The sequence below is a fragment of the Mustelus asterias genome, chromosome 12 (genome assembly GCF_964213995.1).
Source record: "Mustelus asterias chromosome 12, sMusAst1.hap1.1, whole genome shotgun sequence".
Taxonomy (NCBI): Eukaryota; Metazoa; Chordata; class Chondrichthyes; order Carcharhiniformes; family Triakidae; genus Mustelus; species Mustelus asterias.
This window is the reverse complement of record NC_135812.1, coordinates 58,022,272-58,094,360: the sequence shown is the minus strand read 5'-3', so window position 1 is coordinate 58,094,360 and position 72,089 is coordinate 58,022,272. Positions and strand designations below refer to the sequence as shown.

General features: G+C 48.4%; 2 protein-coding genes across 2 annotated transcripts in view; both read left to right on the top strand.

Moving 5' to 3' along the window:
- LOC144502028 (proton channel OTOP2-like) overlaps positions 1-12,601 on the top strand; it is a 71,894-nt gene extending 59,293 nt beyond the window's left edge. Inside the window, exons 4-6 of the mRNA XM_078226042.1 lie at positions 2,942-3,069; positions 6,363-7,261; positions 12,431-12,601. Coding sequence (XP_078082168.1) covers positions 2,942-3,069; positions 6,363-7,261; positions 12,431-12,601 — 1,198 coding nt within the window. The remainder of the gene's footprint in view (positions 1-2,941; positions 3,070-6,362; positions 7,262-12,430) is intronic.
- A 9,990-nt stretch (positions 12,602-22,591) lies between these two features.
- On the top strand, positions 22,592-67,491 carry LOC144501936 (proton channel OTOP3-like). Its single transcript, XM_078225968.1, has 6 exons — positions 22,592-22,949; positions 25,507-25,643; positions 37,407-37,465; positions 49,090-49,217; positions 59,816-60,732; positions 67,321-67,491. Exons 1-6 carry the CDS (start codon positions 22,592-22,594, stop codon positions 67,489-67,491), a joined length of 1,770 nt encoding a protein of 589 aa, XP_078082094.1.
- The last annotated feature ends 4,598 nt before the right edge of the window (positions 67,492-72,089 follow it).

Genomic DNA, 72,089 nt, shown 5'->3' with positions numbered 1-72,089 from the left:
TTGTATGTTTCAATCAAGCCAGCGGATACAGTCCAGTGGACACAGCCCAGCGGATACAAGCCCAGCAGATACACCCAGCGGATACAGCCCAGCTTATACAAGCCCAGCGGATACAAGCCCAGCGGATACAGCCCAGCGGATACAAGCCCAGCGGATACAGCCCAGCGGATACAAGCCCAGCAGATACAGCCCAGCGGATACAAGCCCAGCGAATACAGCCCAACGGATACAGCCCAGTGGATACAGCCCAGCGGATACAGCCCAGCGGATACAAGCCCAGAGGATACAAGCCCAGAGGATACAAGCCCAGAGGATACAAGCCCAGCAGATACAGCCCAGCGCATACGAGCCCAGTGGATACAGCCCAGCAGATACAAGCCCAGTAGATACAGCCCAGTGGATACAGCCCAGTGGATACAGCCCAGTGGATACAGCCCAGCGGATACAGCCCAGCGGATACAGCCCAGCAGATACAAGCCCAGTGGATACAGCCCAGCGGATACAGCCCAGCGGATACAGCCCAGCGGATACAGCCCAGCGGATACAGCCCAGCGGATACAGCCCAGCGGATACAAGTCCAGCAGATACAGCCCAGCGGATACAGCCCAACTTATACAAGCCCAGTGGATACAATCAAGCAGATACAAGCCCAGCAGATACAGCCCAGTGGATACAACCCAACGGATACAGCCCAGCGGATACAAGCCCAGCGGATACCAGTCCAGCGGATACAGCCCAGCGGATACAGCCCAGCTTATACAAGCCCAGCAGATACAAGCCCAGAGGATACATGCCCAGCAGATACAACCCAGCGGATACAGGCCCAGCGGATACAGGCCCAGCGGATACAGGCCCAGCGGATACTGCCCAGCAGATACAGCCCAGCTTATATAAGCCCAGTGGATACAAGCCCAGAGGATACAAGCCCAGAAGATACAAGCCCAGCAGATACAGCCCAGCGGATACGAGCCCAGTGGATACAGCCCAGCAGATACAGCCCAGCAGATACAGCCCAGCGGATACAGCCCAGCAGATACAAGCCCAGTGGATACAGCCCAGCGGACACAGCCCAGCGGATACTGCCCAGCGGATACAGCCCAGCGGATACAGCCCAGCGGATACAGCCCAGTGGATACAGCCCAGCAGATACAGCCCAGCAGATACAAGCCCAGTGGATACAGCCCAGCTGATACAGCCCAGCGGATACAGCCCAGTGGATACAGCCCAGCAGATACAACCAAACGGATACAGCCCAGTGAATACAGCCCAGCAGATACAAGCACAGCGGATACCAGTCCAGCAGATACAGCCCAGCGGATACAACCCAGCTTATACAAGCACAGCAGATACACGCCCAGAGGATACACGCCCAGCAGATACAACCCAGCGGATACAGGCCCAGCGGATACAGCCCAGCAGATACAGCCCAGCTTATATAAGCCCAGTGGATACAAGCCCAGAGGATACAAGCCCAGAGGATACAAGCCCAGCAGATACAGCCCAGCGGATACAGCCCAGCAGATACAAGCCCAGTGGATACGAGCCCAGTAGATACAGCCCAGTAGATACAGCCCAGCGGATACAGCCCAGCGGATACAGCCCAGTGGATACAGCCCAGTGGATACAGCCCAGCGGATACAGCCCAGCAGATACAAGCCCAGTGGATACAAGCCCAGCAGATACAGCCCAGTAGATACAGCCCAGCGGATACAGCCCAGTGGATACAGCCCAGCGGATACAGCCCAGTGGATACAGCCCAGCGGATACAAGCCCAGCAGATACAGCCCAGCGGATCCAGCCCAGTTTATACAAGCCCAGCGGATACAATCAAGCAGATATAAGCCCAGCAGATACAGCCCAGCGGATACAAGCCCAGCGAATACAACCCAACGGATACAGCCCAGTGAATACAGCCCAGCGAATACAAGCCCAGCGGATACCAGTCCAGCGGATACAGCCCAGTGGATACAGCCCAGCTTATACAAGCCCAGCAGATACAATCCCAGAGGATACAAGCCCAGCAGATACAGCCCAGCGGATACGAGCCCAGTGGATACAGCCCAGCAGATACAAGCCCAGTGGATACAGCCCAGTGGATACAGCCCAGCGGATACAGCCCAGCAGATACAGCCCAGCGGATACAACCCAGCGGATACAGCCCAGCGGATACAGCCCAGCTGATACAGCCCAGCGGACACAGCCCAGTGGATACAGCCCTGCGGATACAGCCCAGCAGATACAAGCCCAGTGGATACAGCCCAGCGGATACAGCCCAGCGGATACAGCCCAGTGGATACAGCCCAGCGGATATGGATAAACTGATCAATCTAGCCGGCAGTTTTGTATTCACATCTATCTGATTTCTCAATGTTTACACAAGCACTGCCCCAGACCAATGAGGAGCTGCACTTTACCCTTAGCTCAGTAACTTTCATTTCATTGGGTGATAGCAGAATAATCACCAATCACAGACGATTGTGAACTCTCCAACTGGAATCTGTCCAATATCCCAGGGTAAATCAGCTGGAAGTCTGGACAGAGTTCAGAGTTCAGAATTTGCTGTCTACCAAGGAGACGGCCATGATGGTGGCCATAATTGTAGTTGCGTTCCTTGTTGGTCAGAGTCTGGCAGAAGTCAAGAGGTCACGGGAGAAGGAACTTCGCAAACCTCTCCATCTCCAACTGACCTGCTCCTTTAAACCCTCGTTAAAGCTCAGAATCTTTACCAGTGTCTTCCTCACTGATTCCAACCTCTCTGACTTTGCTCAAATCTTCATTATTGACTTGAAGCTGTTGCCCAGTGAGCTGTTTCTCGATATAACAACGCAATTATAAATCCAGCTTATTAATTGAATATATTCCATTGTTCGGGAAACGTGGTGAAGGTGTACAGGTTATTCTTGGCCCACAAACTGATTCTTTAAAGCCGTGTTGTACACAGGTGTGGATTGGCCATTTCCTTGGTGTGTAACTTAATGCTGTGGATGTCGGCAGTAGCAGATGAGTCCATCCATCAGACTGGGGTGGAAAGTGAGAAACACCCAGACAACCAAAGTCAGATCCTCACAGGTAAATATCCACTCACACGATGGAACAATGTCTCATCTCTGCTCTGTTCACTGGGGCCTTTTTCTGTCCATCCAGAGATTGAACACTGGGAGAAAGCACGTTTCATTTCAAACACCAGGTGCTGGAAACATCCAACCCCCGTCTGCGGCTGGGATTCTCCAGTCCCGCTGCAGTGAATGGTTGTTTTGGGTGAGTGCCAAATTCTCCATTCTCGCTGGCAGAGGGCAGGTACTGCCCAGAAGGGAAAATCCTGTCCAGTGTCAATATCGTCAATTGGGGCATATACATCACGCGTTAGATGCAGAGTGTAGTCTGAGGGCCCGGCACTTAGAGGGTTAACGTGGGACTGAGTTCAGTAACACCCACATAGTGATGTGAGAGAGCACATGAACCAAACGCCTCACTGCGCCAGGGACCTGGGTTCGATTCCCTGGTTTGGGTCACTGTCTGTGCTGAGTCTGCACATTCTCCCCATGTCTGCGTGGGTTTCCTCCAGGTGCTCCGGTTTCCTCCCACAGTCCGAAAGATGTGCTGGTTAGGTGCATTGGCCACGCTAAATTCTTCCTCAGTGTACCCGAACAGGCGCCGGAATGTGGCGACAAGGTGATTTTCACACTAACTTCATTGCAGTGTTAATGTAAGCCTACTTGTGACACTAATGAATAAACTTTAAAAACCTGGGGTCAGTATGGTATTGAGATGTATATAGACCTAAGAATGGATACAACTCCTAGATTCAAATCGTACACGTATAAATGGTGTTAGGCATTAATAAAGATTTAAATTTAACCTACAGAAAATTGCAGAGTTTTCTTTAAGACAGACCATTCTGGAACCAACACTCGACCAACAAAAGTAAACCTCCCTCCACAATGTCCCCACCAAACACTCCCAGGACAGGTACAGCACGGGGTTAGATACAGAGTAAAGCTCCCTCTACACTGTCCCCATCAAACACTCCCAGGACAGGTACAGCACGGGGTTAGATACAGCGCTGGATAGGTCCCAAGAATATTAGTCTGTAATATATTCCGACATGCGGCTGCTACCCAAGGATTATTGGGGCAGCTGGCCTCAGGCGTGGTCATTGCTGATGGTGCAGGAAATGGACACCAGGTGGGACAGACAATCTACAATCAGGTCATCATTAAATGCAATCAATTTGTTGTGACAGTGTTTGATAACTCTGTGCACTAAGATCAGCTGAGCTTAGCTGATGTTGTCAGCAAGATTCAAGCGCTTCAAATGATTGAGCGGAAGTCATAAAGATCTGTAATCGAACTGAACTGTTGCCACATCAATGTTCAGAACAAACACAAAACCCTGATTGTCAACACCAAAGAAACCTTATTTAACATGGCGAGTGGTTAAAACTCCTCTTTGTGTTATCAGAACTTCAATGACAGGTGAATACTGTACCTCAGTGTTATACAGTGACAGACCTGTCCCCACCAGTACTGTACCTCAGTGTTACACAGTGACAGACCTGTACCCACCAGTACTGTACCCCAGTGTTACACAGTGACAGACCTGTACCCACCAGTACTGTACCCCAGTGTTACACAGTGACAGACCTGTACCCACCAGTACTGTACCCCAGTGTTATACAGTGACAGACCTGTCCCCACCAGTACTGTACCTCAGTGTTACACAGTGACAGACCTGTACCCACCAGTACTGTACCCCAGTGTTACACAGTGACAGACCTGTACCCACCAGTACTGTACCCCAGTGTTATACAGTGACAGACCTGTCCCCACCAGTACTGTACCTCAGTGTTACACAGTGACAGACTCATCCCCACCAGTACTGTACCCCAGTGTTATACAGTGACAGACTCATCCCCACCAGTACTGTACCCCAGTGTTATACAGTGACAAACCTGTCCCCACCAGTACTGTACCCCAGTGTTATACAGTGACAGACGCATCCCCACCAATACTGTACCCCATTGTTATACAAGGACAAACCTGTGCCCACCACAACTGTACCCCAGTTGTATACTGACAGACCCCGTACCCACCAGTACTGTATTCCAGTGTTATAGAGAGGCCGACCTGTACCCACCAGTACTGTACCCATGTTATACAGTGACAGACCTGTACCCACCGTTACTGTATCCCAGTGCTATACAGTGACAGATCTCTGATTTGACTTTGATTTGATTTATTATTGACACATGTATTGGTATACAGTGCAAAGCATTGTTTCTTGCGCACTATACAGACAAAGCATACTGTGCATAGGGAAGGAAAGGAAAGAGTTCAGAATGTAGTGTTATAGTCATAGTTAGGGTGTAGAGAAAGATCAACTTAATGCGAGGTAGGCCCATTCAGACGTCTGACAGCAGCAGGGAAGGAGCTGTTCTTGAGTTAGGTGGTACGTGTCCTCAGACTTTTGTATCTTTTTCCCGATGGAAGGTGGAAGAGAGTATGTCCGGGGTGTGTGAGGTCCTTGATTATGTTGGCTGCCTCTCCAAGTGTAGACAGGAGTCAATGGGTGGGTGGCTGGTTTGAGTGATGGGCTGGGCTTTGTTCATAACCCTTTGTAGTTCCTTGGGCAGAGCAGGAGCCATACCAAGCTATGATACAACTGGAAAGAATGCTTTCTATGGTGCAGCTGTAAAAGTTGGGGTACAGTACTGGTGGGTACAGGTCTGTCACTGTATAGCACTGGAGTAGTCATAGTGGACATGCCAAATTTCCTTAGTCTTCTGAGAAAGTATTGTCATTGGTGGGCTTTCTTAACGAGAGTGTTGGCATGGAGGGACCAGGACAGGTTGTTGGTGATCTGGACACCTAAAAACTTAAAGCTCTCGACCATTTCTACTTCATCCCCATTGATGTAGACAGGGGCATGTCCTCCACTACGCTTCCTGAAGTCAGTGACTATTTGTGTCCACCAGTACTGTACCCCCGTGTTATACAGTGACAGACCTGTACCCACCAGTACTTTATCCCAGTGTAATACAGTGACAGACACATCCCCACCAGTATGTACCCCAGTGTTATACAGTGACAGACCTATATCCATCAGTACTGTACCCCAGTGTTATACAGTGACTGACCTGAAGCCACCAGTACCGTACCCGTGCTATTTAGTGACAGACCTGTCCGCACCAGTACTGTACCCCAGTTTTATACAGTGACAGACCTGTATCCACCAGCACTGTACAACAACTGTAGAAAGCTGTTTGTCTTTGTAAATATCACTAAAGTGCCTGGGATCTCAGTTGACTGCCTTCAGCGTGATCCTAGTATCTGTGTGCTAAAAGTGGTGTCTTTGTTCTTTAGCTGCTGTGGACGGTGAATGTTTGTGCTCCACTGATGTCTGCCACATCTTCCAGACTGGTTATTACTTCCTGTACCCATTTAACATCGAGTACAGCCTGCTGGCCTCCGCAATGTTGTACGTGATGTGGAAGAATGTCGGAAGATGGATCGATGATATCGAACAACATGGAAAGCTGAGGTTTCACTTTCATGGCATTGTCCTTGGGCCAGTGCTGGGGCTTGCTGTGGTCTTCACTGGCCTGATCATCTTCATTAACTATGAGGTGGAAGTGAGAGATGGAGGAAGGAAGAGCAGCGCTCTAACTGCTTATTACATCTTTAACATAGTGGCTCTCACCCTGATGTCCATCAGCCCCCTGATTGGTTCCTTTGTCTACAGGTTGGAGAAAAGGAGCAGGAAGAGTGCCAAGAACCCAGTGCGGAGTCTGGATGTGGGGCTGCTGCTGGGAGCAGCTCTGGGCCAGTTTCTCATCTCATACTTCAGTGTTGTAGCGACAGTATCTGTACAATCCCCTGAGCTGCTGAATGTCCTGAGCCTCCTCTTCACCCTCCTCACAATCAGTCAACACATCCTGCAAAATGCCTTCATTGCTGAAGGTTTGTGTAGGCGACCGCTTGTGGAGGGATGTTCCCCAGGCCTCAGGAACTCCGTCAGTGTGGTTTTCACCAATATGAACAGCCCCCAGTGCCTCCCTGGGGCTGCCATCATGCACCACATCCAGAGCACCATTTCCCAAACTCACTCCACCCGCACCAGCGACATCAATGATCAAGAAACTGTTTCAAGCAATCTGGACAATATCCATGAAGATCAACTCCCTGCCTCAGCCAATAAACTCAGCTGCAAGCAAAGGATTCTGAAGGAGGTTACCTCATTTTTACTCTTGGCCAATGTTATTGTAAGTTTGATTTGATTTGATTTATTATTGTCACATGTATTGGTATACAGTGAGAAGTATTGTTTCTTGCACGTTATACAGACATACCGTTCATAGAGTACATAGGGGAGAGGGAAAGGAGAGGGTGCAGAATGTAGTGTTACAGTCATAGCTAGAGTGACGAGAAAGATCAACTTAATATAAGGTAGGTCCATTCAAAAGTCTGATGGCAGCAGGGAAGAAGCTGTTCTTGAGTCGGTTGGTATGTGTTCTCAAACTTTTGTATCTTTTTCCCAATGGAAGAAGGTGGAAGAGAGAATGTCCGGAGTGCATAGGGTCCTTGATTATGCTGTCTGCTTTTCCGAGGCAGCAGTAAGTGTAGACAGAGTCAATGGATGGGAGGCTGATTGGTGTGACGAACTGGGCTTCGTTCATGACTGTTTGTAGTTTCTTGTTTGAGATCATGGGCTGTTCATGCCCTCGAGAGAGCCAGTGAGATTGTTTTCTGGACTGTGGTCACTCTTGTGGAAGTGACCGTGGCTGATCATTTATGCACAGCAAGATCCCATAAACAGGCAATGAGATAAAAGCTCAGTTTATCTGATCTGGTTGGGGTACGGATGAAGCACATTATCCTGAAGGAACCTTTCCAAACTCTTTCAGGAATTGGGACTTCCTCCTCCTCAACATGGGGACTCAGGAGAAGGCCATTTGGCCCCTCACACCTGATCATGGTTAATCCATGCTTTAACTCCATTTTGCTCCATATCCATTGTTATTTTACCCAACAAGGATTCAGCACCCTGCCATTGAAATTGTCCAGTGACCCTCAGCAGCTTATTTAGAGGAGAGAAAGTTCCGGATTTCCACTCCTCAGCGTGAAGAGGTGTTTCCCCACATCACCCTGAATGACCTAGCTCTCATTTTAAATGTTCTGCCCATTTGTTCTGGACCCAGCACCAGATAGCCCGATTTATAATTCTTATCTTAAATGTTTCCATTTGTTGTTGGAGTAATGGGTTTATGAAATTAGGGCTCACCCTTCGCCTATGACCGAACTCGTTGCGAGTTGTGTTTCCCCGGAGTGTGTGGATCTACAATGTATTGTAACTAACAACCAAGCATCCAATCAGAGAAAGCTCACACCATTTGTACTGGTCACCCTTTGAACTGTTAATTGATGTGTCAGTGCTGTGCACAGCACTCTGTCCAGCAGTCCAACCACAGGGTGGGCCCATAGCAGCCTGGCGCAGGGGAGTGAGGAGTTAGGCTTAGGGTTAAGGGAGTGAGGCATAGATCAGACCCTTCAGCTTATTTGGAAAGGAATCTGAGAAATCTTCTCCCAAGCTGGAAGAGAATCATGCGGGGAGTCAATGCAGCTTCCACATCCCAATCTACATAGAATCATAGAATCTCTACAGTGCCATTCAGCCCATCGAGCCTGCACCAACAACAATCCCACCCAGGCCCTATCCCACAACCCCATGTATTTACCCCACTAGTCCCCTTGACACTAAGGGTCAATTTAGTATGGCTAATTATTAGCTTTTATTGGTAGAGGGATTGAGTTTCGGAGCCAGGAGGTCATGCTGCAACTGTACAAAACTCTGGTGCGGCCGCATTTGGAGTATTGCGTACAGTTCTGGTCGCCGCATTATAGGAAAGATGTGGAAGTGTTGGAAAGGGTGCAGAGGAGATTTACCAGGATGTTGCCTGGTATGGTGGGAAAATCGTATGAGGAAAGGCTGAGGGGCTTGAGGTTTTTTTCGTTAGAGAGAAGAAGGTTAAGAGGTGACTTAATAGAGGCATACAAGATGATCAGAGGATTAGATAGGGTGGATAGTGAGAGCCTTTTTCCTCGGATGGTGTTGGCTAGCACGAGGGGACATAGCTTTAAATTGAGGGGTGAGAGATATAGGACAGATGTTAGAGGTAGGTTCTTTACTCAGAGAGTAGTAAGGGCGTGGAATGCCCTGCCTGCAGCAGTGGTGGACTCGTCAACGTTGAGAGCGTTCAAGTGGTTATTGGATAAACATATGGATGATATTGGAATAGTGTAGATTAGAGGGGCTTTAGATTGGTACCACTGGTCGGCGCAACATCGAGGGCCGAAGGACCTGTACTGCGCTGTTATGTTCTATGTTCAACCTAACCTGGACTGTAGGAGGAAACTGGAGCACCCGGAGGAAACCCATGCAGAAATGAGAAGAACATACAAACTCCACACAAACTGTGACCCAAGCTGGGAATTGAACCCAGGTCCCTGGCGCTGTGAGGCAGCAGTGCTAACCACTGTGCCACTGTGCTGCCCTGGGCATGGAAGACGTGTGCAAGTTAGGGCCTATTTTGAGGGAATTGCTGCCAATCGTGTGATTCATTCTATGTGGCTGAGGTGTGAGGAACAATGAGCTCATGTTGGAATGTTTACGTCAGGAAGCTGCAAATATATTTTACTGAAATAGATCAACAGGAGAATTTCCTGAACTCAAATGAATCCAAAGCCTTGCTGCCAGCAATGCACAAGAATGCTCAGATTCAGTCAAGCATTCAGCCAGCCTTGGGAAGACAATTCCCTCCCAAACACTGATCCGTCATCAGCTTACCTTACCCCCAGCTACTGAGGCTGAACCAGACAGTTAGCAACTAGTAACTAGAGGCGGGTACAATTTTGTCTTTTAAAAAGCATTTAGACAGTTACATGGGTAAGATGGGTATAGAGGGATATGGGCCAAATGTGGGCAATTGGGGCTAGCTTAGTGATTAAAAAAAGGGCAGCGTGGACAAGTTGGGCCGAAGGGCCTGTTTCCATGCTGTAAACCTCTATGACTCTATGAGATCCGCCTCGGACTCCATATCCCATCCATCACCAAGACAGTTTTGTCCTTCTCTGTAACATTGTCAGTCTCTGACCGCGATCTCACTTCACCTTCTGCTGAAACTTTCATCTAAGCTTTTGTTACATCAAACTGCAAATTTCCGAGCCAGCCTCTCATTTCCACTTTCTGTAAACATCAGTTCATTCAAACTCTGTAATCGGCACCTTAACATTCATCAAGTCTCCAATTACCCAAATTACCCAAGTTCATTTGCTTGTATTGACTTCCGGTGTGACAAAAACTCACATTTAAAATTCTCTCCCTCCTTGGTCCCCCTTGTTCCTCCCTGTCTCTGTAACCTCCTGCATTCCTACACTCCTTCAAGATCTCTGCCCTCTTGAAGTGTTGCCCAATCCCCACTTCCTTCACCTCCCCATTGGCAGCCATTCCCTCAAACATCAGGATGGAGCTCTGTAATTCCCCAGCTAAACCTCTCAGTCTCTCCACCTCCCTCTCCTTCTTTAAGATCCTCCTTAAAATGGACACATTTATGGTCAATTACTCTAATACCTCCTAATGTGGCTCAGTGTTCGTCCGCGTCTGATAACACGGGATATCTTATGACATTAAAGGTGCTATATAAATGCAAGCTCTGAGCAAGGGAAAGAAACACGACAGTGGGCACTGTTACCTCTCTGTCTGCAAGAAATTCCATTAGGTTGATTGTTTCTCGATGGGTTAGTGGGTTAGAAAGCAGATTGAAAAGTGTCTTCATCTCGGGACTTACCTTTGACTTTGTTCCCTTTGACTAGGATTCTTTGGGAGGCAAGGGATGAGATTGCAGAGCCTTTGGCTTTGATCTTTGGGTCCTCGCTGTCCACGGGGATGGTGCCAGAGGACTGGAGAGTGGCGAATGTTGTTCCTCTGTTTAAGAAAGGGAATAGAAATGACCCTGGTAATTATAAACCGGTTAGTCTTACTTCGGTGGTTGGTAAATTGATGGAAAAGGTCCTTAGAGATGGGATTTACGACCATTTAGAAAGATGCGGATCAATCCGGGATAGTCAGCACGGATTTGTGAAGGGCAAGTCGTGCCTCACAAATTTGATAGAATTTTTTGAGGAGGTAACTAAGTGTGTTGATGAAGGTAGGGCAGTTGATGTCATATACATGGATTTTAGTAAGGCGTTTGATAAGGTCCCCCATGGTCGGCTTATGATGAAAGTGAGGAGGTGTGGGATAGAGGGAAAGTTGGCCGATTGGATAGGTAACTGGCTGTCTGATAGAGGGTGGTGGTGGATGGAAAATTTTCGGATTGGAGGCAGGTTGCTAGCGGAGTGCCGCAGGGATCAGTGCTTGGTCCTCTGCTCTTTGTGATTTTTATTAATGACTTAGAGGAGGGGGCTGAAGGATGGATCAGTAAATTTGCTGACGACATCAAGATTGGTGGAGTAGTGGATGAGGTGGAGGGCTGTTGTAGGCTGCAAAGAGACATAGATAGGATGCAAAGCTGGGCTGAAAAATGGCAAATGGAGTTTAACCCTGATAAATGTGAGGTGATTCATTTTGGTAGGACTAATTTAAATGTGGATTACAGGGTCAAAGGTAGGGTTCTGAAGACTGTGGAGGAACAGAGAGATCTTGGGGTCCATATCCACAGATCTCTAAAGGTTGCCACTCAAGTGGATAGAGCTGTGAAGAAGGCCTATAGTGTGTTAGCTTTTATTAACAGGGGGTTGGAGTTTAAGAGCCGTGGGGTTATGCTGCAACTGTACAGGACCTTGGTGAGACCACATTTGGAATATTGTGTGCAGTTCTGGTCACCTCACTATAAGAAGGATGTGGAAGCGCTGGAAAGAGTGCAGAGGAGATTTACCAGGATGCTGCCTGGTTTGGAGGGTAGGTCTTATGAGGAAAGGTTGAGGGAGCTAGGGCTTATCTCTGGAGCGGAGGAGGCTGAGGGGAGACTTAATCGAGGTTTATAAAATGATGAAGGGGATAGATAGAGTGAATGTTCAAAGACTATTTCCTCGGGTGGATGGAGCTATTACAAGGGGGCATAACTATAGGGTTCGTGGTCGGAGATACAGGAAGGATATCAGAGGTAGGTTCTTTACGCAGAGAGTGGTTGGGGTGTGGAATGGACTGCCTGCAGTGATAGTGGAGTCAGACACTTTAGGAACATTTAAGCGGTTATTGGATAGGCACATGGAGCACACCAGGATGATAGGGAGTGGGATAGCTTGATCTTGGTTTCAGATAATGCTCGGCACAACATCGTGGGCCGAAGGGCTGTTCTGTGCTGTACTGTTCTATGTTCTATGTTCCCCTGAAGTTAAGAGAAGGTTTAAAATTCTGACTTTTCTTTCCTTAGTTCTGGGTCATGCCAGCTTTTGGAGCCCGACCCCATTTTGCTAATGGCCTTGAAGGAAAGTTTTATGGTTTCCGAATGTGGGCGGCAATTGTCAATGTTGGCCTTCCAATGGGAACCTTCTACAGAATGCACTCAGTGGCCTGCCTCCTGGAAGTTTACCTCACATCTTAAAAAGAATACAGGAGATTCAGCAAAGATGAGCTTCAGCTGAAAGTGAAAACTATCAAAAAACAGAAGACTTTGATCACTGCAGCACAGCATTTTGACAAACCTGGAGAACAGGATCTCTCTCTCTCTCTCTTTCCCTCTCTCCACTGGGACTACACCAAGGCAGCCTCTGATTTGGTTCACAGCCAGTCGCACACCTGGCCAAGACCAGAGAGATCATCATTAAGGCAATTAACTGAACTGGGCGGCCGGGGGGGGGGGGGGGGGGGGGGGGGGGGCATTACACGAGGGCTATCAGCCAGGACTCTGCTCCTGAACACAGTGTGTGGGTGTGTCTGTGTGGGTGTGTCTGTGTGAGGGTGTGAGAGTGTGGGTGTCAGATGAGGACAGGATTAGGGACGCCAACTGTAATTAAATGTAATCCTGGAGGTTTCATCATTCCACACCCCCCCCCCCTCCCCCACCCCCACCTGCTGCCACCATTAATCCACCCTGGTGACACGCTGCCTCCCTGCACCAATTGGAAAGCACAAAGACTCAACACCCAAGTGCTACCCAAATAGCCAAAAGACAACCTTTTTTCCCATTTGTTATATTTTTACATCCAACAAAGAGAAATGTGCAATGATTCTGACAAAAATAAATCATTCTTAATGTCCCAAAGAGTTTTCACCAGGATTGGCGTCCTGAAAGACTGATCTTCAATTCTGGGGGACTCCAGGCCAATCCACCCCCATCTCCATCCCCACTCCCCAACTCCCAAACCCCCCCCCCCCCACTCCCACATCCCCACCCTCCCACCCCCCCCACTCCCACCCCCACCTTCCCCCCTCGCCATGTCCCAGGAACACAGAACAAGATGTTGCAGAATGCCACTCCACAACTGGCTGGAATGAATCCCTGTCTCCAACACACAGAGAGATGAGGGGGGAGATTTCAGATGGACAGCGCTGCCTGTTGGTCCTTTTTTGATTAGTCTGTATATCTCAAAAAATTTAAACAATGCACAGTGTGCCCCCATCACCCACTTGGGCAGCAAGGTGGCACAGTGGTTAGCATTGCTGCCTCACAGCACCAGGGACCTGGGTTCAATTCCCAGCTTGGGTCACTGTGTGGAGTTTGCACGTTCTCCCTGTGTCTGATTGGGTTTCCTCCGGGTGCTCCGGTTTCCTCGCACAATCCAAAGATGTGCGAGTTAGGTTGATCAGGCATGCTAAATTGCCCCTTAGTGTCAGGGGCCTAGCTAGGGTAAATGCATGGGGTTACAGGGATAGGGCCTGGGTGGGATTGTTGTCACTGCAGACTCGATGGGCCGAATGGCCTCTTCCACTCTGTAGGGATTCTATGATTCTATGAATCCAGCAACTTCTGACTTCAATACATAATGTAGGTGAAAACATCAAATTGTAAATTCTAAAGAAATTAACTTCAGCGCTATGAGAGTCTATCAAATATTCCAAAGTGATTTTAATTGTAACAAGAAATTTCTTTTTGGGAATAAAACTTTTTGTTAGAATGTTATCTTGCAATGACTGTGTGCAGTTCAGTGTGTGTCAGGGTTTGCTTTATAAACCTCACTGACTGCTCCCCATGAACACCCAGCACTCAATGTCCTGGTACACGCAGCAAGCATTAAACATTCCACAAAGCCTCTCAGGTCCTGCTTTGCTGCTGTAAATATTTCCTGAACCCCCTATCCCCAGTATCTGGTGACATAAGGTGTGTAACACTAAGTAAGATGCTCTTTCAGAGAGCCAGTGCAGACTTGATGGGCCGAATGGTCTCCTTCTGCACTGTATGGATTCTACGAGAGTCTATACCAACTGAATGAAATCTCTAAACAGCAGCTAAAATAAATGCAAGACAAACTTCCCAAGCATTTCATTAAAGAGAAAGAGCTGCCAATGACACACAAGGGACGGGATTTTACAGACTCGCTTGAGCAAGACTGGAAATTCCCACCCACGGTTAACGGACTTTTCCACTGTCCGCCCCTTGCCTGCTCCGATTCCATGGTGGGCGGAGCGGTAGGATTCCAGCAATTGAATTTTACTGATAATTCACAGCAACTGGACTCACAACAGTGTGTGTCAGCCGTGGGTGTGATAGCACACTTCCCTCACAATCACAGGGTTCTAGGTTCATTCATAGAATCCCTACAGTGCAGAAGGCCATTTGGCCCATCGAGCCTGCATTGACAACAATCCCACCCAGCCCCTAACCACCAGCCAATATTTATCACTCAATCACAGAAGGCAGATTATTAGACCATTTTCACATTGCTGTTGGTGCGGTCTACTGGGTGTAAATCGGCTAACACGTTTTCAAAGGTTACAACAGTGAACGTACTTCAACATAAGAACTAGGAGCAGGAATAGAGGCCATTCAACCCCTCGAACCTGCTCTGCCATTCAATAAGATCATGGCTGATCTCATCTCAGTCTCAACTCCACTTTCCTGCCCTTCTCCATAACCCTCCAACCCATTACTCATTAAACATCAGTCCACCTCTTTATTGGCCATAATATCTCTCTCTCATTGGCCATAAATCACTTGGAAAGACTCGGTAGCTGTGAAAAGCTCTATATAAATGCAAGTCTTTCTTTACAACTGCAAAAACATTAACTGTTCGGGTCAAAGTTTGGTGGCATAGTTTTAGAATTCAGCTTATGCTGTGTACAGTATGTACCTGCAAGAGAACTTGCGATATTGCCCCATGCAGCTATTTGCTGTGCCGTATCTGGAGATAAATTAAATGATTTTATTATCCCTCCTTTCAATTGGACACAGATATTAAAAGTTAATTTGCAAACAAAAACTCCAGCTAATAATTTTCAAACTGTTCTGATCAATCCCACAAGGCCATACCCGACACACAGAGATTTTATTCATGTTTTGCATGAGATTGTTAATCAATGTGCACCACAAAGAAGAGTTCAAAAGAACCTTAAAAAAGAGAGTTCAGGAGGGCGTGAATCCCAGACTCAGCATTCCCCAAATGGAGACCATTTAACCTCCCGAGAAAACTGAGAGAAATCCAGAGAAACATTCTTATTAAGTTGAAGATTTAAACCACAGAAATGCTTGTTATTGGCTAATAGGTACAAACATTGAAAAACAGGATTCTAGGATGTTTCCGTCTCTCATTTCTATACATTTATTACAATCAAAACGTTCAATTTTTCACCAAATACTTTCAAGTCTTCGTTATTTTCCATGGACCAACACCCCCACACATTTCCCCCCCCCCCACACACACCCCCAAACCCCCACACACACACCCCCACACATTCCCCCCCCCACACACACTCTCACACACCCCCAAACCACCACACACACCCACACACACACCCCCACACACCCCCAAGCCCCCACACACACCCAAGCCCCCACACACATACCCACACACACACCCCCAAGCCCCCACACACACCTCCACACACCCCCAAGCCCCCACACACACATTCCCAAGCCCCCACACACACACACTCCCAAGCCCCCACACACACACACCCCCAAGCCCCCACACATACACCCCGCACACCACCCCGCACACACACACGCACACACACACAGTGTAGAGGGAGGTTTACTCAGCATCTAACCCCGGGTTGTACCTGTCCTGGGAGTGGTTGATTGGGAAACAGTGTAGAGGGAGCTCTATTTTGTATCTAACCCCGTGCTGTACCTGCCCTGGGAGTGTGTGATGGGGACAGTGTAGAGGGAGCTTTACTCTGTATCTAACCCCGTGCTGTACCTGCCCTGGGAGTGTTTGATGGGGACAGTGTAGAGGGAGCTTTACTCTGTATCTAACCCCATGATGTACCTATCCAGGGAGTGTTTGATGGGGACAATGTAGAGGGAACTTTACTCAGCATCTAACCCCGGGTTGTACCTGTCCTGGGAGTGTTTGATTGGGAAAGTGTAGAGGGAGCTCTATTTTGTATCTAACCCTGTGCTGTACTTGTCCTGGGAGTGTGTGATGAGGACAGTGTAGAGGGAACTTTACTCTGTATCTCACCCCATCCTGTACCTGTCCTGGGAGTGTTTGATGGGGACGGTGTAGAGGGAGCTTTACTCTGTATCTAACCCCATGCTGTACCTCTCCTGGGATGTTTGATGGGGGCCGTGTAAAGGGAGCTTTACTCTGTATCTGACCCCGTGCTGTACCTATTCTGGAAATGTTTGATGGGGACAGTGTAGAGGGAGCTTTACTCTGTAGCTAACTCCGTGCTGTACCTGTGCTGTGAGTGTTTGATGGGGACAGTGTAGAGGGAGCTTTACTCTGTATCTAACCCACGACTTGCCTGGTCTTGCAAAATCTCACTAACTGTCCTGTCTGGAGACAATACACATCTCTTTAACCTGTGCTTAACCCTCTCTCCACTCGCATTGTCTGCACCTGTAAAAACTCACATTCCAACCATTATCTTGTAATTGAGTTTGTGTCTATATATGTCCTGTTTGTGAAACAAATCCTGCACTCACCTGATGAAGGAGTGGCGCTCTGAAAGCTTGTGCTACCAAATAAACCTGTTGGACTTTAACCTGCTGTTGTGAGGCTACTTATGGTGGGGAGTGGGAGTTAATTTTTGGAATAGGATTTAACTCAGCTCAGCAGGAATTCCCCCACGATTGTTATCCATCCAGTGGTAGACAGAAAATTTACCGCAATCATTCCTTTTCCCACAGGTAGGTTGGCAAAGCAATTCTCAAGAGGAAATCCAATGGAATGAAACAATCTCACTCTGGATCCTGAACCTATAGAATTCCCTAACCTTGTTTTCTTTGAAATCAACACTTGAACCTTGTAGAACCATGAGCTTTAGATTGACTGGAAGATCTGCATTGCTTTCCTTAGACATGGAAGGTGAAGAGAAGATTTAATTGAGGAGTTTCAATGGGGTTTCTAAAGTACATAGGGAGAAATTGTTTTCACTGGAATATTGTGTATAGTTCTAGGTCCTTGCCTTAGAAAGGATACATTGGCTTTGGTAGATTTACTTTTCATGGTTCATGGGATATGAGTGCTACTAGCAAGGGCAATGTTTTTTGACCATCTCTAATTGCCCTTGAGAAGTTGCCTTTTGAATCCCTGCAGTCCCTGTGGTATAAGTACTTCCATAGTGCTGATAGGGGAGAGAATTACTCGCCTTTGACCTGTTCCTCCTTTTTTTTATAGTCATGGTTTTTATATGGCTAGTCCAGTTCAGTTTCTGGTCAATGGTTATCCCCAAGATGTTGATTGAGAGGGATTCAATGATGGTAACATAATTGAAGTTCAAGGCTCAATGGTTGTTGGAGATGGTCATTGCCTGGCATTTGTGTGGCGTGAATGTTACCTGCCACTTGTCAGCCCAAGCCTGGATATTGTCTAAGGCTTGCTGCATTTGGACATGGACTGTTTCAGTATCTGAGGAGTCATGAATGATACTGAACATTGTGCAGTCATCAGCGAACATCCCCACTTCTGACCTTATGCTGGAGGGAAGGTCATTGATGAAGCAGCTGAAGGTGGCTGGGCCTAGAACACTACCCTGAGGAACTCCTGCAGAGATGTCCTGGAGCTGAGATGATTGATGTCCAATACCAAACCATCTTCCTTTGTGTTAATTTGGAGAGTTTTGCCCCAGTTGTGCTAAGGCTACTTGATACCAAACTCGGTCAAATGCTGCCTTGTTGCCAAGGGCAGTCACTGTCACTTCTCCTCCAGAACTCAGCTCCTTTGCCATTATTAGCCCAAGCCTGGAATGATAACTGGAGCCAAGTGGCATCAGGGTGCAGGTGATATTGGGGACACCTTCCGTCATTTTGCTGATGATTTAGAGTAGTCTGTGGACATCAGAAGCACATGATGCTGATTTAATGATAATGTAACACCACATGATTGAGTAACAGCGATCTGGAGGCAGGAGGAGTTCCAAATATCCAGAGTTTCCAATATGTACGCAATAACTTTAAATAAAGAGTAATGGTTTTAACAGACCTCAGTCTCCTGCAGCTTACTTCAGGAGAATAGATAGACTCCAAAGAACGCCAATTAGACTCTGAACACACACAATCACAGAATGATGGGCAGTAGTTAGCTGGATTCAATTTGTTCTGGATAAAATAGGGATGGGCAATTTTCCACATTGCCAGGTGGATGTTGGTGGGCAGCTTGGCTAGGGGCTGCGGATAGTTCCGGAGCACACGTTTTCAGCCCCTCAGCCAGAATATTGTGGGGGTCCAGCACATCCGGGCATTTCTGAGATCACACGAAGTGAATGAAATTGGCTGAAGACTGACATTGGTGATGATGGGGGCCTCAGGAGGACATGGTGGATCATCCAGTCAGCACTGCTGGCTGGCAGCAGAGTAAGATAGAGAATTACAGACTGCAAAGGAGGGGGGGTTTCCACAAACTAGAGCTGTGCACGCTGGTGGAACTTAAAGGGTGTTTTGATTGAGGTTTCTGGATTTTGGAAAGAATTAACAGGGCAGATTGAAAGAAGCTATTTCTATTGGTTGGGGAGCCCAGGACGTGGAGACAAAGTTACCATCAGAGCCAGGATATTCAGGGGGACATAAAAAAGATGCTAGCTCAATAAATCATTTTAAACCTGCAATATTTTGCCAATATTCCCAGAATGAAAAAACAGTTCAGACCAATAATCCTATTTCCCCCTTTAAGCGATGTTCCATTTTAAAGTATACAAGACCAATTCAGACCGCTATTTTAATGTTTTTTCTTTCTGGGAGGCAAGGCAGGTGGTTGAAGTAAAAATACAGATTAGCTGTAATCTGACTGAATGGACAGGAACAGGTTTTTCAGTAGAAACATTTAGGTGAATTACTCAGTGTTTTAGATGTTGACTCTCGTCAGGAGATTAACCACCCGTCTATGGTACCTGTGTCCAGGAGCCAAGGCTAATTAGCAGCCAACCCATAAAACACAAAACTGTGCGAAACTCTGCAATCACTGCATCAGTTTGGGCTGAGTGCAGTTTATTGTGATATGACTGGCTTGATTATTTACAGTGTGTAATCACTCTAAAAGCCCGATTACTTTCCACATTTTACAACACGGTTGTAATGGAAGGAAGGGGTGTGGGGTTTGATGGTGTCACAGTAGCGATAGTGGGGAATATCTCAGTGTTCTGGAGGTTCCCGGTTGGTGCTGAGAAAACGACAGTGAGCTTTGTTAATCCAGACTTTCCATGTTGTGGCAGGTAATTTTTTTTAACCTTTTGGTACTGTATTTCCAATCAAAAATCCAATTTGGCCCAATCAGAGTCCCTACAGGAGAGACATTACAGATCCAAGTGGACGAGACAGGTCCCACTCTTCCTGTCCTGGGCTCGATCTACATGATCCAAGCTGACAGGATGAGGCATTACACCCCCAACTGGGCTTGATCTGCGCTTTGCCTTAGGGCAGATAGAAAGAAGCTATTTCTATTGGTTGGGGAGCCCAGGACGTGGAGACAAAGTTACCATCAGAGCCAGGATATTCAGGGGGACATAAAAAAGACAGTCGATGCTAGCTCAATAAATCATTTTAAACCTGCAATATTTTGGCCATAGACGGGTGGTTAATCTCCTGACGAGAGTCAACATCTAAAACACTGAGTAATTCACCTAAATGTTTCTACTGAAAAACCCTAAAGCCTGTTCCTGCCCATTCAGTCAGATTACAGCTAATCTGTATTTTTACTTCAACCACCTGCCTTGCCTCCCGGAAAGAAAAGGCCCTGATGGTGTTTTAAACAATTGCTTGAAGTGAAGCCTCAGCGTAACCTCATCGACTTGTATCAAATGCAGGATCAGCAAACTACACTTGATCTTAGCCAAAAGGCCGAGAAGCATTGTGACAGGTAATTGCGATTTCATTATCTGATTGACTCAATGACACTCCTTTTGTCTGCGCAGAGTTAAGGTGCATTTAATCGCCACTCAACACCTGCGGGAGTTGCATTTACAATCGGCCACGACCGGTAGGAGCTGTGATTTGGATCTATTAGGGCAAATGAATTTGACTTTGTAATAAATGTCAACTCCCTCCATAGGCACAGGATGGAAGCTGTGTACATGCTCAGTGTTGTGATGTGTACTTTACCAGGGGTAAGGGTTGTCAGTGCACTTTAGGTCTATTTTTGTATTTGATGAGATTGTTCCCCAGTCAGAACCCACTGGAAATAATTCATTCATCATTGGCAGCACTTTGAGAGTTGTGGAATTTTAATTCTCTGCTCTTCTTATCGACAGCTGGGTCTCCAATTCACTAGGTTTATTCTGACATGGAATCCGGATCTAATGCAGTCAGTGTGAAGGGCCTTGGTCCTCGGCACAGGTTAGAGAGTGGCAGCTATATGCCAGGCTGGCTTTCAGAAGGGTGATGTGGAGATGTCAGCGTTGGACTGGGGTAAACACAGTAAGAAGTTTAACAACACCAGGTTAAAGTCCAACAGGTTTATTTGGTAGCAAAAGCCACACTTTCAGAAGGGTGCCAATTGTCCAATGAAGGGTGCTGAGGTGATTGGCATTGGACACGGGAAAATTCCAGAATTCTCACTTTCGCCTCTGGGCTGAATGTCGCTGATGGGGATTGATGGATTGTTGTTCTGGGAGCTGCCCAGGGATTTGGAGCATTGGGGAATTGGGGTTAAGATACAAATCATCCATAATTTAGTTGGGGGACAGTTTGAGGGATATTCACATTTTTATTCTCTCTCTCCTATTCTTCCTTGGTAGCATGCTCCTTAAAGGGCAAACTCTTGGAGGGTCATTGGCCAATCAGGCCAGAGCGCACAAATCCTGGAGTTGAGGGCGGGATTTTCCAGTTCGGAGTCTGGAGTGGTGGAGTACGGTCACTTCGATCTCCCTCTCTGTAAATAGTTACTTACCTTAATAAACCATTCATTGGTTAGTCTACTTGGTGTTCACAGTCTTTGCAAGATCTTACACTCCCCTTCCTTCCTCCCTCCTGCCCTTCCTTATTCTCCCTCCCTCCCGCCTCACTCATTCTCTCGCTCTCCCTCCTATTCTCCCCATTCCAACGATGGCCACCCAGTGATGGGGGTGGGATCGCTGACTAATGTTGCCCCTTGGCTCAGAGACACCGCCATCCGCATCAGGACAGATTGTAGAAGCTTGGCTCGTATGTCCCTGTGTGACACAGACTGCAGAGTGACCTGATCAACATGCTTATACTGTTCAAAGTGGTTCAATCGAGTGGAGGCAGTGACACTATTTCCTTTGCTGTGGGAGTTCAGGAGGAGGGAGTAGAAGCTTTAAAATTAGGGCTGGACCAGGTGGGGGTGATGTCAGGACACGTCTCTTCACACAAATGGAGTGGAAATCTCTGGAACTCACCTCCCCTAGAAAGCCGATAGTGCTGGGGGCACAATTGGTGTTTTCAAGACTGAATTTGATGGATTTTATTTGGAATAGCCTCTTACTGCTTCTGTTTCTGATGTTTCCAAAAGGAGGGTAAATTGAGTTACCCAGGCCCTCTCCCTGTAACCCTATGTATTTACCCTGTTAATCTCCATGACACGAAGGGTCAATTTAGCATGGCCAATCAACCTAAACACAAATTTGGAGTGTGGGAGGAAACCTGGAGGAAACCCACACAGACACAGGCAGAACGTGTAAACTCCACATAGACAGTGACCTGAGGCTGGAATCGAACCCGGGTCCCTGGCATTGTAAGGCAGCAGTGCTAACCACTGTGCCGCCCACAGAATGGAGAAAGGGGCTTGATGGGCTGAATGGCCTCCTCCTGTTCCGAGGCCCCTATGACTCAGAACAGCCCAGCAATCAAGGCTGGGGAACTGTAGCTGCTGATGTGAGGGTGGAGAGAATGATTCAATCTCCGACTGTGTGTCCAGTAGGAATGTGACTAGTCTCTGTTTCCCTTAGTATTTTACAGGTGCTTCATCGCTGCTTGACCTTTGCTCTTTGTCACTCTCCAATGACAGCAGCAGAGCTCTGATCTCCGAGAGTTCAGAATATGGCGGAGAGAGAGGAAGCAGGGACAGCTGCCAATGGGGTTGAGGTAAATCTGCCTCCGAAACAGGTTTTGCAGAAGTTGCAGAGTGAGCCTGAACGGGAGACAGCTCCCCAGAGTCCAACAACATCGGAGAAAAGTGGCAAACTCCTGTCTGGGCTCCTGGCCATCAACATCATATTTCTAGGAGCTGCTTTCATCCTGAGTGGCATCTTCAACCAGGCTTCTGTGCCAGGAAGCAGTGTCCTGATTCTCCTAATGGTCCTCAGTGCCCTGGCTGTGGGCTGGATGTTGTTTCATGAATTTGCTGCCCACTCAGTCCCTCACCAAGACCTCCATGCTGGTGCCATCTGGCTAAGGGGTGAGTGAAGAGGTTTTACCTGTCAAATTTTAGCAGTTTAAAATTCAGAGATCTGGTTTGGTCCAGGGTTGTTCAAGGACCTTCCGTTGAGGAGGTGGTGGACCTCAGTGGAGGAGGGAGAGACGGGAGGAATAGCAAGGAACAGAGGTATGGGAAGGAATACCTGGTGAGGAAGATCACAAAGCTGTCAGTATTTCTTCGCCCAGAAGTGAGTAAAGGGAAGTTTCCGGCAAGTTCAGCGAGAGTGGTGGGATTATTATTTCAACGTTCCCATTCCCTGCTGTGCCTAGCTGAACGTTTGATGCTCATGCAGTGAAACCCATCTCCATAAATATCTCCAAAGATTTAGCCAGTGTCTAAGTCCATGAGGAACACAGGGGCTAGGATTCTCTGACCTCACCCGTGGCTGGGATTCTCCGGTCCCACTGCAGGGAATGAAGTTTTGGCTGAGCGTCAAATTCTCCGTCCTCGCTGGCAGCGGTGGCAGGGCAAACGAGATCGGAGAATTCCGACCAGGATCGCCAACACATTCCTAAAACTTTCAACATTTGACCCAACAATTGTCCCACCCCTTTAACCCACCCCCATATCAGTGACCGACATCCCCCACCCCCCATAATGCCCTCCCACAACACCCACCCCCACAACACTCCCCCCACAACACCCTCCCCACAACACGCACCCCCACAACATCCCCCCACAACACGCACGCCCACATCCCTCACAACACGCAACATCCCCCTGCCCACAACACTCCCCCCAAAACCCCCCCCACATCCCCCACAACACACCCCCCACACACAACACCCCCCCGCCCACAACACTCCCCCCACAACTCCCACCCAAAGCCCCCGACAATACCCCCCACAACTCCCCCCCACAACACCCACCACAACACCCACCCCAACAACATCCCCCCCAACCCATCCCCCCACAACACCCACCCCAGAACACCCCCCACAACACCCACCCCCACAATACCCACCCCAACACCCCGCCTACAACACCCACCCCACAATACCCACCCCACAACACCCCCCCCACAACACCCACCCCAACGCCCCCCCACAACACCCATCCCAATGCTCCCCCAACACCCCCCCACAACACACCCCTCACCACCTACCCCACAACCCCCCCCCACACAACATCCACCGCCACAACACTCTCCGCCACAACACTCACCCCCACAATACCCACCCCCACAACACCCCCTCACAACACCCACTCCCACAATGCCCACCCATAATACCCACCCCCACAACACCCTCCCCCACAACACCCTCCCCCACAGCACCCCCCCACAACACCCTCCCCCACAACACCCTCCCCCACAACACCCTCCCCCACAACACCTCCTCACAACACCCACTCCCACAATGCCCACCCATAATACCCTCCCCCACAACACTCTCCCCCACAACACCCTCCCCCACAGCACCCCCCCACAACACCCTCCCCCACAACACCCTCCCCCACAACACCCCCCCACAACACCTCCTCACAACACCCACCCCCACAACACCCACCCCCACAATGCCCACCCCCACAATGCCCACCCCCACAATGCCCACCCAAACCCCCAACACCAACTGATAATTGAGCAGTATCTCCTTTATCTGATTGGCTGTTTCTTGACCAATAGCCAAACAGCCTTCTGGTCTATATTTTGATACTGAATAAAATGTTAAAGAGACTTTTCCTTTTTTGTGTATTTATCATTTTTCTCCTGATTACTGGGAGCTATGACAGGGAATCTATCATTTAAGTTTTTAAGTTTATTTATTATTGTCACAAGTGAAGTTACTGTGAAAATCCCCAGGTCTCCACACTCCGGCACCTGTTTGAGTACACGGAGGGAGAATTTAGCATAGCCAATGCACCTAACCTGCACATCTTTCAGGCTGTGGGAGGAAACCGGAGCACCCAAAGGAAACCCATGCAGACACGGGGAGAATGTGCAGACTCCACAAAGATAGTGACCCAAGCTAAGAATCAACCTGGGTCCCTGGCGCTGTGAGGAGTGCTAACCACTGTGTCACCATGCCACCCAAATTTCTGAGCTCCTGGACAATTCTGGAAGGTTGGCAACACAAACATGCCAAAAGCTGTGACCTCTGACCCAGGTGGTGACCTCGTACACCTGAGAAATCTGCGATTTTAATCTACAGTAGCAGTCCCTGTGTGAGCCATGGCTCCGTTGGCACCATGTCCAGCTCTGACTCGCAATGTTCTCAGTTCACTTCCCACTCCAGGGCTTAATCACAAGTTCAAGGCTGACACTCCACTGCAGTACTAAGGGAGTGCTGCATGGTTGGAGTTGTCTGACATCTCATCTGCTGGGCTGAGATGTCAGACCAAGGTCCCATTGGCCTGTTCAGGTGAATAGAAAACAGGAACAGGAGTAGGCCATTCGGCCCTTTGAGCCTGTTCCGCCATTCATTATGATCGCGGCTGCTCATCCAGCTCAGTAGCCTGATCCTGCCTTTCCCCCCACCGTGTCCTTTAATCCCTATAGGTACTGTCAATCTCAAATGTTATCTTGCTCTGGTTTCAGGGGCAGTGTTGCTGTTTGGAATCTGCAGCGTTGTGCTTGATGTTTTCAAGATTGGATACTTCTTTCAGAAGAGCGATGGTTTTGGAACAGTGAAGGTTGTCTATCCCATTGTGGAAGCTGTCTTCATAAGTGTACAGGTCAGCATCTTCTCAGTAACCATTGCTTACAGCTCACAGCAGAATCTCCCCGCAATACGTAAACCAGACAGAGTCAAATCCTTTTCTTATTTGTCAAAGAATATTTTTGTAATCATCTACATACATTATAAATAGACAACTGGGAGGTTACATTGTCCAAAGCAAAATGCATTGTTTGGTGATTGACTTTCTGGTGGCCTGTGTTTGATTCATGAACTGAGAGGATATGTTACTATTAGGTTGGATGAATTGAATGATTTTTTAAAAAAATTCACTCCTGGGATGTGGCAAAGTCCATCACTAATTGCCCTTGGGAAGGTGATGGTGAGCTGCCTTCTTGAACCACTGCAGTTGATATGATGTAGATACATCCACAGTGCTATTACGGAGGGAGTTCCAGGATTTTGACCCAGCGCCAGTGAAGGAACGCCAATACATTTCCAAGTCAGGATGGTGAGTTACTTGGGAGGAACTTCCAGGCAGTGTTCTCATGCACCTGCTGCCCTTCTTGTAGCTGGTAGGCACAGTAAGTAGTCTCACAACACCAGATTAAAGTCCAACAGGTTTATTTGGTAGCACGAGGTTCCGGAGCACTGCTCCTTCATCAGGTGAGTGAAGAGTGTTCACAAACAGGGCATATATAGACACAAACTCAATTACAAGATAATGGTTGGAATGCGAGTCTTAACAGGTAGTCAAGTCTTTACAGGTACAGACAATGTGGGTGGAGAGGGAATTAAGCCAGGACAGTTAGTGAGATTTTGCAAGCCCAGGCAAGTCGTGGGGGTTACAGATAGTATGACATGAACCCAAGATCCCGATTGAGGCCGTCCTCATGTGTACAGAACTTGGCTATCAGTTTCTGCTCAGCAATTCTGTGTTGTCGTGTGTCGTGAAGGCCGCCTTGGAGAATTTATAATCAGTCTCTAACTGCTTCATTCTTCCTACCAAAATGTATTACCTCACATGTATCTGTGCTGAAATTGATTCGCCAATCACATGCCTATTCTACAGGTTTATCGATGTCTTGTTGACTTTAACCTGATCCTCCTCTGTATTCACTCCCTCCAATTTAGTGCAAGTTTTGACATTGGGACCTGGCAGTTACCATGGTGACTTGATGTTATCCTTAGCTGATCTCCTCCAGTGAGAGGACAGGGATCGGAATCGAGGCTGGGAAATATTGTCTGCTTTATTTTAAACCGGAACACTGGGAATAACAGCAGCAGCTGAGTGTGGTGAACCATAGATGGTTACCACTATGGATACTGAACCATAGATGGTTAGCACTATGGGTACTTGTAGATATGTTACTGTTGTCACTGTTGGGGTTAGGGTTGGGGTGTTCTACCTGTTGATATTGTTCTGTGGTACACTCCAGTTGGCTCCGCCTACCTGTAGTAGTATAAAGGTCACTGCACTGCCTGGTGACCCTTTAGTCTGGGATTGTATTGTTATATGGTGTGCTCCATTCTTGTTACTAATAAAAGCCTTTATTTCCCGGGTACGATCAACCTCCCGAGTGATTTAATCGCGCATCAATTTTATTAGTAACAATTTTGGTTAACAAAAAAAAACCATGGAGCAACTGTTAAAACCCGATCGACTGACCTTAGATCCGCGTGCAGCTGGAGCGTCGAACACTTTCGACCATTGGTTGAAGTGTTTTCAAGACTATATCGAGGCCTCAACAGCCATTCAAAACGACGCCGATAGACTGCGGGTTCTCCACGCAAGGGTAAGCGACACTGTATATTCAACAATCCGCGATGCCCAAGACTACACAGGGGCCATCGAACTACTTAAGAAACTGTACAACAAACCGCCAAACGAGATTCATGCTCGACACCTTCTAGCCACTCGACGGCGGCAACCCGGTGAAACGACGGGACAGTACCTGTGCGAACTTCAGCAGCTAGCCAGAGCCTGCAATTGCAAGCCAGTGTCGGCGACCCAGTATACTAATGATTTGATCCGAGATGCGTTCGTGGCGGGAATCGGCTCATCCTATGTTCGCCTGCGGCTGCTAGAGCAAGGTAACTTAGACCTAGCTAAGACGGTGGAATTGGCTGACACGATGGAAACGGCCTCCAGAAGTCTAGAAACTTACCCCACCGACCACGTGGGAACATCGTGGCAAGTACAGCCACCGACTCAACACTACCCAGCGGCTGCGAGAAATTGCGCGATCATGCCTTCAATCTCGGACCTGACGACGGCGGCAGCTCCAGGAGGCCCACGGTGCTATTTCTGTGGATTGGCGAAACACCCTCGGCAGCGATGTCCAGCCAGAATGGTATTTTGCTCCGCGTGTGGGAAGAAAGGGCACTATGCCAAAGTGTGCAGAGCTAAACCACCCTCGAAGCCTAGCAGTGCGGCGTGTGATTCTCCAGAATCTGTCTCCCTGTCTCCGGCTTCATCGAGGTCTTCCACCACGTGCGGTTCACGAGCACCGCCATTCCTGACGACGACGGCGCAAGACGCGTGCGACCTGCAGGTGCCGCCACTTTCAGCGCCACCGACCACATGCGATCCATGGACGCAGCCATTTTGGTCGGCACCGACCGCAGACGACCAGCAGGGGTCATCATCATCAACCATCTCAGCTGCTTGCAGTTGCACTCAAGGGTCAACGGTGGCATCGGTCATCCTGGACCAGGCCAAGCCTCACAGACTCGACAAGTCCATGATGGGCAGAGAGGTAAATGGACGCCTATTACATTGTCTGTTTGACAGCGGGAGCACGGAGAGTTTCATTCACCCTGACACCGTGAAACGGTGCGGTCTTCGAGTACAGACTGTCAGACAGACAATTTCTATGGCGTCGAGGTCCCGATCTGTTACCGTGCTTGGGAGCTGCGTGGTCAACCTAATGGTGCGGGGCACAGTTTATGAGAACTTCAGGCTCCTCGTGTTACCGCACCTTTGTGCTCCTATACTCCTGGGACTAGACTTTATGGTCCAGCTCAGGAGTGTAACCCTGCAGTACGATGGGCCACTCCCTCCACTTTCAGTGGGAGAACAGCAGCCTCCAAATTGTCCAGCGCGCTCCACGTGCAGTCTCTCAACACTCAGAATCACCCCGCCATCTTTATTCGAGAATCTCGTGCCAGGCTGCAAGCCCATCGCAACTAAGAGCAGGCGTTACAGCGCTGAGGATCGGATCTTTATTCGATCTGAGGTTCAGTGGCTCCTCAGGGAAGGGATCATTCAACCTAGCACTAGCCCATGGAGAGCACAAGTCGTGGTGGTTAAAACTGGAGACAAACCCCGGATGGTCATAGACTATAGTCAGACCATTAATAGATACATGCAGCTGGACGCGTATCCTCTCCCGTGCATATCTGACATGGTCAACCAGATTGCGCAGTACCAGGTGTTCTCCACCATTGACTTGAAGTCAGCTTACCACCAGCTCCCCATTCGCCCAGAGGACTGAAAATATACGGCCTTTGAGGCGGATGGTCGTCTCTACCATTTCTTAAGGGTCCCCTTTGGCGTCACGAATGGGGTCTCGGTCTTCCAGCGTGCAATGGACCGAAAGGTGGACCAAAACGGGCTACAGGCTACCTTCCCGTACCTGGACAACGTCACTATCTGCGGCCATGACCAGCAGGACCACGATGCCAATCTCCTACAGTTTTTACGCACTGCGTCTCGCCTGAATCTAGCCGTCTAGCTATTCTCGGATACGTGGTGGAAAACGGGGTCCTTGGTCCTGATCCAGACCGTATGCGTCCCCTCCTTGCACTTCCCCTACCCACTAGCATCAAAGCACTGAGAAGATGCTTAGGCTTCTTCTCGTATTACGCACAGTGGGTTCCCAATTATGCGGACAAAGCCCGTCCGCTCATAAAGTCTACCTCTTTTCCCCTGGCAGCAGAGGCTCGCTTAGCCTTTGAAGGGATAAAAGCTAACGTCGCGAAGGCCACGATGCACGCTGTTGATGAGTCCATCCCCTTTCAGGTGGAGAGTGATGCATCTGACTTCGCCCTGGTCGCCACACTTAACCAAGCGGGCAGGCCCGTCGCCTTTTTCTCTTGCACCCTCCAAGGCCCTGAAATTCGGCACTCCGCGGTGGAAAAAGAGGCTCAGGCCATTGTGGAGGCCGTTCGGTATTGGCGCCATTACTTGGCTGGGAAACGATTCACCCTGCTCACGGACCAGCGGTCTGTGGCGTTCATGTTCAACAACACGTTATGGGGTAAGATCAAAAATGATAAAATCTTGAGGTGGAGAATCGAACTCTCCACCTACAACTATATCATGTACCGTCCGGGGAAGCTCAATGAGCCCTCAGACGCCCTGTCGCGTGGAACATGTGCCAGTGTGCAGGAGGATCGGTTACAGGCCCTCCACAACGATCTCTGCCATCCGGGGATCACTCGGCTCTTCCATTTCGTAAAGGCCCAGAATCTACCCTACTCAGTAGAGGATGTCAGGTCAATAACCCGAAGCTGCCAGGTATGTGCTGAATGCAAGCCACACTTCTACCGACCTGACAGGGCACACCTCATTAAGGCCACTCGCCCTTTTGAAAGACTGAGTGTGGATTTCAAGGGCCCCCTTCCTTCGACAGATCGGAATGTGTACTTCCTCAACGTGATTGACGAGTACTCCCGATTCCCTTTTGCCATTCCCTGTTCAGACATGACCGCTGCCACGGTTATTAAAGCATTGCGGGATCTTTTCACCCTGTTTGGTTACCCCAGCTATATTCACAGTGATAGGGGCTCGTCGTTTATGAGTGACGACTTGAGGCAATACCTGCTCTCAAAAGGGATTGCCTCAAGTAGAACTACGAGTTACAACCCCAGGGGTAACGGGCAGGTTGAAAGAGAAAATGCTACAGTCTGGAAGGCTGTCTTACTGGCGTTGAGGTCTAAGGGTCTTCCAGTCTCCCGTTGGCAAGAGGTACTTTCTGATGCGCTCCATTCAATCCGGTCCCTCCTGTGTACGGCAACCAACGCTACCTCACATGAGTGGATGTTTACCTTCCCTAGGAAGTCTTCCTCTGGGACCTCACTGCCGTCTTGGTTGACGTACTCAGGACCTGTCCTCCTGCGGCGGCATGTTAGGACCCGCAAGTCTGACCCTTTGGTTGAACAGGTCCATCTCCTCCACGCCAACCCTCAACATGCCTATGTGGCATATCCTGACGGGCGAGAGGACACAGTCTCTATTCGAGATCTGGCGCCTGCAGGGGACTTGGAAACCCCTGTCGCTCCCGCACCCCTGGTTAGGGACCCCTTGACCTTTATCTCCCCTCCTGACACGGCACGGGCTGTATCGGGGCCACCACTTAATCCTCTTACTCCCGTGTACAGCTTGCCTGAGTCCAGGAGATTGTCGCCACCTCGGGGCGTGCTCGAGTCCAGGAGGTTGTTGCCACCTCGTGGTCCACCTGTCCGTGAGGAACTGGAGGAGTCACTGGACACCGCCTTGGAGAGAGGGTCATCACGGTCACCAGAACCGGCGCTACCGCCAGTGTTGAGGAGGTTGCAGAGACGGTGCGGCCCTCCGATACGACTGAACTTGTGAATATATGGACAGTTCGTACTGTTTTGTTTGTTTGCCCCACTGGCCTTTGTTTTAAAGGCGGGGTGAATGTGGTGAACCATAGATGGTTACCACTATGGGTACTGAACCATAGATGGTCAGCACTATGGGTACTTGTACATATGTTACTGTTGTCACTGTTGGGGTTAGGGTTGGGGTGTTCTACCTGTTGGTATTGTTCTGTGGTACACTCCGGTTGGCTCCGCCTACCTGGAGAAGTATAAAGGTCACTGCACTGCCTGGTGACCCTTTAGTCTGGGATTGTATTGTTATATAGTATGCTCCATTCTTGTTACTAATAAAAGCCTTTATTTCCCGGGTACGATCAACCTCCCGAGTGATTTAATCACACATCACTGAGCTAACGGAGCCCAGCAGAGAGACATTCTTCAATCAGAGTTAGAAATATAGGCCACATCTTCACAGAAAGTCTGGGTTTATCTCCACCTCTACAATCATCCAATCAACCCCTGCATTTCCTCACTCAGGTTACATAAAGACAAGATGTGGAGATGCCAGCGTTGGACTGGGGGTAAACACAGTAAGACGTCTCACAACACCAGGTTAAAGTCCAACAGGTTTATTTGGTAGTAAACGCCACCAGCTTTCGGAGCGCTGCTCCTTCGTCAGGTGAGTGGGAGTTCTATTCACAAACAGGGTACAAAGACACAAACTCAATTTACAAAATAATGATTGGAATGCGAGTCTTTACAGGTAATCAAGTCTCAAAGGTACAGACAATGTGAGTGGAGAGAGCGTTAAGCACAGGTTAAAGAGATGTGTATTGTCTCCAGACAGGACAGTTAGTGAGATTTTGCCCAAGCCCAGGCAAGTCATGGGGGTTACAGATAGTGTGACATGAACCCAAGATCCCGGTTGAGGCCGTCCTCATGTGTGCGGAACTTGGCTATCAGTCTCTGCTCAGCGACTCTGTGTTGTGTGTTGTGAAGGCTGCCTTGGAGAACGCTTACCCGAAGATCAGAGGCCGAATGCCCGTGACCGGGCAGAGTCCTGTCTGGAGACAATACACATCTCTTTAACCTGTGCTTAATGCTCTCTCCACTCACATTGTCTGTACCTTTAAGACTTGATTACCTGTAAAGACTCGCGTTCCAACCATTATTTTGTAAATTGAGTTTGTGTCTTTATATGCCCTGTTTGTGAACAGAACTCCCACTCACCTGACGAAGGGGCAGCGCTCCGAAAGCTAGTGGCTTGTGCTACCAAATAAACCTGTTGGATTTTAACCTGTGATGCGCGTCAATAAGCACATGGAATCAAGGCTTCGGTATTGAAGGCTTTAATAAAGTAACAAGGGAACTACTAACACGAATACACCAGTTCAGACTGAAGGGGTCCTGCCGGAGCAGGGGGTCTTATACCCTGCCACCGGAGGCGGGACCCCACTGGAATGTGCCACGATAACTCTCATAACAGGTAAACACCCTAACCCAACAACATAGTACAACCCCCACAGTAATAACACCCGAGCCCAACAGTAACATGGTAACAAACCCCAGTGGTGAACCAACGATGGTTCACCACATTCACCCCTCCTTTAAGAACAAAAGGTGGCGGGGTGGACGAAAAACAGGTCATATAACAGACAATAACAGAAAAGTCACAGGATTCACAAGTCCAGACGGTCTGAAGGACCGCACCGACGCTGCGATCTCCTCAACACCGGTTGCGAAACCGGAGCAGGTGCCGATCTCTTCAACACCGGTTGCGAAAACGGAGCAGGTGCTTGTGGTGGCGCTCTTAAAGTAACGTCTGGCTGTCCCCTCAAGGACTCCCGGGCCGGCCGGCCCTGGTGAGGCGATGGTGCAGGGGATCCTGGAACGTTTGGTGGTAGTGGTGGTGGTGATGATGATGGTGGCGCCGATCTCCGAGTCTCAGGCAAGCTGTACATGGGAGTAAAAGTGTTATGCACTGGTCCCGGTGCTGACCGCGCCACGTCTGGGGAAGTAATGAGGAGTAGTGGATTTGTGACTGGGGGAATAGGAGCGACAGGGGTTGCTACGTCCCCTGCAGGCGCCAGGTCTCTAATGGAGACAGTGTCCTCTCGCCCGTCAGGATATGCCACATAGGCATACTGAGGGTTGGCGTGGAGGAGTTGGACCGGTTCGACCAAGGGGTCGGACTTGCGAGCCCTCACATGGCGCCGCAGAAGGACGGGTCCTGGGTACGTCAACCAGGCTGGCAATGAGGTCCCCGAGGACGACTTCCGAGGGAATGAGAACATCCTCTCGTGGGGAGTAGCATTGGTTGCCGTACACAGGAGGGAGCGGATAGCATGGAGCGCATTTGGAAGGACCTCCTGCCAACGGGAGACTGGAAGGCCCCTGGATTTCAGTGCCAGTAGGACAGCCTTCCAGACTGTAGCATTCTCCCTTTCCACCTGTCCGTTACCCCTAGGGTTGTAGCTCGTGGTTCTACTAGAGGCAATCCCGAATGAGAGCAGGAATTGCCTCAAGTCGTTGCTCATGAACGACGAGCCCCTGTCGCTATGAATGTAGCAGGGGTACCCGAACAGGGTAAAAAGTTCACTGAAAACCTTGATGACGGTGGCAGTTGACGTGTCCGCACAGGGGAAAACAAACGGAAACCGGGAATACTCGTCTATTATATTGAGAAAATAGACATTCCGGTCCGTTGAGGGAAGGGGGCCCTTAAAATCCACACTCAGCCTCTCAAAAGGGCGAGTGGCCTTGACCAATTGTGCCCGGTCTGGTCGATAAAAGTGTGGTTTGCATTCTGCGCAAATCCGACAGCTTCTAGTTACTGACCTGACATCCTCCACCGAGTAGGGCAGGTTGCGGGCTTTGATGAAGTGGTAGAGTCTGGTGACTCCAGGATGACACAGATCATTGTGGAGAGCCTTCAAGCGGTCCTCCTGCATGATGGCGCATGTTCCACGCGAGAGGGCATCCGAGGGCTCATTGAGCTTCCCTGGACGATACATAATATCGTAATTATAGGTGGAGAGCTCAATTCTCCACCGCAAGATCTTATCGTTCTTGATCTTGCCCCTCTGCGTGTTACTGAACATAAACGCCACGGATCGTTGATCCGTGATCAGGGTGAACCGCTTACCTGCCAGGTAATGGCGTCAGTGTCTGACTGCCTCCACAATGGTCTGAGCCTCCTTTTCCACCGCTGAGTGCCGAATTTCTGGGCCTTGAAGGGTGCGGGAAAAGAACGCGACGGGCCTGCCTGCCTGGTTTAGTGTGGCGGCTAGGGCGAAGTCAGATGCATCACTCTCCACCTGGAAAGGGATGGATTCATCCACCGCGTGCATCGTGGCTTTCGAGATGTCGCTCTTCAAAACCTTGAAGGCCAATTGGGCCTCCGGCGTAAGTGGGAAGGTCGTGGACTTAATGAGCGGACGAGCTTTGTCCGCGTAGTTGGGGACCCACTGTGCATAATATGAAAAGAACCCGAGGCATCTCCTCAGTGCCTTCGTGCTAGCGGGCAAGGGAAGTTCAGTGAGTGGGCGCATACGGTCTGGATCAGGGCCAATGACCCCGTTTTCCACCACATATCCGAGGATGGCTAACCTACGCGTACGGAATACGCACTTCTCCCTGTTATAGGTCAGATTCAGGCGAGATGCAGTGCGCAGAAAGTGTTGGAGATTCGTGTCGTGGTCCTGCTGGTCATGGCCGCAGATGGTGACGTTATCCAGGTACGGGAAGGTAGCCCACAACCCGTTCTGGTCCACCATTCGGTCCATAGCACGCTGGAAGACCGAGACCCCATTGGTGACACCAAATGGAACCCTGAGGAATTGGTATAGACGACCATCCGCCTCAAAAGCCGTATATTGTCGGTCCTCTGGGCGGATGGGGAGTTGATGGTAGGCGGACTTAAGGTCTATGGTAGAAAACACTCAGTACTGCGCAATCTGATTGACCATATCAGAAATGCGCGGGAGAGGATACGCATCCAGCTGCGTGTATCTATTAATGGTCTGACTATAGTCGATGACCATCCGAGGTTTGTTCCCGCTTTTGACTACCACGACCTGCGCTCTCCACGGACTAGCACTGGCCTGTATGATCCCTTCCTTGAGGAGCCGCTGAACCTCAGATCTAATAAAGATCCGGTCCTCAGCGCTGTAACGCCTACTTTTAGTAGCGATGGGCTTGCAGCCAGGTACCAGATTTTTAAAAAGGGATGGTGTCGTGATCTTCAGGGTGGATAAATTGCACGCGGGGCGCTTTGGGCAATTTGGAGGCTGCGGCTGATTCCCTACTGCCAGTGAAGGGAGTGGCCCACCGTACTGTAGGATCACACTCTTCATGTGGACCATAAAGTTTAGTCCGAGGAGAATTGGCGCGCAAAGGTGAGGTAACACAAGGAGCCTGTATTGCTCGTAAACTGTGCCCTGTACCTCAAGAGTTACCATACATCGTCCTTGGATCGGTACAGACCGGGACTGTGATGCCATGGAAATTGTCTGTTTGGCAGGGAGAACCCGGAGTCCACACCTTTTAGCAGTTTCAGGGTGTATGAAACTTTCGGTGCTCCCACTGTCAAACAGACAATTCACAGTTCTGCCACTAACCTTTACCTCCATCATAGAATGTTCCAGTCTGTAATGCCTGGTCTGATCCAGAGAGATCGACGCCACCGTTGGCCCCTGGGCGTCACTGCATGCTGCCGATGTGGATGCTGAGGACCCCTGCTGGTCGCTGCTGCATGCTGCCGATGTGGATGCTGAGGACCCCTGCTGGTCGCTCCTAGTCGTCGTGGACCATGATGGCCGCCCCCATGGATCGCACGTGGGCGAGGGCGCCAAGCGCAGCGACTCCTGGTGGTCTTCCTCCTCCTCTGTCTGCCACGATGGCACCGTCCTGAGATCGCACGTGGTCGGACCTCGTGGGTACTGCGACGCCGAAAGAGATGGTCTCCGTTCTGGAGGGTTACAAGCTGCACTGCCGTTTTTAGGTTTGGACCTGCAGACTTTGCCGTAGTGGCCTTTTTTACCGCACTGGCTGCAGATTGCCGTTCTTGCCGGACACTGTTGCCGTGGATGCTTGGCCCCTCCACAAAAATAGCATCGCTGGCCACCTGGAGCTGCCGCCGTCGTCGAATCGGTCTGGGAGCGCGGGTTCGCGGGGCAAGGAGGGAGCAGAGCTTGCTCCAACCACGTTGACTGCACGTGGTCCTCGGGGTACAGCGCCAAGCTCTTCAACGCCGCCTCCAACCTCACGGCCATCCCCATTGCCTGGGTCAAGTTGAGTTTCCCCTTTTCTAGCAATTTAAGCCTGATGTACGAGGACCCTACCCCTGCTACGAACGCGTCTCGGGCGAGGTCGTACATATACTGCTCGGCGGAGACGTCCTTACAGTCGCAACCCCTGGCAAGTTGCAGGAGCTCATTGGCATAATCCTCTATGGTTTCGCCCGACTGCCGACGTCGTGTAGCGAGGAGGTAACGAGCATGTATCTCGTTGGGTGGCATAATGTACCTATTCTTTAGGAGCTCGACGGCACCCTGGTAAGTGGGAGCTGCACGAATGGCTAGGTAAATCGTGTCGCTTACCCTCGCGTGGAGGACCTGGAGTCTATCACTGTCCGTAGTGATAGCTACCGAGGCTGCCAGGTAGTCCTCAAAGCACTTCCACCAATGGTCGAATGTGTTAGCTGCACCGACCGCACGTGGGTCCAGTGTCAGACGATCCGGTTTTAGAATCTGTTCCATACTCTCTGGTTTTTTTTCTTCTTGTTGCACAGTTGTGAGTTTTCTGTTTACTTTATTAAATTGATGCGCGTCAATAAGCACATGGAATCAAGGCTTCGGTATTGAAGGCTTTAATAAAGTAACAAGGGAACTACTAACACGAATACACCAGTTCAGACTGAAGGGGTCCTGCCGGAGCAGGGGGTCTTATACCCTGCCACCGGAGGCGGGACCCCACTGGAATGTGCCACGATAACTCTCATAACAGGTAAACACCCTAACCCAACAACATAGTACAACCCCCACAGTAATAACACCCTAGCCCAACAGTAACATGGTAACAAACCCCAGTGGTGAACCAACGATGGTTCACCACAACCTGGTGTTGTGAGACTTCTTACTGTACATAAAGACAAGACAGAGTATCAGTTACTGTGGAGGAAAGTAACTGCTTAGTTAAAAGCAACAATTGAAGCTGAGAGAATAATTTCTGCCTATTCTTTTATTATTTTCAGACCTACTTATTGTGGTTTCACTCAAAGGATTGCTACCAAATACACCGTAATATCACCAGGTAGGCAATGCTTTTCAATTCCTCGGAATGATATTTCAGATGAGGAATACAATGTCCCAGTGGAATGGCACACAGCTTTCATTCCTGGAATCCAGAGCAGCGGGATGGAGGGTCCCCCCTTCTCTGTTGACTAAAAAGGTCTCATTTAAAATGATCTTGTACAGATTCAGCCAGTTACAGTGGCGAACTGGACACAACTTGTTATTAATTGACATTGACTTAACACTGTAATTCTAAGAGGAATGTTTAGTGTGATGTACCATTAAGTTCTCTCTCCTCAGCACCTATTAGCTACAGGAACTATCTCCTCAGTCCCTCACCAACACTGTCACTTTCTGCCTAAAACTAAACCTCACTTGGAAGTCCGAAGTGAAAGGAATTAAAGTTAATGGTCAGTGAACCACAGGCTATACATGAGCAATTTCCCCATTGCTACCTCCCCACGCTGCCCCCCCCCCGCCCCCACTCCACCCCCACCAAGCCCCAAGAAATGAGGAAATGGGGCTTCAAGCTAGGATCATCGAATTGGACAATTCACTCTATCTCCCCAAGCCTAAGAACGACCCATTAGGGTAGATGACAAAAATCTTGATAAAAGAGATCAGCTGAGGGATGGCAAATAGAAACCTTCTAAATAAAGAAAGGTTTTAACTGAGAAAATGTTTCATCTTGTGGGAAAGGACATAACCGGTGGCCATCAATATAAGATAATTAAAAACTCTTTACCTAAAGAACACTGAGAATGTGGAATTGACTGTCAAAGTCACAGACTCTCCCAGTTGAGAATGAACTGATTTATATACTTTATATACTCTTGCAATGATTCCCTTACCCTTCCCGAATTGGGGACAGCTGTGCTTAATTATCAACGTACAGCTGTATTCCATTGCAACACAAGCTCAGCATTAGGGGGTGGTGGCGTAGTGGCATTGTCACTGCACCAGTCATCCAGCCACTCTGGGGAACCAGGTTCAAATCCCATCAGGGTGATGACCATGAAACCATTGTCCTTCAGCATTAACACTCGTAGTGTGTGAAGCAAACAGCATAGGTGCATTTAGGGGGAAGCTAGACAAGCAATTGAAGGAGGAGGGACAGAAGATTATGATGATGAATATAACTGAGAATAGGTGACAGGAGGCTCAAAGGGAACATAAATCCCAGCATGGACTGGATGGCCTGTCTCTGTGCTGTACACCCTATGTAAGGAGGTAAATTCCAGAGCTTAAGACTTTTACAATAAAAGACACAACATAGTTGATGGGTCGAAGGGCCTCTTCTGCATTGTATAGTTCTTACTGGTCATCAGGGATGTACAGGAAAGCAGAAGTAAAAAAGTGCAGAGATCTCGGAGATTACAGAGATATTGAGGGACATGATAAGTTTGACCCCTTCAGACACTCCCTGAAGGCTGAATCCAGTGTGACAGCCTCATTCAAAAAACAATATTGAATTGGACAGAACCTACACATAGGATCTCAATCACCAATCAAATCTATTGTTAAATGTTAACATAGACTCGGCTTCAATCACTAACCTTCCTCCGGAATAACCTCGCCACCCTCTGTGCAAAAAGGGTTATCCTGCTCTCCAGCCTAAATCTGTTGTGTCTAATCTTCAACCTACTCCCTCTCATATTAAACCTCTCAGTCCCTCAAAACAGCCTGTTTCCATCTGTCTCCATTACTGTTCCCACATCCCTCTCACCAAGAGGACTTCAGAATTCAGTGAGATTATCATCCCTTTCGCAGTTCTACATTTCATTCATGACATGATGTCCATTTCCTCCCAGTCTACTGGTTCTGAACACCCTCTGCCCTCTGAATATTAAACCTCTCACTAATTTATTTGACTCTACCTTTAACGAGTGCCTGGACAGTCTACATTAGATTCTGATTGGTTTTATGGTTTTATGGGAATGGTAGTTTACTGGGAATGTTACTGGATCAGTAATCCAGAAGCCTGGATGCGAGCTCAAATCCCATCACCACAGCTACCAAAACTACCAGATTGCTGTAAAAATCCAGCTGGTTTACTGATGCCCTTTAGGGAATGAAATCTCCTGCTGTTACCTGGTCTGGCCTATACATGACTCCAGACCCACAGCACAGTGGTTAACTTCTAACTCTGCCTGAAATGGCCGAGCGAGAAACTCAGTTGAAACCGCTACAGAAAACTTGTAAAAGTATACAACTGGATAACCACCCAACATCGACCTAGACACCGGAAAGTGATACTCTCTGCAAGTTGATCTTGTGAGGTCCTCCCGATTAACATGGGGACATGTATAAAAATTGGAAGAGACAATTCAATCAATATCCCTGCGTAGTCATTCTCTCCAAATCATACCTTACAGATATTGTCCCAGACACCACCACCATCATCATCCCTGGGAACTTACATAGAATCCCCACTGTGCAGAAAGAGGCCATTCAGCCCATCAATTCTGCACTGATACTCTGAAAGAGCACAGAACCATAGAACATTACAGCACAGGAACAGGCCTTTCAGCCCTTCTTGACTGTGCTGAATCATTTTTCTGCCTAGTCCCACTGACCTGCACTTGGACCATATCCCTCCACACCCTTCTCATCCATGTACCTGTCCAAGCTTTTCTTAAATGTTAAAAGTGAGCCCGCATTCACCACTTCATCTGGCAGCTCATTCCACACTCCCACCACTCTTTGTGTGAAGAAGCCCCCCCTAATATTCGCTTTAAACATTCCCCCCTTCACCCTTAACCCACGTCCTCTAGTTTTTTTCTCCCCTAGCCTCAGTGGAAAAAGCCTGCTTGCATTCACTCTATCTATACCCATCATAATTTTATACACCTCTATCAAAGCGGTAGATGTGGTTTATATGGATTTTAGCAAGGCGTTCGATAAGGTCCCCCATGCAAGGCTTCTAGAAAAAGTGAGAGGGCATGGGATCCAAGGGGCTGCTGCCCTGTGGATCCAGAACTGACTTGCCCAAAGGAGGCAGAGAGTGGGTATAGATGTGTCTTTTTCTAAATGGAGGTCGGTCACCAGTGGTGTGCCCCAGGGATCCGTTCTGGGACCCTTGCTGTTTGTCATTTTCATAAATGACCTGGATGAGGAAGTGGAGGGATGGGTTGGTAAGTTTGCCGATGACACGAAGGTTGGTGGGGTTGTGGATAGTCTGGAGGGATGTCAGAAGTTACAGAGGGACATAGATAGGATGCAAGACTGGGCGGAGAAGTGGCAAATGGACTTCAACCCAGATAAATGCGTAGTGATCCATTTTGGCAGGTCAAATGGGATGAAGGACTACAATATCAAGGAAAAGACTCTTAGGACTCTTAGGAGGATCAGAAGGACCTTGGGGTCCGGGTCCATAGGACTCTAAAATCGGCCTCGCAGGTGGAGGAGGTGGTTAAGAAGGTGTATGGTGTGCTGGCCTTTATCAATCGAGGGATTGAGTTTAGGAGTCCGGAGATAATGATGTAGCTATATAAGACCCTCGTCAGACCCCACTTGGAGTACTGTGCTCAGTTCTGGTCGCCTCATTACAGGAAGGATGTGGAAGAGATTGAAAGGGTGCAGAGGAGATTTACAAGGATGTTGCCTGGATTGAGTGGCATGCCTTATGAGGATAGGCTGAGGGAGCTCGGTCTTTTCTCCTTGGAGAGACGTAGGATGAGAGGAGACCTAATAGATGTAAATAAGATGTTGAGAGGCATAGATCGGGTGGACTCTCAGAGGCTTTTTCCGAGGGTGGAAATGGCTGCTACGAGAGGGCACAGGTTCAAGGTGCTGGGGGGTAGGTACAGGGGAAATGTTAGGGGAAGTTTTTCACACAGAGGGTGGTGGGCGAGTGGAATCGGCTGCCGTCAGTGGTGGTGGAGGCAAACTCAATAGGGTCTTTTAAGAGACTCCTGGATGAGTACATGGGACTTAATAGGATGGAGGGTTATAGGTAGGCCTAAATGGTAGGGATATGTTCGGCACAACTTGTGGGGCCGAAGGGCCTGTTTTGTGCTGCAGTTTTTCTAAGTTTCTATGTTTCTATCAAATCTCCCCTCATTCTTCTACGCTCCAGCGAATAAAGTCCTAATCTAGAATCATAGAAGAGTCATAGAAACCCTACAGTGCAGAAAGAGGCCATTTGGCCCATCGAGTCTGCACCGACCACAATCCCACCCAGGCCCTATTCAATCTCTCTCTGTAACTCAGTTTCTCAAGTCCCAGCAACATCCTTGTAAACCTTTTCTGAACTCTTTCAACCTTATTAATATTCTTCCTGTAATTAGGTGACCAAAACTGCACACAATACTCTAAATTCGGCCTCACCAATGTCTTATACAACCTCACCATAACATTCCAACTCTTATACTCAATACTTTGATTTATAAAGGCCAATGTACCAAAAGCACTCTTTACGACCCTATCTACCTGTGACGCCACTTTTAGGGAATTATGTATCTGTATTCCCAGATCCCTCTGTTCTACTGCATTCTTCAGTGTCCGACCATTTACCTTGTATGTTCTACCTTGGTTTGCCCTTCCAAAGTGCAATACCTCACACTTGTCTGCATTAAACTCCATCTGCCATTTTTCAGCCCATTTTTCTAGCTGGTCCAAATCCCTCTGCAAGCTTTGAAAACCTTCCTCACTGTCCACTACACCTCCAATCTTTGTATCATCAGCAAATTTGCTGATCCAATTTACCACATTATCATCCAGATCATTGATATAGATGACAAACAACAATGGACCCAGCACTGATCCCTGTGGCACACCACTAGTCACAGGCCTCCACTCAGAGAAGCAATCCTCCACTACCAGTCTCTGGCTTCTTCCATTGATATGGAGATGCCGGCGTTGGACTGGGGCAAACACTGTAAGAAGTCTAACAACACCAGGTTAAAGTCCAACAGGTTTATTTGGTAGCAAAAGCCACTCGCTTTCGGAACAGGCTGTCCCTTCATCAGGTGGGTCTTTGTGCCCTGTTTGTGATCAGAACTCCCACCCACCTGACGAAGGGACAGCCTGTTCCGAAAGCTAGTGGCTTTTGCTACCAAATAAACCTGTTGGACTTTAACCTGGTGTTGTTAGACTTCTTACTGTGTTTCTTCCATTGAGCCAATGTCTAATCCAATTTACTACCTCTCCATGTATACTTAGTGACTGAACCTTCCTAACTAACCTCCCATGCGGGACCTTGTCAAAGGCCTTACTGAAGTCCATGTAGACAACATCCACTGCCTTCCCTTCATCCACTTTCCTGGTAACCTCCTTGAAAAACTCTAATAGATTGGTTAAACATGACCTTCCCAGCACAAAGCCACGTTGACTCTCCCTAATAAGTCCCTGTCTATCCAAATATTTGTAGATCCTATCTCTTAGTACTCCTTCCAATAATTTACCTACTACTGACGTCAAACTTACCGGCCTATAATTTCCCGCATTACTTTTTGAGCCTTTTTTAAACAACGGAACAACATGAGCTATCCTCCAATCATCCAGCACCTCACCCGTGGATACAGACATTTTAAATATATCTGCCAGGGCCCCTGCAATTTCAACACTAGTCTCCTTCAAGGTCCGAGACTTACCCTGTCCGGTCCTGGGGATTTATCTACTCTGATTTGCCTCAAGACAGCAAGCACCTCCTCCCCTTTAATCTGTATAGGTTCCTTGACCTCCCTACTTGTTTGCCTTATTTCCATAGACTCCATGCCAGTTTCCTTTGTAAATACGGATGCAAAAAACCCATTTAATATCTCCCCCATTTCTTTTGGTTCCATACATAGCCGACCACTCTGATCTTCAAGAGGACCAATTTTATCCCTTGCTATCCTTTTGCTCTTAATATACCTGTAGAAGCTCTTAGGATTATCCTTCACCAATAATGTAGGGAGGAGTTATACAATAAATGGCAAGGTCATCAGGAGTATAGAAACACAGAGGGACCTAGGTGTGCAAGTCCACAAATCCTTGAAGGTGGCAACACAGGTGGAGAAGCTGGTGAAGAAGGCATATGGTATGCTTGCCTTTATAGGACGGGGTATAGAGTATAAAAGCTGGAGTCTGATGATGCAGCTGTATAGAACGCTGGTTAGGCCACATTTGGAGTACTGCGTCCAGTTCTGGTCGCCGCACTACCAGAAGGACGTGGAGGCGTTAGAGAGAGTGCAGAGAAGGTTTACCAGGATGTTGCCTGGTATGGAGGGTCTTAGCTATGAGGAGAGATTGGGTAGACTGGGGTTGTTCTCCTTGGAAAGACGGAGAATGAGGGGAGATCTAATAGAGGTGTACAAGATATGAAGGGTATAGATAGGGTGAACAGTGGGAAGCTTTTTCCCAGGTCGGAGGTGACGATCACGAGGGGTCACGGGCTCAAGCTGAGAGGGGCGAAGTATAACTCAGATATCAGAGGGACGTTTTTTACACAGAGGGTGATGGGGGCCTGGAATGCGCTGCCAAGTAGGGTGGTGGAGGCAGGCACGCTGACATCGTTTAAGACTTACCTGGATAGTCACATGAGCAGCCTGGGAATGGAGGGATACAAACGATTGGTCTAGTTGGACCAAGGAGCGGCACAGGCTTGGAGGGCCGAAGGGCCTGTTTCCTGTGCTGTACTGTTCTTTGTCTGCCAAAGCAACCCCGTCTTCTTTTAGCCCTCCTGATTTCTTTCTTAAGTCGTTTCTTGCACTTTTTATACTCCTCAAGCATCTTATTTGCTCCCTGTTGCCTATACATGTCATACAACTCTTCTTTATCAGAGTTCCAATATCCCTCGAGAACCAAGGTTCCTTATTCTTATTCACTTTGCCTTTAATCCTGACAGGAACATACAAACTCTGCACTCTCAAAATTTCTCCTTTGAAGGCCTCCCACTTACCAATCACATCCTTGCCAGAGAACAGCCTGTCCCAATCCACGCTTTTTAGATCCTTTCTCATTTCTTCAAATTTGGCCTTTTTCCAGTTTAGAACCTCAACCCGAGGACCAGATCTATCTTTATCCATGATCAAGTTGAAACTAATGGCATTATGATCACTGGAACCAAAGTGTTCCCCTACACACACTTCCGTCACTTGTCCTAACTTGTTTCCTAATAGGAGATCTAATATTGCATCCTCTCTAGTTCGTACCTCTATATATTGATTTAGAAAATTTTCCTGAACACATTTTACAAACTCTAACCCGACTAGACCTTTAACAGTATGGGAGTCCCAGTCTATATGTGGAAAATTAAAATCCCCTATCACAAATTTATGTTTCCTGCAGTTGTCTGCTATCTCTCTGCAGATTTGCTCCTCCAATTCTCGCTGACTATTGGGTGGTCTATTATACAATCCCATTAATGTGGTCATACCTTTCCTGTTTCTCAGCTCCACCCATATGGCCTCGGTAGACAAGCCCTCTAATCTGTCCTGCCTGAGCACTGCTGTAACATTTTCCCTGACTAGCATTGCCACCCCCCTACCCTTCATCCCTCTGCCTCTATCACATCTGAAACATCGGAACCCTGGAACATTGAGCTGCCAGTCCTGCCCCTCCTGTAGCCAAGTTTCACTAATGGCTATAATGTCATAATTCCATGTGTCAATCCACACTCTCAGCTCGTCTGCCTTCCCCACAATACTCCTGGCATTGAAATAGACACACCTCAGAAGATTATTACCACCACACACAACCCTTCTATTTGTGATTTTGCATGAACTATTAACATCATTTATTTTCATCCCCGCTCCACTATCTGCTCTGGCATTCTGGTTCCCATCCCCCTGCAAATCTAGTTTAAACCCTCCCCAATAACACTAGCAAACCTCCCTGCAAGTATATTGGTCCCCTTGTAGTTCAGGTGTAACCTGTCTCTCTTGTACAGGTCCCACCTGCCCCAGAAGAGATCCCAATGATCTAAATAAGAACATAAGAAGTAGGAGCAGGAGTAGGCCATCTAGCCCATCAAGCCTGCTCCGCCATTCAATAAGATCATAGGTGATCTGATAGTGGGTTCAGTTCCACTTACCCGCCCGCTCCCCATAACCCTTAATCCCCTTAATGGTTAAAAATCTATCTATCTGTGACTTAAACACATTTAGCGAGGTAGCCTCCACTGCTTCATTGGGCAGAGAATTCCAAAGATTCACTACCCTCTGGGAGAAGAAGTTCCTCCTCAACTCTGTTCTAAATTGACTCCCCCGTATTTGGAGGCTATGCCCCCTAGTTCTTGTTTCCATTGTAAGTGGAAATAACCTCGCTGCTTCTACCCTGTCTAGCCCCTTCATTATCCTATATGTCTCTATAAGATCTCCCCTCAACCTTCTAAACTCCAATGAGTACTGGCCCAGACTCAATCTCTCCTCATAATCTAACCCCCTCATCTCCGGAATCAACCTGGTGAACCTTCTCTGTACCCCCTCCAAAGCTAATATATCCTTTCTTAAATAAGGGGACCAAAATTGTACACAGTACTCTAGGTGCGGCCTCACCAGTACCCTGTACAGTTGCAGCATGACCTCCCTGCTTTTATACTCCATCCCTCTCGCGATAAAGGCCAACATTCCATTTGCCTTCTTGATCACCTGCTGCACCTGCAAACTGAGTTTTTGTGATTCATGCACAAGGACCCCCCCAGGTCCCTCTGCACAGTAGCATGTTGTAATTTTTCACCATTTAAATAATAGTCCATTTTACTATTATTCCTTCCAAAGTGGATAACCTCACACTTACCAACGTTATACTCCATCTGCCAGATCCTTGCCCACTCACTTAGCCTATCCAAATCTCTCTGCAGACTCTCTGCGTCCTCCACGCAATTTGCTTTCCCACTCATCTTTGTGTCATCTGCAAACTTTGTTACCCTACACTTGGTCCCCTCCTCCAGATCGTCTATGTATATGGTAAATAGTTGAGGCCCCAGCACCTGCCACTAGTCACTGATTGCCAACCGGAAAAGCATCCATTTATTCCGACTCTCTGCTTTCTGTTAGAATGCCAATCCTCAATCCACGCTAACACTTTACCCCCAACTCCGTGTACCTTTATCTTATGCAGCAACCTTTTGTGAGGCACCTTATCGAATGCCTTCTGGAAATCTAAATACACCACATCCACCGGTTCCCCTCTGTCAACCGCACTCGTTATATCCTCAAACAATTCCAGTAAATTAGTCAAACATGACTTTCCCTTCATGAATCCATGCTACGTCTGCTTGATTGAACCATTCTTTTCCAGGTGTCCTGCTATTTCTTCCTTAATGATAGATTCCAGCATTTTCCCAACTACGGATGTTAAGCTAACCGGCCTATAGTTACCTGCCTTTTGTCTACCTCCTTTTTTAAACAGTGGCGTTACATCAGCTGTTTTCCAATCAGCTGGCACCTCCCCAGAGTCCAGTGAATTTTGATAAATTACAACTAATGCATTTGCTATTACTTCTGCTGTTTCTTTTAGTACCCTGGGATGCATTCCATCCGGACCAGGGGGCATGTCTACCTTTAGTCCCATTAGTCTCTCCAGCACTACCTCTTTAGTAATAGTGATCGTTTTAAGGTCCTCACCCCCGACAGTCCCATGACCATCAATTTTCGGTAAGCTATTTGTGTCCTCCACTGTGAAGACCGACACAAAAAACTTGTTTAAGGCCTCGGCCATTTCCTCGTTTCCTATTATTAAATCCCCCTTCTCATCCTCTAGATCTAGAAATCTGAAACCCTGCCCCCTACACCAGTTCCTCAGCCACGTGTTCATCTACCCGAGCATCCTACTCTTACCCTCACTGGCATGTGGCACAGGTAGCAATCCTGAGATTACTACCCACGGGGTCCTGCTTTTTAACTTCCTACCAAGCTCTCTATACTCATTCTTCAGGACCTCCTCACTCTTCCTTCCTACGTCATTGGTACCGATGTGTACCATGACATCTGGCTGATCACCCTCCCACTTCAGAATGCTGTGCACGCGATCAGAGACATCCCTGACGCTGGCACCCGGAAGGCAACAAAGCATCCGGGAGTCTCTGTCACGACCACAGAACCTCCTGTCTGTACCTCTGACTATCGAGTCCCCTATCACTACTGCTCTCCTCTTCTTCCACCCTCCCTTCTGCGTTGCAGAACCAGACTCAGTGCCAGAGATCCGGCTGCCGCAGCTTGCCCCAGGTAAGGCATCTCCCACAACAGTATCCAAATCGGTATATCTGTTGTGGAGGGGAATGGCCACAGGGGAACCCTGCTCTGCCTGCCCTTTCCCTCGCTTGACGGCAACCCAATTGCCTGTGCTCTGTGCCTTTGGCGTAACTGCCTCCCTGAAGGCAGTGGGCCCTGGGCATCTTACCCAGGCCGACTCCCTGCCATATCCTCATAACCTTGTGTATTTACCATGGCCAATCCACCTAACCTACACATCATAAAATCCCTACAGTGCGGAAGGAAGCCATTCGGCCCATCGAGTCTGCACCAACCACAATCCCACCCAAGCCTTATTCCCATAACCCCTCACATTTACCATGGCCAATCCACCTAACCTACACATCTTTGGACTGAAGGAGGAAATGTCTTAAATTAAACATTTGTTGCTCTCAGCAGAGGTGAGTTGAATAAAGATGTGGAGCCAGTCATCCCTCCACACTTATAACAATTTGGGGATATCCCAGCCGGATGGAGACAAATGGAGGGGTCTTGCCCAGATCGACAATGTTTGGAGAACCTCACCTGGGGTTGCTCATAACAACCTAACCATGTGGACTGCAGTGGTTGAAGAAGGTAGCTTACCATCAGTATCTCGGTGGTAGTTAGCGATGAACAATAAACGGTGGCCTTAATCAGCAATTCCCATATCCCAGGGATGAATTTTTAAAAAATCCCCACAGAATGAAACGTAATCTCCAGCTGGTCGAAGTTGATATTCTTTAACAGGGCAGCACGGTAGCACAGGGTTGAGCACTGCTGCCTCACAGTGCCAAGGACCCAGGTTCAATTCCAGCCTTGGGTCACTGGTTGTGTGGAGTTTGCACGTTCTCCCCGTGTCTGGATGCATTTCCTCCGGGTGCGCTGGTTTCCTCCCACAGTCCAAAGATGTGCAGGTTAGGTTGATTGGCCATCGTAAATTGCCCCTTAGTGTCAGGGGAACCAGCAGGGTAAATAAGTGGAATTATGGGGATAGGGCCTGGGTGGGATTATGGTCAGTGCAGACTTGATGGGCCAAAAGGCCTCCTTCTGCACTGTTGGGATTGTACGAGAACAGGCCGTCGCAATGATTGTCAACATGTTTCGACATATTCCTAGAGGTTTCATTAAATAACCACTCCATCCAGCCTCCAACCACCCCACCCAATCAAACAGCCTTTTCCTCCCATCCAAAATGTTTATGACTATTAAACAAAAATGTTAAAAAAGTGAGAAAAGCACAATTTTCTAAACAGCCCTGTGATGTTTCCTGGCTGTCGCTAGCCATGATTTCCAGATTAATCCTTCCTTCCTCAGAACTTCAGGAATGTTAAAAAATTGACCTAACAATAGGCTGGCTAAAGATGGGCTGAATGGCCAAAAATATGCTGAATGGCTTCTTTCTGTGCCGAACAACTCTATGATATCTTCGTAAAAGCTCCAATATATTCACCTCAAACTCCTCGTCTCTTTATCCATGCTGTAGATGTGGGCTGATGCTGACTGTAGCCACAGACTTGGTGCTCTGGATGAATGCGGTGACTAATGATTTTATTCATAAGGAGTTGGAGGTTGAGCAGAATGCACACAATGGGAGCAGCACGCACCACACAGGTACCTTCATCTCCAGCTGTACGGCCATCAAATATCCCTTCATACTTCACCTCCTTACTTTCCATTTTTCAGGGGGTTTTTGCAAAACAAGAGTGATTTTTTAATGCATTTGGTTACTTTACAAGGACAGGAAGTGAAAAGCGAGGGGCTAATGCTCCTCTACTGGGAAAATGGAGGGAAATGAGAAAGGGAGTTACTTCATCCCAGCTTCATGGCAACATAGGCAGGAAAGCAATTAGCAGACTACTTACTCTCTGTGAAGTGGACAGCAACAGAGGGCCCTTGCAATGCATGTCCACAGCTCCCTGAGAGTGGCAGCTCAGACAGATAAGGTGGCCAAGGGGCATGCGGTATATATTCCTTTATTAACTGAGGCACGGAGTATAGGAGCTGGGGGGTGATGCTGGAACTGTATAAAATACGAGTTAGGGCATAGTTATGTACTGTGTGTGATTTTCACCATACTATCGGAAATGTGATTTCACTAAGGAGGGTACAGAGGAGATATCTAAGGATGTTGCTGGGATTGGAGAATTTTAGTTAAGAGGGGAAAGTGGATAGGCTGTTACATTTGCTACAAAGGCTGAGGAAATATTTCATTGAAAGTTATAAGGGGTCAAGAGTGGTTCTTCTTGAGTTCTCCACCCAAAGGCAGGTCTGGCCCACAGCGTTGTGACCTCCACCATGGGCAGAGCGAGGAGGCAGGTAACAAACCTGTCCCCCAATGCCCCCACTGGAATGGAAGTCAAACCCCCCCGCCCCACACTGGAACAAAGGTTAAACCTTCCACCCCCACTGGAACAGAGGTTAAACCCCCCCATCCCTCACTGCAAGAGGTCAAACCCCCCACCCGCACTGAAACAGCGGTCAAACCCGCCACCCCCACCGAAACAGGTCAAACCCCCTACCCCCCCACCAGAACAGAGGTCAAAACCTCCACCCCCCCCCCCCACCGGAATGGAGGTCAATCCCCCCACCCCCTCACCGGAACAGAGGTCAACCCCCCGCGCCCCCCCTCCCCACCCCCCCCCCCCCCCCCCCCCCCACACCCCCACCAGAACAAAGATCAAACCCCCCCAACCCTGGAATGGAGGTCAAATCCTGTGCCATTGGCACTAATCTGATCCATACTGACCATCCAGCGAGCAGAGCCAAACAGGCCCCTGCAAGCTACCCAGATTGCTCTGCCACTTTTCCATGCATGGGATAGACCTCATGGAGCTCTGTAGACTGATAAAAGGATGTGATATCTTCATACAGATGATGTTTCCATTTGTGAAGAAATTCCTGGGGATAAACACAATAGAAGCAGGCAATGCTGGAAATAATCAATGGGTTTGGCAGTATCTTGGAGACAGACAGAGGGCAATGAGAATTCATCAGAAGTGGGGAAAATTAGAGGTGTAACAGCTTTTGTGTAAGTGCAGAAAGAGGAGGTCAGGTAAAGCAAAACAACAAAGGTCTGTGATGGACCTGTGACATGGTGAAAGACAGGAGAGATTAAATGCGAAAAGGGATGAGGGTGCAAGGGGAACGGGGTTCTCCTTAAATATAAAATAGTCACTGATAAATCCAATAAGGAATTCAAGACAAACTTCTTTCCTCAGAGAGTGTTTACAATGTGAAACTCGTTAACACAGAGGGCAATTCAAGCAAACTAAAGATGCATTTGAGGGAAAGCGAGACACACATATGAGGGAAAAAAGCTGTATGATGGGGTGACATGGGAAGATGATGAGATGTTGGCAGAGCAGACTAGATGAGCCAAATGGCCGAATTCTGCTCCTATATCTGATGATCTTATGGTGAGCAGGTGAGATGGTGAGTAGGTGAGATGGTGAGTAGGCGAGATGGTGAGTAGGTGAGATGGTGAGTAGGTGAGATGGTGAGTAGGCGAGATGGTGAGTAGGTGAGATGGTGAGGAGGTGAGCTGGTGAGTAGGTGAGATGGTGAGTAGGTGAGATGGTGAGGAGGTGACATGGTGAGTAGGTGAGCAGGTGAGATGGTGAGGAGGTGAGCTGGTGAGTAGGTGAGCTGGTGAGTAGGTGAGATGGTGAGTAGGTGAATAGGTGAGATGGTGAGTATGTGAGCAGGTGAGATGGTGAGGAGGTGAGCTGGTGAGTAGGTGAGATGGTGAGTAGGTGAGATGGTGAGTAGGCGAGATGGTGAGTAGGTGAGATGGTGAGTAGGTGAGATGGTGAGTAGGTGAGATGGTGAGTAGGTGAGATGGTGAGTAGGTGAGATGGTGAGTAGGTGAGATGGTGAGTAGGTGAGATGGTGAGTAGGTGAGATGGTGAGTAGGTGAGATGGTGAGTAGGTGAGATGGTGAGTAGGTGAGATGGTGAGTAGGCGAGATGGTGAGTAGGTGAGCTGGTGAGTAGGCGAGATGGTGAGTAGGCGAGCTGGTGAGTAGGCGAGCTGGTGAGTAGGTGAGCTGGTGAGTAGGCGAGCTGGTGAGTAGGTGAGATGGTGAGTAGGTGAGATGGTGAGTAGGCGAGCTGGTGAGTAGGCGAGATGGTGAGTAGGCGAGATGGTGAGTAGGCGAGCTGGTGAGTAGGCGAGCTGGTGAGTAGGTGAGCTGGTGAGTAGGCGAGCTGGTGAGTAGGCGAGTCGGTGAGCTGGTGAGCTGGTGTGTAGGTGAATAGGTGAGATGGTGAGTAGGTGAGATGGTGAGGAGGTGACATGGTGAGTAGGTGAGATGGTGAGTAGGTGAGATGGTGAGTAGGTGAGATGGTGAGTAGGTGAGTAGGTGAGTCGGTGAGACGGTAAGTCGGTGAGTCGGTGAGACGGTAAGTCGGTGAGACGGTGAGTAGGTGAGACGGTGAGTAGGTGAGATGGTGAGTAGGTGAGATGGTGAGTAGGTGAGATGGTGAGTAGGTGAGATGGTGAGTAGGTGAGATGGTGAGATGGGGAGATGGTGAGTAGGTGAGATGGTGAGTAGGTGAGTAGGTGAGGTGGTGAGTAGGTGAGGTGGTGAGTCGGTGAGTCGGTGAGTCGGTGAGACGGTGAGTCGGTGAGACGGTGAGTAGGTGAGATGGTGAGTAGGTGAGACGGTGAGTAGGTGAGACGGTGAGTAGGTGAGACGGTGAGTAGGTGAGACGGTGAGTAGGTGAGACGGTGAGTAGGTGAGATGGTGAGTAGGTGAGATGGTGAGTAGGTGAGACGGTGAGTAGGTGAGACGGTGAGTAGGTGAGACGGTGAGTAGGTGAGATGGTGAGTAGGTGAGATGGTGAGTAGGTGAGATGGTGAGTAGGTGAGATGGTGAGTAGGTGAGATGGTGAGTAGGTGAGATGGTGAGTAGGTGAGTAGGTGAGGTGGTGAGTAGGTGAGGTGGTGAGTCGGTGAGTCGGTGAGACGGTGAGTCGGTGAGACGGTGAGTCGGTGAGACGGTGAGTCGGTGAGACGGTGAGTAGGTGAGACGGTGAGTAGGTGAGATGGTGAGTAGGTGAGACGGTGAGTAGGTGAGACGGTGAGTAGGTGAGATGGTGAGTAGGTGAGATGGTGAGTAGGTGAGATGGTGAGTAGGTGAGATGGTGAGTAGGTGAGATGGTGAGTAGGTGAGATGGTGAGTAGGTGAGATGGTGAGTAGGTGAGATGGTGAGTAGGTGAGATGGTGAGTAGGTGAGGCGGTGAGTAAGTGAGGTGGTGAGACGGTGAGTAGGTGAGACGGTGAGTAGGTGAGACGGTGAGTAGGTGAGATGGTGAGTAGGTGAGATGGTGAGTAGGTGAGATGGTGAGTAGGTGAGATGGTGAGTAGGTGAGATGGTGAGTAGGTGAGGTGGTGAGTAGGTGAGGTGGTGAGTAGGTGAGGTGGTGAGTCGGTGAGTCGGTGAGACGGTGAGTCGGTGAGTAGGTGAGACGGTGAGTAGGTGAGTCGGTGAGTAGGTGAGACGGTGAGTAGGTGAGACGGTGAGTAGGTGAGATGGTGAGTAGGTGAGACGGTGAGTAGGTGAGACGGTGAGTAGGTGAGATGGTGAGTAGGTGAGATGGTGAGTAGGTGAGATGGTGAGTAGGTGAGATGGTGAGTAGGTGAGATGGTGAGTAGGTGAGGTGGTGAGTAGGTGAGGTGGTGAGTAGGTGAGGTGGTGAGTCGGTGAGTCGGTGAGACGGTGAGTCGGTGAGTAGGTGAGACGGTGAGTAGGTGAGTCGGTGAGTAGGTGAGACGGTGAGTAGGTGAGACGGTGAGTAGGTGAGATGGTGAGTAGGTGAGATGGTGAGTAGGTGAGATGGTGAGTAGGTGAGATGGTGAGTAGGTGAGATGGTGAGTAGGTGAGGTGGTGAGTAGGTGAGGTGGTGAGTCGGTGAGTCGGTGAGACGGTGAGTCGGTGAGTAGGTGAGACGGTGAGTAGGTGAGGTGGTGAGTAAGTGAGGTGGTGAGTCGGTGAGTCGGTGAGACGGTGAGTAGGTGAGACGGTGAGTAGGTGAGACGGTGAGTAGGTGAGACGGTGAGTAGGTGAGACGGTGAGTAGGTGAGATGGTGAGTAGGTGAGATGGTGAGTAGGTGAGATGGTGAGTAGGTGAGGTGGTGAGTAGGTGAGGTGGTGAGTCGGTGAGTCGGTGAGACGGTGAGTAGGTGAGACGGTGAGTAGGTGAGACGGTGAGTAGGTGAGACGGTGAGTAGGTGAGATGGTGAGTAGGTGAGATGGTGAGTAGGTGAGATGGTGAATAGGTGAGATGGTGAGTAGGTGAGGTGGTGAGTAGGTGAGGTGGTGAGTCGGTGAGTCGGTGAGTCGGTGAGACGGTGAGTCGGTGAGACGGTGAGTAGGTGAGACGGTGAGTAGGTGAGATGGTGAGTAGGTGAGATGGTGAGTAGGTGAGATGGTGAGTAGGTGAGATGGTGAGTAGGTGAGATGGTGAGTAGGTGAGGTGGTGAGTCGGTGAGTCGGTGAGTCGGTGAGACGGTGAGTCGGTGAGACGGTGAGTAGGTGAGACGGTGAGTAGGTGAGACGGTGAGTAGGTGAGACGGTGAGACGGTGAGTAGGTGAGACGGTGAGTAGGTGAGATGGTGAGTAGGTGAGATGGTGAGATGGTGAGATGGTGAGTAGGTGAGTAGGTGAGTAGGTGAGTCGGTGAGTCGGTGAGACGGTGAGTCGGTGAGACGGTGAGTCGGTGAGACGGTGAGTCGGTGAGACGGTGAGTAGGTGAGACGGTGAGTAGGTGAGACGGTGAGTAGGTGAGACGGTGAGTAGGTGAGACGGTGAGTAGGTGAGACGGTGAGTAGGTGAGATGGTGAGTAGGTGAGATGGTGAGTAGGTGAGATGGTGAGTAGGTGAGATGGTGAGTAGGTGAGATGGTGAGTAGGTGAGTAGGTGAGATGGTGAGTAGGTGAGTAGGTGAGGTGGTGAGTAGGTGAGGTGGTGAGTCGGTGAGTCGGTGAGTCGGTGAGTCGGTGAGACGGTGAGTCGGTGAGACGGTGAGTCGGTGAGACGGTGAGTCGGTGAGACGGTGAGTCGGTGAGACGGTGAGTCGGTGAGACGGTGAGTCGGTGAGACGGTGAGTAGGTGAGACGGTGAGTAGGTGAGACGGTGAGTAGGTGAGATGGTGAGTAGGTGAGTAGGTGAGGTGGTGAGTCGGTGAGGTGGTGAGTCGGTGAGTCGGTGAGACGGTGAGTCGGAGAGACGGTGAGTCGGTGAGACGGTGAGTCGGTGAGACGGTGAGTAGGTGAGACGGTGAGTCGGTGAGACGGTGAGTAGGTGAGACGGTGAGTAGGTGAGATGGTGAGTAGGTGAGGTGGTGAGTAGGTGAGGTGGTGAGTAGGTGAGGCGGTGAGTCGGTGAGACGGTGAGTAGGTGAGACGGTGAGTAGGTGAGATGGTGAGTAGGTGAGATGGTGAGCAGGTGAGATGGTGAGCAGGTGAGATGGTGAGCAGGTGAGATGGTGAGATGGTGAGCAGGTGAGATGGTGAGGAGGTGACATGGTGAGGAGGTGACATGGTGAGTCGGTGAGATGGTGAGGAGGTGACATGGTGAGCAGGTGAGCAGGTGAGATGGTGAGGAGGTGAGATGGTGAGGAGGTGAGATGGTGAGGAGGTGAGATGGTGAGTAGGTGAGATGGTGAGTAGGTGAATAGGTGAGCTGGTGAGGAGGTGAGCTGGTGAGTATGTGAGCAGGTGAGATGGTGAGGAGGTGAGCTGGTGAGGAGGTGAGCAGGTGAGATGGTGAGTAGATGAGATGGTGAGTAGGTGAGATGGTGAGTAGGTGAGATGGTGAGTAGGTGAGATGGTGTGTAGGTGAGATGGTGAGTAGGTGAGATGGTGAGTAGGTGAGATGGTGAGTAGGTGAGATGGTGTGTAGGTGAGCAGGTGAGGTGGTGAGGAGGTGAGATGGTGAGGAGGTGAGCTGGTGAGTAGGTGAGATGGTGAGTAGGTGAATAGGTGAGCTGGTGAGTAGGTGAGATGGTGAGTAGGTGAATAGGTGAGATGGTGAGGAGGTGAGCTGGTGAGTATGTGAGCAGGTGAGATGGTGAGGAGGTGAGCTGGTGAGGAGGTGAGCAGGTGAGATGGTGAGTAGGTGAGATGGTGAGTAGGTGAGATGGTGTGTAGGTGAGATGGTGAGTAGGTGAGATGGTGAGTAGGTGAGATGGTGAGATGGTGTGTAGGTGAGATGGTGAGTAGGTGAGATGGTGAGTAGATGAGATGGTGAGTAGGTGAGTAGGTGAGATGGTGAGTAGGTGAGGTGGTGAGTAGGTGAGATGGTGAGGTGGTGAGCTGGTGAGTAGGTGAGATGCTGAGGAGGTGAGATGGTGAGTAGGTGAGATGGTGAGTAGGTGAATAGGTGAGCTGGTGAGTAGGTGAGATGGTGAGTAGGTGAATAGGTGAGATGGTGAGGAGGTGAGCTGGTGAGTATGTGAGCAGGTGAGCTGGTGAGGAGGTGAGCTGGTGAGGAGGTGAGCAGGCTCAGATGGTGAGTAGGTGAGATGGTGAGACGGTGAGTAGGTGAGATGGTGTGTAGGTGAGATGGTGAGTAGGTGAGATGGTGAGTAGGTGAGATGGTGAGTAGGTGAGGTGGTGAGTAGGTGAGATGGTGAGGTGGTGAGCTGGTGAGTAGGTGAGATGCTGAGGAGGTGAGATGGTGAGTAGGTGAGATGGTGAGTAGGTGAGATGGTGAGTAGGTGAGATGGTGAGTAGGTGAGATGCTGAGGAGGTGAGATGGTGAGTAGATGGTATGGTGGATCGGTGTGATGCTGAGTAGGTGAGATGGTGAGTAGGTGAGATGGTGAGTAGGTGAGATGGTGAGGAGGTGACATGGTGAGTAGGTGAGATGGTGGATCGGTGTGGTGCTGAGTAGGTGAGATGGTGAGTAGGTGAGATGGTGGATCGGTGTGATGCTGAGTAGGTGAGATGGTGAGTAGGTGAGATGGTGGATCGGTGTGATGCTGAGTAGGTGAGATGGTGAGTAGGTGAGATGGTGGATCGGTGTGATGCTGAGTAGGTGAGATGGTGGATCGGTGTGATGCTGAGTAGGTGAGATGGTGAGTAGGTGAGATGGTGGATCGGTGTGATGCTGAGTAGGTGAGATGGTGAGTAGGTGAGATGGTGAGTAGGTGAGGTGGTGAGTAGGTGAGGTGGTGAGTCGGTGAGTCGGTGAGACGGTGAGTAGGTGAGACGGTGAGTAGGTGAGACGGTGAGTAGGTGAGATGGTGAGTAGGTGAGATGGTGAGTAGGTGAGATGGTGAGTAGGTGAGATGGTGAGATGGTGAGTAGGTGAGATGGTGAGTAAGTGAGTAGGTGAGGTGGTGAGTAGGTGAGGTGGTGAGTCGGTGAGTCGGTGAGACGGTGAGTCGGTGAGTCGGTGAGACGGTGAGTCGGTGAGACGGTGAGTAGGTGAGACGGTGAGTAGGTGAGATGGTGAGTAGGTGAGGTGGTGAGTAGGTGAGGTGGTGAGTCGGTGAGTCGGTGAGACGGTGAGTAGGTGAGACGGTGAGTAGGTGAGACGGTGAGTAGGTGAGATGGTGAGTAGGTGAGATGGTGAGCAGGTGAGATGGTGAGCAGGTGAGATGGTGAGCAGGTGAGATGGTGAGCAGGTGAGATGGTGAGCAGGTGAGATGGTGAGGAGGTGACATGGTGAGGAGGTGACATGGTGAGTAGGTGAGATGGTGAGGAGGTGACATGGTGAGTAGGTGAGCAGGTGAGATGGTGAGGAGGTGAGATGGTGAGGAGGTGAGATGGTGAGGAGGTGAGATGGTGAGTAGGTGAGATGGTGAGTAGGTGAATAGGTGAGCTGGTGAGTAGGTGAGATGGTGAGTAGGTGAATAGGTGAGATGGTGAGGAGGTGAGCTGGTGAGTATGTGAGCAGGTGAGATGGTGAGGAGGTGAGCTGGTGAGGAGGTGAGCAGGTGAGATGGTGAGTAGGTGAGATGGTGAGTAGGTGAGATGGTGAGTAGGTGAGATGGTGAGTAGGTGAGATGGTGTGTAGGTGTGATGGTGAGTAGGTGAGATGGTGAGTAGGTGAGATGGTGAGTAGGTGGGATGGTGTGTAGGTGAGCAGGTGAGATGGTGAGGAGGTGAGATGGTGAGGAGGTGAGCTGGTGAGTAGGTGAGATGGTGAGTAGGTGAATAGGTGAGCTGGTGAGTAGGTGAGATGGTAGGTGAATAGGTGAGATGGTGAGGAGGTGAGCTGGTGAGTATGTGAGCAGGTGAGATGGTGAGGAGGTGAGCTGGTGAGGAGGTGAGCAGGTGAGATGGTGAGTAGGTGAGATGGTGAGTAGGTGAGATGGTGTGTAGGTGAGATGGTGAGTAGGTGAGATGGTGAGTAGGTGAGATGGTGAGTAGGTGAGATGGTGTGTAGGTGAGATGGTGAGTAGGTGAGATGGTGAGTAGGTGAGATGGTGAGTAGGTGAGATGGTGAGTAGGTGAGATGGTGAGTAGGTGAGGTGGTGAGTAGGTGAGATGGTGAGGTGGTGAGCTGGTGAGTAGGTGAGATGCTGAGGAGGTGAGATGGTGAGTAGGTGAGATGGTGAGTAGGTGAATAGGTGAGCTGGTGAGTAGGTGAGATGGTGAGTAGGTGAATAGGTGAGATGGTGAGGAGGTGAGCGGGTGAGTATGTGAGCAGGTGAGCTGGTGTGGAGGTGAGCTGGTGAGGAGGTGAGCAGGTGAGATGGTGAGTAGGTGAGATGGTGAGTAGGTGAGATGGTGAGTCGGTGAGATGGTGAGTAGGTGAGATGGTGTGTAGGTGAGATGGTGAGTAGGTGAGATGGTGAGTAGGTGAGGTGGTGAGTAGGTGAGATGGTGAGGTGGTGAGCTGGTGAGTAGGTGAGATGCTGAGGAGGTGAGATGGTGAGTAGGTGAGATGGTGAGTAGGTGAGTAGGTGAGATGGTGAGTAGGTGAGATGGTGAGTAGGTGAGATGGTGAGTAGGTGAGATGCTGAGGAGGTGAGATGGTGAGTAGGTGGTATGGTGGATCGGTGTGATGCTGAGTAGGTGAGATGGTGAGTAGGTGAGATGGTGAGTAGGTGAGATGGTGAGGAGGTGACATGGTGAGTAGGTGAGCAGGTGAGATGGTGAGGAGGTGAGATGGTGAGGAGGTGAGATGGTGAGTAGGTGAGATGGTGAGTAGGTGAGATGCTGAGGAGGTGAGATGGTGAGTAGGTGTTATGGTGGATCGGTGTGATGCTGAGTAGGTGAGATGGTGAGTAGGTGAGATGGTGAGTAGGTGAGATGGTGAGTAGGTGAGATGGTGAGTAGGTGAGATGGTGAGTAGGTGAGATGGTGAGTAGGTGAGATGGTGAGTAGGTGAGATGGTGAGTAGGTGAGATGGTGAGTAGGTGAGATGGTGAGTAGGTGAGATGGTGAGTAGGTGAGATGGTGAGTAAGTGAGATGGTGAGTAGGTGAGATGGTGAGTAGGTGAGATGCTGAGTAGGTGAGATGGTGAGTAGGTGTTATGGTGGATCGGTGTGATGCTGAGTAGGTGAGATGGTGAGTAGGTGAGATGGTGAGTAGGTGAGATGGTGAGTAGGTGAGATGGTGGATCGGTGTGATGCTGAGTAGGTGAGATGGTGAGTAGGTGAGATGGTGGATCGGTGTGATGCTGAGTAGGTGTGATGGTGGATCGGTGTGATGCTGAGTAGGTGAGATGGTGAGTAGGTGAGATGGTGGATCGGTGTGATGCTGAGTAGGTGAGATGGTGAGTAGGTGAGATGGTGGATCGGTGTGATGCTGAGTAGGTGAGATGGTGGATCGGTGTGATGCTGAGTAGGTGAGATGGTGAATAGGTGAGATGGTGGATCGGTGTGATGCTGAGTAGGTGAGATGGTGAGTAGGTGAGATGGTGGATCAGTGTGATGCTGAGTAGGTGAGATGGTGAGTAGGTGAGATGCTGAGTAGGTGAGATGGTGAGTAGGTGAGATGGTGGATCAGTGTGATGCTGAGTAGGTGAGATGCTGAGTAGGTGAGATGGTGAGTAGGTGAGGTGGTGAGTAGGTGAGATGAAGTAAAGTGGGAGGAGGCTCACGAGGAGTGTAAATAACAGTACTGTCCAGTTGGTATTTCTAGGTGTCAATTCTATGTAATTCAAGGTACTCCCAGCACAGGGCAGATACAATGAAAATAATGTAAATATTTCCTGTTAATGAACTGATCAAATTTGATTTGTCTTGATAGATGGCATGAATATTACAGTCCACACCTGTCGGAGTGAGCTGTGCACCATTTTTCAGAAGTGTATTGCTATCATGTACCCTTTTAACATTGAATACTGTCTCATCTCCTCCACCATACTCTACATCATGTGGACTAACATTGGAAGGGCCATTAACCACCATGTCACTCATGCAAGTTACAAGTTTAAAGACTCCAGCCTTTTGGGACCACTGCTGGGGTTAGTGGCATTAATCATTGGAATGTGCATCTTCATCCTGTATCAGATCGAGATTGCAACTGATCCTTCACAGCCTAAACCCTTTATACAGTTCTATGTTTTCCACATTGTCCTGCTCTCTGTCATGTCTCTCTGCTCTCTGGCTGGTATGATCGTTCACAGGTGGGAGGAGCGAGATGTTGACACCAGGAAGAACCCAACCCGGAGTCTGGATGTGATCCTGCTGCAGGTAGCTGCGCTTGGACAATTGTGCATCTCGTATTTCTCCATTGTGGCCATTGTGTCCAATCATTTCAGTCAGTCTGTGGATGTTCTCAATCTCACCTACTCCCTGTTCATTATCATTGAACACATGCTGCAGAACCTCTTTATTATGGAGGGTTTGCATAGACAACATGCTACGGAGGAACTTTGTTTAAACTTGGGGGAAATGAGTGAGGAAGACCTCCCCACTGACCCTCAGCATGAGGCACTTCGCTTAGAGATCATTCCTGGTGTCCATGAACCCACAGCAGTAACATTAAACACAAATTCTGATGGACAAGATGAGCTGAGTGATGCTAACAAAGAAATGAACTGTTCATTCGAAGTGGAGTTCAGGAGAACTTCCCAAATACCGCTCCAAAAGAACAGCAAACTCAACTGGAAAAGGAAGTTCCTGAAGGAGATCTCTATATTCATGATCATGTGCAACCTGATGGTAAGTTACCTTTGCTTCTTTTATTACAATTTTCCTCCTTAACCCTCTTCTTCAGGGTTAGCTGATATTTCACAGGTTTTGGCAACTCCCCCACGCTCTGACTGGCAGAGGCATTCGGCACAAACAGGAACAGGGGAGGCCACTGAGCCTCTTGAGTCCTTTTGTCTATTCTATGCAGAGAGGCAGTACAGGCATGATGGAGCGAATGGCCTCCTCCTGTGTTGTAACCATTCTATGATTCTATGACTGATCTTTATCTCAACTCCATTTTGATTTGATTTGATTTATTATTGTCATATGTATTAGTATACAGTGAAAAGTATTGTTTCTTGTGTGCTATACAAACTAAGCATACCGTTCATAGAGAAGGAAAGGAGATGGTGTAGAATGTAGCATTTAAACCAATGCCCTTGATTTCCATATCCAACAAAAATCTATCAACCTCAGTTTTGACGTCTCTAATTGACGGACCTCGTGAACGGCCTTTCCAGGGGAGGGTGGGAGATTTCTGGATTCCCACTCCACTTTGTGATTCCACATCTGATTGGTCTAACTGTATTTAAGGTTGTGCTGCTTTGTTCTAGATTCCTTCACCACAGTTTCTCTGTGCGTACACTGCTGTAGCCGTTAACATTTTAAACACCACTTAATCTTCTACACTCAAGGGAATAGTTTCTGCAATTTATTCTCATGATTCCACCCTTTAAGCCCTGGAATCATTCTTATAAATCTATAATTAAAATAAACAACCCAAGAGGCAATTTCTTAAATAGAAGGAGTGACATTAGAAATGTTCCAGTTCACAATGTTTATCCCTCAACCAACATCACTGAATCTAATTTATCTCTTGGGGGATTATTTATGCCCCTGGGGGTTATATACCTCTTTGGGGGTCATTTATCTCGGGTGGGGTGATTTGTACTTCTCTGCAATAATTTACCTCTCAGGTGGGGTTTGTACCTCTCTGGGGTAATTTATCTCGGGGGGGTGGGTTATGTACTTCTCTGGGGTAATTTATCATTGAGGGGGGTGTTGTACCTCTCTGGGGTAATTTATCTCGAGGGGGGGGGGTTATGTACCTCCCAGGGATAATTTATCTCGGTGGGGGGGGGCGTTATGTACTTCTCTGGGGTAATTTATCTTTTGGGGGGAATAATATTTACCAAACTCGCTCAGTTGGGGAATACCAAAATCAGATCAGCCAATCGAGTTATTTTCCATTGGGTTTGAGTGAAGTAAAATCAGATGGCCAATTGGATCTGAGCATGACAAGTTCTTGGTGAGTGTGGGATCGTGCTGTGTGCAGATATCCTGAGGATGTGAAGTCCAACCTTTTCCAGTTCTGTCCTAACCTGCTTAAGAAGCAGCAAAACTGTCTGCACAATATGCTCAAACTTATAATGACTTTGACATCTCTATCATTGTAGAAGTTTAAAACTTGGAATAAAACCCATTCAGCCAATCATGATTGTGCTAGCTCTTCGCCATAGTAAATGGAAGATAATTCCACTTCCCTCCCCGCAAGTCATGTACCTGTCTTTACTTCAAATATTTATTATGCCAAAAATGATGCAATGATCTCAGCCTTAACTTGTCGTAGTGACAAAGAGCTCCTTCCTAAACCCTCCCAAAGGTTTCTTCCAAAGCTCCTCATTCTTAGGAACTATTTTATTCTCTCAACTCCTTATAACTGACTCCCCAACCAGAGGGAATAATCTTTCCCTGTTCACGCTGTACAAACTATTTATAATGTTAATACTTTAATTAAATCTCCTCTTGCCCTCCTGGGCTCCAGTGAAAACTGATAAACCTTCACAGTGCTCTCTCTATATTGGGATGTCTAACTAATGCTTTTGAATAAATGTATCACCTTTTTACGATTGCACTTCATGCCTCTATTTGTAAAGGTCTAAAAATAACTTATAAAAGCACCCAGATTGTCACTATGCCTGTGTTTCTTCACTCAGCACAACATAGCAGCCGCCCCCCACCCCCCGCCGCCGCCCCCCCCCCCCCCCACCACCTCTCTGTTTGTTGAGTTGATCATAGAATCCCTACAGTACAGAAAGAGGCCATTCGGCCCATCGAGCCTGCACCGATAACAATCCCACCCTATCCCCATAACCCCACATATTTGCCCTGTGCTATTCCTCCCCCCCCAAAAAACTAGGGTCAATTTAGCATGGCCAATCAACCTAACACACACCTTAGGACTGTGGGAGAAAACCGGAACACCCGGAGGAAACCCATGCAGACACGGGGAGAATGTGTAAACGCCACACAGACAGTGACCCAAGCCGGGAATCGAACCCAGATCTCTGGCACTGTGTGAGGTAGTAGTGCTAAGCACTGTGTGAGGTAGTCGTGCTAAGCACTGTGCTACCGTGCTGTGTGATAATCCCATTGCTTGTTTTTTTTTTCCATTTGACCCAGGAATGCTGGATGTTGACACTGTACAAAGTGATACATTCCCAACTGAAGTTCCTCAACAGTGTCTCAGCTAACTTAGTTACAGCATGGGTTAGAAGCACAACATACGCTAACCCATCAATCTTGAAGCAGTTGATATGAGGGAATAAGAGCAGGTGTAGACCATATGGCCTTCGTGCTTGTTCCACAATTCAATCGCATCATGGCTGACCTTTAGTTTCAACTCAAATTTCCTGCCTACTCCCCATAATTCTTCACTCCCTTAGAGACCAAACAGCTGTCCATCTGAACCAAAATGTATTCAGCGATGGAGCTTCCACAAACCTCTGGGTAGCGAATTCCAAAGATTCACAACCGGTTGAATAAAGAAATTTCTTCCCTAAATGATTCGTTCCTTATCCTGAGACTGTGCTCCCATGTTCTATATACCCCAGATAAGGGAAACAACCCCTGTGTCTACTCTGTGAAGCCCCTTCTGAAGCTTTTGTATTCCAATGAGATGGCCTCTCATTCTTCTAAACTCCAGAGAATACAGAGACCATTTATTTAGCCTCTCACCACAGGATAACCCTCTCATTACAGAGACCAATATAGTGAACCTTCGCTGTAACGTCTCCAATGCGAATATATCCTTCCATAAGTATGGAGACCAACACGGTGCACTATGTTACAGTTGTCATCCCACCAAAGCCCCATACAATTGTAGCAAGACCATTCTAGAAATGGTCTTGCGACAACAGAGTAAACATATTACGGAGAAGGAGGTGCTGGAAGTCTTAAAGCGCATCAAAGGTAGATAAATTCCCGGGCGGCACGGTAGCACAGTGGTTAGCACTGCTGCTTCACAGCTCCAGGGACCTGGGTTCGATTTCTGGCTTGGGTCACTGTCTGTGTGGAGTTTGCACATTCTCCTCGTGTCTGCGTGGGTTTCCTCTGGGTGCTCCGGTTTTCTCCCACTGTCCAAAGATGTGCGGGTTAGGTTGATTGGCCATGCTAAAAGAAATTGCCCTTAGTGTCCTGAGATGCGTAGGTTAGAGGGATTAGCGGGTAAATATGTAGGGATATGGGGGTAGGGCCTGGGTGGGATTGTGGTCGGTGCAGACTCGATGGGCTGAATGGCCTCCTTCTGCACTGTAGGGTTTCTATGACCTGATGAAGTGTATCCCAGGACATTGTGGGAGGCTAGGGAGGAAATTGCGGGTCCCCGAGCCGAGATACTTGAATCATCGATTGTCACGGGTGAGGTGCCTGAAGATTGGAGAGTCGCAAATGTTGTGCCTTTGTTTAAAAAGGGCTGCAGGGAAAAGCCTGGGAACTACAAGCCAGTGAGCCTCACATCTGTGGTGGGTAAGTTGTTGGAAGGTATTTTGAGAGACAGGATCTACAGGCATTTAGAGACGCAAGGACTGGTTAGGGACAATCAGCATGGCTTTGTGATTGGAAAATCATGTCTCACAAATTTGATTGAGTTTTTTTGAAGGGGTAACCAAGAAGATAGATGAGGGCAGTACAGTTGATGTTGTCTACATGGACTTTAGCAAGGCCTTTGACAAGGTACCGCATAGTAGGTTGTTGCATAAGGTTAAATCTCACGGGATCCAGGGTGAGATATCTAAATGGATACAAAATTGGCTTCTTGACAGAAGCCAGAGGGTAGTTGTAGAGGGTTGTTTTTTCAAACTGGAGGCCTGTGACCAGCGGTGTGCCTCAGGGATCAGTGCTGGGTCCACTGTTGTTTGTCATTTATATTAATGATTTGGATGAGAATATAGGAGGCATGGTTAGTAAGTTTGCAGATGACACCAAGATTGGTGGCATAATGGACAGTGAAGAAAGTTATCTCCGACTGTAACGGGATTTTGATCAATTGGGCCTGTGGGCTGATGAATGGCAGATGGAGTTTAATTTAGACAAATGCAAGGTGATGCATTTTGGTAGATTGAACCAAGGCAGACTTACTCAGTTAATGGTAGGGCGTTGGGGAGAGTTACGGAACAAAGAGATCTAGGGGTACAGGTACATAGCTCCTTGAAAGTGGAGTCACAGGTGGACAGGGTAGTGAAGAAGGCATTCGACATGCTTGGTTTCATCGGTCAGAACATTGAACACAGGAGTTGGGGCGTCTTGTTGAAGTTGTACAAGACATTGGTAAAGCCACACTTGGAATACTGTGTGCAGTTCTGGTCACCCTATTATAGAAAGGATATTATTAAACCAGAAAGAGTGCAGAAAAGATTTACTAGGATGCTACCGGGACTTGATTGTTTGAATTATAAGGAGAGGCTGGATAGACTGGGACTTTTTTCTCTGGAGCGTAGAAGGCTGAGGGGTGATCTTATAGAGGTCTATAAAATAATGAGGGGCACAGATCAGCTTGATAGTCAATATCTTTTCCCAAAGGTAGGAGAGTCTAAAACTAGACGGCATAGGTTTAAGGTGAAAGGGGAGAGATACAAAAGTGTCCAGAGGGGGCAATTTCTTCACGCACAGGGTGGTGAGTGTCTGGAACAACCTGCCAGAGGTAGTAGTAGAGGCGGGTACAATTTTGTCTTTTAAAAAGCATTTAGATAGTTACATGGATAAGATGTATATAGAGGGATATGGGCCAAATGTGGGTAATTGGAATTAGCTTAGGGGTTTAAAATAAAAGGGCGGCATGGACAAATTGGGCCGAAGGGCCTGTTTCCATGCTGTAAACCTCTATGGCCCTAAACCCCACCCCCAAGGTGAACCATTAAAAAACCCCAGGTCAGGTATAAAACGGGGGTTTATTCCTGTACTCCAATCTGTTTGCCTTCCTGGATACAAACATTCCGTACACCCTACGGAAATCAATATTTAAATGTTTAAAGCCTTTTAAAAAAATATTGTTTTCTGTGTTTACTACCAAAGTGAATAACCTCACACTTACCCACATTATCATCCAGCTGATACCTTATTGCCAAAAGAGAAAATGCTGGAAAATCTCAGCAGGTCTGGCAGCATCTGTAAAGAGAGAAAAGAGCTGACGTTTCGAGTCCAGATGACCCTTTGTCAAACCTTATTGCCAACTCACTTAAACTGTCTTTATCTCTTTGTGTCCTCCACAGAGCTTGCATTCCCACTTGGCTTTGTATTAGTAGCAAACTTAGATACATTACTCTTTGTCTCTTCATCTAAATCATGAATAAACGTTGTAAATAGTTACAGCCTGCCAACTTGAAATTGCCCCACTTACCCCGATTTTCTGCTTCCATTACCAATTCGCCATCTGTGCTTTATATGCCTGAACTCCATGGGTCATTTCTTATGTATTAACCTTTTGCGTGGCACATTATGGACATGTTAGAAAGCCAGGTATATTACATCTACTGGTTCTCCTTTATCTACCCTATTAGTAACATCAGAAAGCTGAAAAAAATTGTCAAACACAATTTTCCTTTTGTAAAACCATGTTGACTTTCTCTGAGGTTACTATACCCTACATTATTAAAACTTCATTAACAATAGATTCCAACCTGATGTTTGATGTTAGGCTAACTGGTCTGTAGTTCCTCCTTGATAAGCTATGTTCACATTTTGTAGATTTTTTTTTCAATGAATGTACTTCTGTTGAACATTCCAAAGTTTTTTTTTTCGATGTTTCCAACCTGTTCAGACCATTCCAGAAATGCACAGCGAAAGTTAGACACAGAGCAAAACATCACCCCATCCCCAAAATGAACCATCAAATATTTCCAGCTCAGGTACAAAACAGGGGCTACACACAGAGTAAAGCTCCTTCTGCTCTATCCTCCCAAATATTCCCAGGACTGATACAGCACTGGCTATATACAGACTAAATTTCCTCTACATTATTGCACCACACATTCCCAGGGCAGGTATGGCACAGGTTAGGTACAGTGTAAATTTCCCTCTACACTGTACCCATCAAATGTTCCTTAGTCCTATTGTCTCAGGATATCGACTAGGATACAGTGCCCAGGGGCAGAGAGGCATTGCACTGTGACATGTTGTAATTGTTTGGTTTATTTTTGCATTGTCGGTATTTTTCTATTACCCTGTACTATAGGAAATGTTTCTCAGTAATATTTGAGTAATAATTGAATCTTGATAAGTGCCTAATGGCAGATGTCATCCTAGCCTCAGGGTAAGTGACTGAATTTTGTTCCATTGCAGCTCTGGATTATATCGGCATTTGGAGTTCACCTCCAGTTTGAGAGTTGTCTGGAGAAACGGTTCTATGGAGTTTCAGTCTGGTTTGCAATTCTGAATTTTGGGCTGCCATTGGGAGTTTTCTACAGAATGCATTCCGCTGGCAATCTCCTGGAAATTTATCTCACCGCCTGATCCCTCATTCTGTGACTGAAGAGCAAATCACAGCCGGCATCTCCACATCATGGACCAGGAGCCAAGAGATCAGCATGCACAAAGTGTCAGTAAACAACCTTCTTCAATTTCTATAGATCCTGATGCATCCCAGGCTACAGGTTAATGTGTATTGGTGCCTTCCATTGCCTCAAGCAGGTTCCCATTGCTTGCACATGATGCTAGACAGTGTATGTCAACTGGCCACTTGCCAATAATGATACATGTTCAAAACTTTCCCTCACCGAATTGTGCATTCACACACCTTCCAGCACAGCAGAAACCCTGGTCAACTCTTCCTCTCCCGATCCGGGGAACATTGAATCTGATGATAGTTCCCAACATCTGTTCCATTGATATCAGGATTCAAACCTGGAATTTCTTGGTCCTCTCTGAGCACATATCCACTTCCAAGAGCGAGCAGAGATTTATCCTTCAGCTACAGGTCATGGAGCTGGGATCTGCTTCCTCCCAAATCTTCATTATCATCCAGGACTATGTAAATACTCAGCAATCCAGCATTCTGGAATCATAGAATCCCTACAGTGCAGAAGGAGGCCATTCAGCTCATCGAGTCTGCAGCGACTCTGTCCATCCTCTGTACACTTAGGAAGGATATTGTTACCAAGGGCTTGTACAGTCCAAGGTGATACTAATTGAGGGAGGGTTGGCTTGTAAATTTGAGTCATTATATTTGTTTGATTCTAAAGTTTCTGTTAATATTTCTAATAAATATTATTTCCTAAACAGATTATTTTTGTCAAAGTATATTATACTTTCCCTTGGGTACATCCGAACGAACCCAAGTAGGCCACTGTTTGTAATGTGCCAGGCTAAACTGATAACATTACAGGGGGCACGGGAGGTAGAAGATGTCAGTCTTGTGCCTGTTGCTGTCTTGATCCTGGATCTTGCTTGAGATCTTTGTCAGCAGAGCAGTTAGGAGCAGAAACCCAGGACACGGAGCATCACCAGCAGGAATCTTGATCTCACCAACCAGCACCTAGATACTGAAGCATACACCCAGAGAGCCTGCAGCCAAACATCTGAGAAAGGTTTGATCCTACACCATAGACACTAATAGAGACAGAAGTCAGACAAACTGTTGCTGAATACATAATGAGAGATTTTAGCACCTGACAGATAATGGAACCTACAGCAACGATCTGAAAGATCTGTCGACACTGTAAAATCTGACAAGTATTCAAACCCGTAAGATATCTTAGTGCATCAATCCTACCCTTACGGATCTGGCAGATGATGGATTCTTCATGCCAATATCTGAAGATGATCCTCTCTAGACCCACATATCCAAGAGGATTGACTCTACACTCAGACCTTTTTGATTTGATTTATTGTCACATGTATTAACATACAGTGAAAAGTATTGTTTCTTGCACGCTATACAAAGCATATCATTCATGGAGAAGGAAACGAGAGAGTGCAGAATGTAGTGTTACAGTCATAGCAAGGGTGTAGAGAAAGATCAACTTAGTGCAAGGTAGGTCCATTCAAAAGTCTGACAGCAGCAGGGAAGAAGCTGTTCTTGTGTCGGGGTTGGTACGTGTCCTCAGGCTTTTGTATCTTTTTCCTGATGGAAGAAGGTAGAAGGGAGTATGTCCGGGGTGCGTGGGGCCCTTAATTATGCTGGCTGCTTTTTCGAGACAGCAGGAAGTGTAGACAGAGTCAATGGATGGGAGGCTGGTTTGCGTGATGGACTGGGCTTCATTCACAACCCTTTGTAGTTTATTGCAGTCTTGGGCAGAGCAGGAGCCATACCAGCTGTGATACATCTGGAAAGGATGCTTTCTAAGGGACATCTGTAAAAGTTGGTGAGAGTCATAACTGACATGCCAAATTTCCTGTCAGACCCTACACACAGAAAATGACATAAATGCTGCAGACAGATCTGTCGTAGAGCCAACTCCATATCCAAAGTTTAGACAGATGTTGCCCCATGCATCCAGAGGTCTGACAGATGTTCCATCCCACACTGTGGCTTCCAGAATCTATATGGAAATGTCTGATAAGTGTTGAACACTGCATCCAGAGGTTGGAAAATGTTTGATGCTAAGAGAACAGATACTCGCTCTGAAATGCAAAGATCTGATAAATATTGCAATCTGTGCCAATCTCAGTGCACTGACTCATTGGGCCAGTGGATGAGTTATCAATGCCCTCTCTGTATCTTCCTCCAAAATCTACACATGCTTGTGAACAAGACACCTCCCTTGCCATCCAATATGCTTATTATGGATGTTCACAATGACATCATGGCCAAGGCAGAGACGTGGGCTGAGGATTGATAACACTCTTCCTCTTAATGAAGTTTTCCCACCTGGCTATGTGTTCCACCACTTGCCCCATTCAAACCACTGCAGTGGTGACCTTTATCACCAAATCTTACCCTGGTCTGTCTTTCTAATCCTCTGGTACCTTCTCCTCTTTTGAGCATCTCATCTTGCTCCAGCCCTCAGTCAATATCCTTGTTCTACATTCTTCACCCAAATAAGACACCAAGTTTCTCGTTGAGAATCTTCTCTGTTTTCCTCCCTCAGTTCCTGCACTGAGAAACTTCTCATCCTTGGCAATTTCAATTTGCATCTCAACTTTTCTTGCTCTCTATCCTTCTTAAATCTCTTCCTCCACATCTCTCCCATCCACATTCACAGCTATCCCCTTTGATCTATCTAATATGGCCTCACTATTCCCATTATCATAGATAAGGCCATCTCTGATCACTTCCTTGTATCCTACCCTACCCACATCCCCTTCCCTCCACCCCCTCCAAACCCTACCTCTTTCTGTGTCACTACTGAATAAAGCTCTCCATCAAGCTGTTCTTGAGTCGGTTGGTACGTCTCCTCAGACTTTTGTATCTTTTTCCCAATGGAAGAAGGTGGAAGAGAATATGTTTGGGGCGCCTGGGGTCCTTAATTATGCTGGCTGCTTTTCCGAGGCAGTGGGAAGTGTAGACAGAGTCAACAGATGGGAGGCTGGTTTGCATGATGGACTGGGCTTCGTTCATGACCCTTTCTAGTTTTTTGCAGTCTTGGTCAGAGCAGGAGCCATACCAAGCTGTGATACAACCAGAAAGAATGCTTTCTATGGTGCATCTGTAAAAGTTGGTGAGAGTCGTAGTGGACATGCCAAATTTCCTTAGCCTTCTGAGTAAGGAGGCATTGGTGAGCTTTCTTAACTATAGTGTCGGCATGGGGGGACCAGGACAGGTTGTAGTGATCTGAACACCTAGAAACTTGAAGCTCTCAACCATTTCTACTTCGTCCCCAGTGATGTAGACAGGGGCATGTTCTCCACCACGCTTCCTGAAGTCAATGACTATCTCCTTCGTATTGTTGACATTGAGGGAGAGATTGTCGTCACACCCGTTCACCAGATTCTCTATCTCATTCTTATATTCTGTCTCATCATTGTTTGAGACCTACGGTGGTGTCATCAGCAAAGGTGAAAATCGAGTTGGAGGGGAATTTGGCCAGTCAGAGGTGTATAAGGAGTATAGTAAGGGGCTGAGAACACAGCCTTGTGGGGCACCAGTGTTGAGGATGATCGTGGAGGAGATGTTGTTGCCTATCCTTACTGATTGCAGTTTGTGGGTTACGATGTCTAGGGTCCAGTCGCAGAGGGAAGAGCCGAACCCCAGGCCACGGAGTTTGGAGATGTGTTTCGTGGGAATAATGGTGTTGAAGGCTGAGCTGTAGTCAATAAATAGGAGGCTGATATAGGTGTCCTTGTTATCCAGGTGTTATCACGTACTGCTGCACCTTCAAATTCCCATCTATCTGGTTTATGCCACTTCACTCATTATGATATTTCGATAGGTACTGCCCTGCTAAATTAGTCTCTCCTTTCCTCTCAGCAAAGCCTTGGGAAGACCAAAGCCATTCTTTTCAATATGTCATGAGCTATTTCTTAGCTACTATTACTTTCACTTGTGACTGTCTGAAGCTGAGCCAGACTGTTTGGATGCTCGGTGTTGTGTTTGACCCGAAATGAACCCCCAACCACATGGCCGTTCCATCACCAAGGCTGCCCACTGTAATCTCCAACATGCTTCAGACCTTATCACTAGGAGATCTGACAGTGGACTGGCAGCTGCTCCATCCTCAGCCTATAGCCATCTGACAGACACCCAATTATTCCATACCTCGAATAGGGCAAAAATCAGTAACATCTGGAACAGTATGCTCGAGTCTGCCCAACTTCTCGTGTAGGTGCTGGCAGCTTTGGGTAGGATTACACGGGAGCCTCCATGGTCACAATGCCTCTCTTTCATGTGGACAGCTACTCACTATTCTTCAGTGAAATATCAGACCCTGAGGTACATCCCTGCCCTCCTCCTCAATCCATCTTTTTATGGGGAGTCACTGGATGGCAACCAGAAGCAGGAGACGTCCTTCCCTAGGTCAGCGGCACGCAGGGCAGAACAGGAGCTGGGAGCTACCGACACAGCGCAATGTTACACAGGGGATCTCCTTTGGACAAGTGCAAGTGGCAGTGCTACTGACCAAATTAATGGAGTACAACAACCCTGGGAAACAAGATCTGCAGCCTTTAATTCT

What these genes read in the sequence shown, in the direction of transcription:
- LOC144501936 (XM_078225968.1), top strand. Translation starts at nt 22,592, where the DNA reads ATGGCGGAGAGAGAGGAAGCAGGGACAGCTGCCAATGGGGTTGAGGTA. An exon ending in CTGTCTTCATAAGTGTACAG is followed by an intron (nt 25,644 to 37,406) that starts GTCAGCATCTTC and finishes TATTATTTTCAG; the next exon opens with ACCTACTTATTGTGGTTTCA. An exon ending in TGATCATGTGCAACCTGATG is followed by an intron (nt 60,733 to 67,320) that starts GTAAGTTACCTT and finishes GTTCCATTGCAG; the next exon opens with CTCTGGATTATATCGGCATT.